We start from the raw sequence: 71325 nt of genomic DNA, 5'->3' as shown, positions 1-71325 counted from the left end.
CCTGATACTGCTAGAGATGCTATTATGCCTGATATTGCTAGAGATGCTATGCCTGATATTGCTTTGCCTGATGATGCTAGAGATGCTATTTTGCCTCATGATGATATGCTTGATACTTCTAGAGATGCTACTTTGCCTGATGTGCCACTAGGGCTATTCCTTGATGCTCATATTGCTAGAGTTACTGCCAATGCTCGTGATGCTTCTGAAACTGCCGATACTATTGAGATAGAACCTGCTTTTGCTCCTGCTAGATCTAGATCTCCTAGATATGAATTGCCTGATATACCCGAGAGTTACGTTATGGAGGGAGAGATAGCTGAGGATTTTCCTGCGTGTAAGGATGCCTATGACGCTGAGAAATTACTTCTCAAGTGGAAGGAAAAAAACTCTGAAATCTAGGATGAAATATGACCCGAAGTTTGCCACTTCACCTATCTTTATCACCGATAAGGATTATGAATTCTCTGTCGATCCTGAGATAATCTCTCTAGTCGAATCTGATCCTTTTCATGGTTATGAATGTGAGACGGTCGTAGCCCATCTTACCAAACTACACGATATAGCCACCCCTTTCACTAGTGAGGAGAAGAACCGCCACTACTATATCCTTAAGCTATTTCCTTTCTCTCTAAAGGATGACGCTAAAGCCTGGTTCACTTCTCTTGCTCCTGGATGTGTGAGTAGTCCCCAGGATATGGTCTATTACTTTTGTGAGAAATATTTCCCTGCCCATAAGAAGCAAGCTGCCTTGCAGGAAATATACAACTTTGCTCAACTCAAAGAAGAGAGTCTCCCACAAGCTTGGGGGAGGCTCGTCCAGCTACAGAATGCTTTGCCTGATCACCCTCTTAAGAAGAACGAGACACTTGATATCTTCTATAACGGACTTACCGATATCTCTAAAGACCACCTAGATAGTTGTGTCAGTTGTGTTTTTAGGGAACGAACTGTAGAACAAGCTGAGACTCTACTGAATAACATCTTGATCAATGATAATGCTTGGACTATTCCCGAACCACCTCCTAAGCCAACTCCGAAGAAAAGAGGTATTCTATTCCTCAGTCCCGAAGATATGAAAGAAGCCAAGAAATCTATGCAAGAGAAAGGCATTAGATCTGAAGATGTCAAAAATCTACTACCTATCGAAGAGATCCATGGTCTCGATAACCCGATACAGGTAGTAGAAGTGAATTCTCTGCGTAGGTTTGATGAGAGTGATATTCCTTTTGATAAACCTGCTAGCCTATGCTTTGATGAATTTGACAACTTTCTTGCCAAACAACAGAGTTTCAATGATTATGTTAGCATACATTTGGAACAAAGTACTCGTATGCTTAGTCATTTAAGTGCTTGTGTAGACAGACATGTCAATGATCTAAAGATTCTGAGTAAACATGCCTCTATGATTACTACTCAGGTAGAACAAGTACTTAAAGCTCAGAATGACCTCCTTAATGAATTAAATGACAACCCTGTCAGAGTCATTACTAGAGGAGGCAAAATGACTCAGGAACCTTTGTATCCTGAAGGTCATCCTAAGAGAATTGATGAAGATTCTGAAGGAATTAATGCAGATGCACCCAGTCATCCTAAGGAGAAGAAGAAGGATGATAGAAACCTGCATGTTAGTTCACCAAATACTGTCACACCTGAAGAACCAAATGATATTTCTGTGTCTGATGCAGAAACACAATCTGGTGATGAACATGAACCTGGTGACAATGTGGACAACGATGTTCATAATGATGCTCAACCTAGCAATGGTGAGGATGTGGAGATTGAACCTATGGTTAACCCTGATAACCCACAACCTAAGAGATACGATAAGAATGACTTCACTGCTAGGAAGCATGGTAAAGAAAGGGAGCCATGGGTTCAGAGACCTATCCCTTTCCTCCTAAGCCATCCAAGAAAAAGGATGATGAGGATTTTGAGCGCTTTATTGAAATGATAAGACCCGTCTTTCTGCAGATGCGGTTAGTTGATATGCTCAAAATGTCTCCGTATGCCAAGTACATGAAAGATATCGTGACCAATAAACGGAAGATACCGGATCTTGAGATCTCCACCATGCTTGCCAATTACACTTTCAAAGGTGGAACTCCTAAGAAACTTGGTGATCCCGGAGTGCCCACTATACCTTGCTCCATTAAAGGAAACTACGTAAGAACTGCCTTATGTGACCTTGGAGCCGGAGTTAGTGTTATGCCTCTCTCTCTTTATCGTAGACTTGAACTAGATAAGTTGACACCCACTGAAATTTCTCTGCAAATGGCCGACAAATCAACTGCTTTCCCTGTCGGCATTTGCGAGGATGTGCTTGTTGTGGTTGCTAACACCACTATCTTAACAGACTTTGTTATCATGGATATTCCTGAGGACGATGCCATGGTTGTCATCCTCGGAAGACCCTTTTTAAACACAGCAGGGGCTGTTATAGATTGCAACAAAGGCAATGTCAATTTACATGTCAACGGTAATGAGCACACCGTGCACTTTTCGAAGAAACGATATCAAGTACATTGCATCAATGCTATCGAAAAGACTTCATCGATTCTTATTGGGAGCTTTGAATGCCCGATTCCTCGTGTCAAGATGAAGTATGATTTGCTTGTTGGGGAGATTCATATCCCCATTGAGGTGACTTAGTGGCTATTCGAAAATTCTTCGTTCTCTCTTGCGATTCGAGAAAGTTTTGTCATAAGGATTTGATCAACCCCATTGACTGATTTCTTTCGATGACCATGAAATGGATGAATCAAAGAGTCACTTACCTCCGTTTTAAGCTTTCACTTTCTGTTGCTTAGAAGAAAAATGATAGGTTTAGCTTAGTTTTTCCTGTTTTCTGTTTTAGCGTCCCGGAGAAAAATACCCTGAAAATAAAAGTTCTCCGATGGTCCTGAAAATCTAGTATGATTGTTTCTGGAATATTTGAAAAATACTGGGACTGAGAGCTGGCCTGGGGGCCACCCCAGTGAGCCACAAGCCATGTCACCACGGCCACCCCCTGGCCGCGGCAAGCAAGCTTGTGGGGCCCACAGGGGCCCCCTCCACTCATTCCAGCTCCCATCCTCTTCTTCTTCCTCGAGAAAAAATTGTTTCGCAGCTCAAACCCGTGTTCTTGCTCATTTGGCTGTGATTTTCGATCTCCTTGCTCAAAGCATCATTCTCTGAACCGTTTTGGGGAAATTGCTCCTTGGTAAGTGACTCCTCCATTGGTCCAATTAGTTTTTGCTCTAGTGCTTTATCCTTCGCGTATTCTTGCTACCTTGGTGACCCTGTTCTTGAGCTTGAAATGTTGATTTTAGCTGGTCCCAAGTAGTTTTAGCGCGTGATACGGTCTCTAGGCACTAGTAGGAGTAGTTGCTACGAGTCGAGTTAATCTTTATTCACTTTTCTTTCGAAGTCTCTAAAAATTTCAGAATTTTTCAGAGCTAGAAAAGGAAAAAAGATGAGGAGGTTCTTGAGAGGATCTTCAAGCCGTAACCCCAAGGAGGATGATAAGAACCACCCCAACTACATAGTTCCTCGAGTCACAGAAGTTCGAGCGTGCGGGTGGCCAAGTATTGAATTTTTACGCGCCGTCGGGCTTTATGAAGACTTTTATTACTTGGTGGAGAACGCAGGTCTTACCGCGTTCGTTGAAGATAGGTGCTCACAATACCTCCTCCTCGCCAATATTTTCGTTCAAAGCTTCAACTTTTATCCCGAGGAAGAATCCTCCCATGGTTGAGTTCATGTTGTATGATATCCCCGAGTGCATGACACTACAGGATTTTTGCAATGCATTCTAATTACCTTATGTTGGGGATATTCATGATCCTCGTCCACGGGACTTGGAGGATTTCATAGGTACTATTGTTGTTGGAGAGGAGAGAGGAGTGTCTCGCGCTAGAATTGCTAGCATTCATTTTCCTGTGCTTCGGTACTTCTCATTATTTGTGAGAAAATGTTTGATTGGCCATGGGGAGGCTGGATCACTTAGTACTCCAAACCTTGCGGTTTTGCACGAAGGCCTTTATAGCACTAGGACTTATAGCCTAGGTGCTATAGTAGCTCAGCGGTTGAACACAAACCATTCCAAAGGTGTCGTCTATGGAGGTATCTATGCTACTCGTCTTGCTAGACACTTTGAGATACCTATTAGACTTCGCGAGGAAGAAGAGATGCTTCTTCCTGAGAAATATCTGGATTATGACAACATGGTTCGCCATGATTTTCTGGATAGAGATGCTAGTAGACGGATGATTTATAACCTGGTATTTAGTCAGGGTACTCGAGAGACTATTACTTTGCCTGCTCCTTCTTTGTTCGATCTTCATGCAGGCAGGTACACTATTATGCCTTCGGACATCTACGCATATTGGGGCTTAGCCCAACCACAGGTGCCCGTGCCCGAGCGGCCAGTCGAGTACGAGACGTCAGTTTATCAGTGGGAGCCAGAGGAGCTCACACAGCAGTGGCATCCACAGTCCGCTCCGGAGTATCCCGGAGCTGGTTATTTCCCACCTTGGGAGTAGACCAAGCTAGACCAAAAGCCTAAGCTTGGGGGAGTACGTGTTCTCACCGACCTTACATTCATGCTTATGCTTTCACTTTGTTCGTCGGTGTTCACACTTTGCCACTGTATTATCCATGCTAGTTTATTTTCGTTTTCTTGTTTTCTTGTTTTTTGTCCTTTTGAGAAAACCCAAAAAGAATTTCTTTTCTTCTTTTGCTTGTTGGGAGCTTTCCCGTGTAAATAGTTTTCTTTTTCTTTGGGTCAAGGTAGAAGATATTGGTTACAATGTTTAGTGGCTCTTGCATGCATACCTATTTAGCTTTCAATGTGTCATATTACTTTGTCTTCTCCTTTGTGTTTGCCTGCAGATTCAGCTTAGTCCATTGCACGAGCACACTTATTATTGTTCACATCGTTCGATCGTGCAAGTGAAAGGCAATAATGATGATATATGATGAAGTGACCGAGACTGGAAAAGCTGGTATGAACTCTATCTATTTTGTTTTTGTAAATATGACTAGCTTGTTGTTCCAGATTCAGCTTTGTTTTGAGAGAACCATGTTTGCAATGACAACTTAGAGATCATAGTTTCTGATGCCATGCTTATTTAGCTAGGAGTTTATAATGGTTTGTCTTGAATGCCAACATAGATTTTGAGATGACTATGATGTAGTATGATAGGATGGTATTCTCCTTTGAATGATTCAAGTGGCCTGACATGGCACATGTTCATGCATGTAGTTGAAACAAAATCAACATAGCCTCTATGATGTTCGTGTTCATGGTGATTTATATCCTGTTCATGCTTGCACTCCATGTTAGTCAAACTCATTGCATCTTGATGACTGTTGTCGCTCTCTAGTTGGTCGCTTCCCAGTCTTTTGCTAAACTTCATTTGTACTAAGCGGAATATTGCTTGTGCATCCACTTCCATAAACCCAAAAGTTTTTCCATGAGAGTCCACCATACCTACCTATTTGTGGTATTTACCTGCCGTTTTAAGTAAATTTGCATGTGCCATTCTCTAAACCTTCAAGAAATAATCTGTTTTTGCATGCCCGAACCGCTCATGTGGTGACAGGGGGCTATTGGTATCTTTCATGTTAGGCGTGTTATCCTCGACATGTGTTTATTCACTATCATTCACGAGAAAGGGGCCGGTAATTGGAATGCTCAGTTCCACGCTTAAATCGAAAACATAACTCTAAAACAAGACTCCCCCTGGATTGATGTTAGTATGGACGGTACCCGAGGATTCGTCTAGCCGTGGAGTGTGATTGATTGGTGGTGGGGAAGTTAAAACTTTACTTTTCTGTTTGGGAACCACCTATAGCATGAGTAGCGTGGAAGATATTGAGAACTCTTGGTCATTGCGTTGACAATGAAAGCATGCCACCCAAAATTATTATCTCTGTTTTCAAAGCTTGAGCTCTCGCACCTCTGCAAATCAATGCTTCCCTCTGCGAAGGGCCTGTCTATTTATTTTCCTGTTGAGTCATCCTCTTCTTATATAAGCACCAATTAGAGAGCACCTCTGTCATTTTTATGCTTTCCTTTTGATTGATATTGAGTATGACTATGACTGGATCTTCGTTGCTATGAATTACAATGTTTAGTCAGCCCTTGATCTTTGAAAGTGCTCTGCATTTATGTTTTGCGGTCTCAGAAAGAGCTAGCGAGATACCACCTATTCATATTGCTTCATGCTTGTTTTGATTGAATCGTTGGTATCTGAAACTCATTATTATTTGCTCGCTAGCTGATTATGACATTGATATTAGTTTACCGTGAGACCTTTGTGTCACTTGCTTATGTGGTTAACTTGTGATCTTGCTGAAATTCTGGTTACGAGTTAGACATAGTTGCAACAACAAGATCAAACAGAGTTTGTCAAAGTTTTTCTTTCTCTTTCAGTTTGTCAACTGAATTTCTTGAGGACAAGCAAGGTTTTAAGCTTGGGGGAGTTGATACGTCTCCATCGTATCTAATTTTCCAAACTCTTTTGCCCTTGTTTTGGACTCTAATTTGCATGATTTGAATGGAACTAACCCGGACTAACGCTGTTTTCAGCAGAATTGCCATGATGTTGTTTTTGTGCAGAAATGAAAGTTCTCGGAACGTCCTGAAAATTTACGGAGAATTTTTCTGGAAAATATGAAAAATACATGCGCAAAGATCCACCGGAGGGGATGGGCCAGTGGGCCACAAGCCCTGTTGCCGCGGCCACCCCCCTGGCCGCGACAACCAAGCTTGTGGGGCCACGTGGCTCTGCCGCCCCCAAACTCAGCTCTATAAATTCACTTTCGCCCAGAAAAAATCAGAAGAGAAGATTTCATCGCGTTTGCGATACGGAGGCGCCGCCACATCCTGTTCTTCATCTGGAGGATAGATGTGGAGTCCGTTTTGGGCTCCGGAGAGGGGAAATCGTCGCCATCGTCATCATCAACCTTCTTCCCTCTCCAATTCCATGAAGCTCTTCATCGTTCGTGAGTAATCTATTCGTAGGCTCGTTGGGCGGTGATGAGTAGGATGAGATCTATCATGTAATCGAGTTAGTTTTGACGGGGATTGATCCCTAGTATCCACTATGTTCTGAGATTGATGTTGCTACTACTTTGCCATGCTTAATGCTTGTCACTAATGCCCGAGTGTCATGATTTCAGTTCTGAAATTATTATGTTGTCAACAATATATGTGTGTTTTAGATCCGATCTTGCAAGTTGTAGTTACCTACTATGTGTTATGACCCGGCAACCTCGGAGTGACAATAACCGGAACCACTCCCGGTGATGACCATAGTTTGAGGAGTTCATGTGTTCACCAAGTGCTAATGCGTTGTTCTGGTTCTTTATTAAAAGGAGAACCTTAATATCCCGTAGTATCCTTTTGGACCCCGCTGCCACAGGAGGGATGGACAATAGATGTCATGCAAGTTCTTTTCCCTAAGCACGTATGACTACACACGGAATGCATGCCTACATCACATTGACGAATGGGAGCTAGCCACATATCTCTCCGTGTTATAACTGTTGCATGATGAATATCATCCAAACGAATCACTGACCCATTGCCTACGAGTTTGTCCCACTGTTGTTGTTACTTGTTTTACTCTGCTGCTGTTACTACTGTCGCTTGCTCTACTGCTGTTACTATTGTTGCTACTTGTTACTGCTGTCACTCCTGATGTTACTCGTTACACTGCTGCTACCTGCTACAATACTGGTTCGCACGACGTTGACGGGAAAGAATATTTCCCGTCCACGGGCAACTACTGGCGCCATTTGTACAACCGTTAGGAATAGTCTGTCGTCAACAAATCGTTTCTGGCACCGTTGTTATCATCCTACTTTGCTGCTGATACTTTGCTTGCAGATACTAATCTTTCAGGTGTGGTTGGATCTGACACATTCAGCTGCTAATACTCGAGAGTATCCTCTCACCTCCTGCCTGGCGAATCAACAAATTGGGTTGAATACTCTACCCTCGAAAACTGCCGCGAACCCACGCGCTGGTGGGCCATTGCAAGACAATTGCTAATTGTTGAGCAACTGGGAGCAGTTCTGGCTCTGTTGTCGCGAAGGCATCAAGTCAGGGACACGTCAACAACATTCTTCTAGTGTCGTTGCCGGGGACTGCCGTTAGCAATACCCTAAGTACGCCGCAGTCAGGGCCGGCCTTGAGAGGGGGGGGGGGCAGCAGGGGCAGCTGCCCATGGCCCCCAACATCGAAGGGCCCCCCCTCCCAGGTACACCACAAAAGGTAGTCCACAACCGGTAGTTCATCGTCAGTCGTTCAACCTTTTTCTTTCGATCCCAGTAATAGCGCATCATAGACTTAAAAAGGTAGGAGCGCATCCACGTATATTGAGCCTAGCCGAGCGCACGGGCAGCACGACATGAAGCCCTCCAGGAGTCCACGTAGTAGATGCCCATGTCTTGCTTTTTTCCGTCGTTGACGCCCATCGCTCACATGTCACATCAAACTTCAATCCATAACCCTAGCAAGGACTCACCGCCGATATACTACGACGACGAAGGAGTAGCATGGAAGTAGGCTTGTCATCACGCTCCGGTAAGGAATGCTTGGCTCCTTTTCAATCTAATCTTGTGAGGTTCTATCATTGTATAGATTCTGAGATTTCTAGCCTTCTTACTTACAGCAAAATAAATTGCTTTCACCGTCAGCAGAGTTTTCCCTTGGTATTCAAAACATGGGGCCGTGATATTATTGTTTGATTAAGAACTATTTACCGGCAGCACTGTCGACTCTAGTAGCAAATCAGCAGGATGTGTTACCCAAGTGAGGATACCTAGTCTTTTCGTTAATTCGGTATGAGTTACACTTATGTAATTTAGCAAATTTTAGCACACAAAATATGTCGCGAGCACATTTTGATTCCATGTAATAGATCATAATGGACATCTCGTAACTCCAAAATTCCCAAAATCAGTACATGACAATAATGTGGTTGATAATAGAACCCCCTACTAAATCTGAATGAAGAGAAAGAGTTTGCGAATTGATTATTAGACAATGTCTAGGATTAACCAGTAAATTGTGTTGAATTCCTTATAAACTTGTTTGTTGAACTTGATGATCATTGTCATGGTTTTGATGCTGCAAAACTATTATCTACGAGGTTTTGGGGTTGCATCCCATTTGGGAGAAAATTTCATGGTAATATATACAAATGTACTTATTTAGTTTTGAATTTTTTTAGTATTTTTTCACAATGAGTGTATACCCTGGCCTCTGCATTTGTAGTGTTTATTGGTAACATTTTACCTATACATATGTTAAATAGTATTATGATGTCAACATTAGAAGGTCCCCAGGTTATAGTTTCGCCTCGGGCCCGAGGAGATACGGGGAGCGGGTCGATTGCCCCGGTGGATATGAGCTCGGCTCAATCCTGCAACTTGTGGCATGGTGAGACGTGCAGCGGAGGAGGAGTGTGTGAGGGCCTCTTCTCTTTTCATGCTCCAATAGTATGTGGAAGAGATACCCTTATAAGGAGGTCCAACTCTTTCTCCACTAGCAAGGTGGGACTAAACTTCCCACCTCCCCTTGTCATGCTACCGCTTACATGGGTCTTTAGGGATTTTCTGAAATTGTTTTATGGGCCCTAAGTCCATCTCATATTTGAACACATTATAGGCGTTAAAGGCTTCCTATAGTGCTTGTGGCTTACGCAAAATAGTACATAAAAGATTTCACACTTTTTCTGGAGCTGAAAGCCAAAGAGTTGGTCTCATGAGGCCAAATGATTGTTTCATGTGTTATCATGTAATCGCCACCAAATTCTATTATATTTTAGAAATTGTAGCATGGTCTCAGAGGCAAATTTCATTACTTTCTTTTCTATCATGTATCTTTTGTGATCGAACATGCGAGGACCATATTTGAACTCATGATCTTATGGTTAAATTAACAGGGTGTGATTGACAAAGAAAAGTTTGATTCCTTTTATAGGCTATTTGTATGAACCTTCCAGCAAAGAGCTGAGGGAGATCATCGAGGAAGAGGGCACCTTTTCAATCAGGGAGATGCGGGCGCATGACCCTAGAACCTATATGAACAATGCTCTCAGCACCCGAGGCAGGTTCGCGGGATTTCTGAGAGTTTTGTTTGAGCCGGTATTAGTCCAACATTTTGGTGATGTCATGGATGAATTCATGGGAACCGCAGAGCGGCGGTGGATCCTAGACGGAAGCTTGCAAGAGGAGCGTGCCAGATACCCTTATGCTATGTTGGTTGTATCCCTCGCAAAGGCATGATTATCAAGTCCCTAAAGGTACATCACATTTGATGACAATGAACAGATGCTTTCTTTGAGGCCAAATGGGTGCCCACTTGATTATGTAAACTAAAACCCATGGCGTGCTTTGAAGGTATTCAACATTGTGAAGTATAGCGCATGCAAATGTTTACGGGAACCATTTTTATTTATGGGTCGCACTCATGGATGAATTCGTAAGGGCCGAAAAGAAGCACCGAAGCCTGCAGCACAGGTCGCAAGTTATGTGTGCCAAAAACCCGAGAATGATGTTGGTTTTATCGCTTACCAATGCATGACATACTGGTGTGTGATTTCTTAGCTTGTATCTCTCACTATGGCATGACATGTTCCTAGAATTGAAGAGATGAAAAAGATAAGTACCTGCTGATATAAGAAAATAATTGTCATTCTCAAGTGTTTGTATTTTCCCCTTATCTAACAATGTAGTTGAGTTTGATATCGATGTTCTGCTGATGTATAGGAAATTCCCTTCTGTTTTGTTCATATGGTAATTTGAAAAACACAATAGGACTCCTCACTAGTACAGAACATGCCGTCTCTAGCAGTTCATAAAACCCATTAGCAACGGTTTACACAACCGCCAGATCGTCAGTGATAGGTCAGTCCATCAGGGACAGTTGACCAAACCGCCTGAGAAAGGACAATATGTCAGCACTCCGGTTGATTGTTCTTATTCAGTAAAGCTCATGGTGTTTGTGTTTGTCAAGATTATGAAGCGTCTCAACCTCTATACAGAGAGGACCGTAGTATTTATATTGATATGAGGTTTAGGTTACATGAGTCGGTTGATCAACAACCAGAGAGATACATGGAAGAGATAGAAGAGATAAGCACAAGTTAAACTGAAATATATCTCTAACTACCTAACCGAGTATGGATGGCTCTGTCAGCCGAATGGTTCTAATTTGAACTTTAAATGGTTTAACACTCACCCTTAATCTGAAGTTCGCAAGTTTAGATTACGTTTGAATTCTTCAAATGGTCCTGTGGATAGAGCCTTTGTGAAGCCATATGCAACTTTATCTTTTGAGGAAACAAAGCAAATTTACAACTCTTTGTTGGCAACACTTTCTCACACAAAATGATAGTCAATCTCAATGTGCTTCGTTCGTGCATGAAAAACAGGATTTGCAGATAGATATGTAGCTCCAAGGTTATCACACCAAAGACATGGAGCTGGTGTGGTGCATATCCCAAGCTCCTTGAGCATTGACTTAACCCATATGATCTCAGCCGTTGCATTTGCCAAAGCTTTATACTATGCCTCAGTACTTGATCTTGACACTGTAGGTCGTTTCTTTGCACACCATGAGATCAAATTAGGACCAAAGAAAACCGCAAACCCACCTGTGGACCTCCTGTCATCAAGACATCCTGCCCAATCAGAATCTGAAAACGCACTAACAAGAGTGGATGACGACTTGCTGGAAGTGAGTCCAACACTTAAAGTATGCTTGACGTATCGCAAGATACGCTTAGGAGCAGTCATATGAGTTGTAGTAGGTGCATGAAGGAACTAACAAACTTTGTTCACAGCAAAGGATATATCAGGCCTGGTGAGTGTTAGGTACTGCAAAGTACCCGCCAAACTCCTGTACTTAGTGCCATCCTCTTGATTCAAGTGATCTCCTACCATAAGAGATAGTTTTTCTAAGTTGGATAATGGAGTTGGAGAAGGCTTACATCCATGTAAGCCGGCCTTGCTCAAAAGATCAGCTGCATATTTCTCTTGTGACAGGTGAAGACTATCATCTTGATTCCTTTTGACTTCAATACCAAGAAAAAAATGCAGATCACCGAGGTCCTTGAGAGCAAATTCTGAATTTAAGTCTTTCAAGAGAACTGTAACGGATGTGTTGGAAGAACTGGTAACAATTATGTCATCATATATAAGCACAAAAATTACTGTGTTGAACTTGTTGTAAATAAACAAGGATGTGTCAGACTTGGAAGGAACAAAACCAAGACCTTGCAGCTTCACACTCATACGAGAATATCAGGCTTGAGGGGCCTGCTTCAAGCCATACAAAGATTTATCAAGCCTGCAAATATGAGATGGTTTGTGCGGATCCTGAAAACCGGGAGGTTGCTTCATAAAAAATTCCTCTTCCAGAACACCATGAAGGAACGCATTCTGCATATCTAGCTGTCTGAGATTCCAGCCTCTGGACACAACAATTGATAACACAAGATGGATAGTGGCAGTTTTAACAACAGGACTAAAGGTATCTTCATAATCCAAAACATACCTTTGCTTAAACCCTTTTGCAACGAGCCTGGCTTTATAACGATCAATAGTGCCATCTGAACGCCATTTGATGCGAAACACCCACTTGCAATCAATCACATTTTTACCTGGGCATGAAGGAACAACATGCTAGGTGTTGTTCTTTTGAAGAGCATGAAACTCTTCATCCATTGCCTATTTCCACTTAGGATCAGCCAAAGCTTCGGTGACAGTACGAGGCTCTTCGGTGGAAAGAGAAGAGACCATGCCATACTTAGTCTTGTAGTTAAAAGGTTGAATGGTGCCTGCTCGAAGACGGGTTCGTGGAGGTGTTGTTGAAGGCTGCTGTTCAGGAGATGCAGTCAATCCCAAATCCTCTGGAGCATCAGCACCAGGTGACTCGCCAGCCTCGGAGCCTGCACCTGGCTCACCACCAGCAGGGGCAGTAGGATCACACGGACGACGTCTGGTGTAGACCTGGGGAACCGGACCAAACCGATCTGTGGCAGTAGATGTAGGGCGTGAAGCAGCTGATGGTGAGGTGACCTGAGCCACCGGTTGTGAAACCACAAGCGGGACTGACGTAGTCAGCAAAGCAGAACCCAAGGAGGATGGCGTCGATTGTCTTGGTGGGGCGACAAGCTCCTCTGGAGCACCTGGTTCCTGCAGAGTTTGCCTCGGCATGCCTGAAACATCATATGCAGATACAGCAGAGGAGATATTAGTCAATTCTTGGTCAGCAATATCATCATTACCCTCACGAGACAGACCAGACAAATGAGAAGGAAGGAGGAGGATTTCCTTACGAAGGAGAGCACCGACATTTGGATGAAGTTGTGAAAAAGGAAACTGGGTTTCATCAAACATAACATCTCGGGAAATATACACATGCCCAGTAGAGACATCAAGGCATTTGACCCCTTTGTGTTGAGCACTATACCCAAGGAAAACACATTTTGTGGAGCGATACATGATTTTACGAGTGTTATAGGGACGAAGATTTGGCAAGCAGGCACATCCAAAGACTCTAAGAGTGGTACAATCAGGCATGACATGGAGAAGACGTTCTGTAGGGGTTTCATTGGAGATAGTGCGACTGGGCCACATATTAATAAGATGAACATTAGTTAGAAATGCTTCATCCCAAAATTTTAATGGCATGGAGGCTGAAGCAAGAATGGCTAAGCCTACTTCAACAATGTGACGATGTTTGCGTTCAGCAGAGCCATTTTGTTGATGTGCATGGGGGCATGAAACGTGATGAGAGATACCTATCTTTTGAAAGAAAGAGTTTAGTTTTCCATATTCTCCACCCCAATCTGACTGTACTGCAAGTATTTTGCTGTCAAACTATCATTCGACAAGGGCCTGAAAATATGGAACACTTGAAACACATCAGAACGTTTCTTTAAAAGATAGATCCAAGTGTATTTGCTAAAGTCATCAACAAAGCTCACATAGTAAGAATGTCTACCAACAGAAGTGGGTGTTGGTCCCCATACATCGGAAAAATAAGTTGCAAATATTTTGTAGACACACTAGTGGATACATGATAAGGCAATTGATGAATTTTTGCACGTTGACATGAATCACAAACAGTTTCTGAATTTATCTCACCAACCACTGGGAGGTTATTTTTACTAAGAATTTGATGAACGGTAGCAAACGAGGGATGACCTAGATGATTGTGCCATCGTTCAGTAGAAAGCTTGATGGCAGCATACACTTGTTTATTGTATTAACAGTACTGAGGAAGCAGCGCATAGAGGCCTTGCACGCAAACACCCCTATGAAGAATTTTCTTCGTGACCTGATCCTTGATCAAAAAGAAGAAAGGGTGAAATTCTAGAAACACATTATTGTCAAGAGCAATACGATGGACAGAAAGAAGGGTTTTGGAAGCATTAGGTACATGCAAGATTTCATTGATTTCCAAGTTTTTGTGAGGGGTTTTGATAATAGAACGACCAATATGACTAATCTCCATACCTGCACCATTTGCTGCAGTGTAGACTTATCATTGCCACGATATTTTTCCTGCATTGTTAGCTTCTCAAGATCCCCGGTGATGTGATTTGTTGCTCCCGTGTCCATATACCAGTTGGTATCGACGCCATAGGACACATCGGCTGCAGTTGCAACCTTCTTCTTTTGGGAATTGTTATCGGCATAGCGCCAGTCACAGTCTTTGGCCATGTGATTGGTTTTTTTACATATTTGACATTTACCCTCGTAGCCGTCATACCCTTGGAAATTGGAGTTGCGCCCCTGTTGTTGTTGCGGGGGGGGGGAGAGTTGTTGTTGTTGCTCGGGTTGTTCTGGTGGTAGTAGTGGCCGTTGCCACCACCACCATTGAGGTATCAGCCTTCGCTGCCGCCGTCAAGACCACCGCTGTTGTTGTAGCCGTTGTTGTAGTCGTCGTTGTTGTAGCCGCCGTTGTAGCCGCCACTAGATTGTTTGCGGTAGCCTCCTCTATTGCCGCCACTGCGCCCCCTTGAGGGAGCGTTTGCTGACGACTTGAAGCCTCCGTTTACATGGAACATCTCGACTCGTTGATCGAAGTTCGCCACCAGCGAGGAGAGGGCGTCGATGGTGATGGGTTCAGTGCGAACGTCGAGGGCGGAGATGATGGGCTGGTAGTCCATGTCCAGCCCGGCGACGATGAAGGAGATGAGCTCCCCATCTCCGAGAGGTTTGCCTGCTACAGCAAGTTCATCAGAGAGAGAGCGCATATGACCAAAATACGCAGAGGCCGATTGTGATCCTTTCTGTGCATTGGTTAGAGCAGATCGAATATTGTTGACACGAGATAAAGGTACGACAGAGAACATGTTTGCCAAAGCAGTCCAGATGGCATGCGATGACTCGAGCGAAGCTACCTGAACCAGCACTTCTTTGGACAGATTTCGAAGGAGATATTGTACTATCTGTTGATCTTGGACTAGCCAAGGGGTATAGGCGGGATTGGGAACTAGTTGATCCTTGCCATCTTTGTCTTTGGTGGAGATTGTTTGTGGAGGTTGTGCGATGGATTGATCAATATAGCCATACAAGCCGGCACCCAGTATCTGGGATCGTGCTTGGGCTCGCCAGAGAACGTAGTTCGTCCGGGTGAGAGGCTCCGAGGTATTGTAGTTGAGGCCAAAGGAGGCAGCGGCGGTGGAGGTGGCCATGGCAGGGGCCCTGGTGTGGTGATGATCGGGGAAGATGGTGGAGATGGGAAAAGAGCGCTAGATGTTATGGAAGAGGCCTGCTCTGATTACCATGTCAAGATTATGAAGCGTCTCAACCTCTATACAGAGAGGCCCGCTATATTTATATTGATATGAGGTTTAGGTTACATGAGTCGGTTGATCAACAACCAGAGAGATACATGGAAGAGATAGAAGAGATAAGCACAAGTTAAACTGAAATATATCTCTAACTACCTAGCCGAGTATGGCTGGCCCTGTCAGCCGAATGTTTCTAATCTGAACTTTAAATGGTTTAATAGTGTTAATGCTAATAATGTAGTAGAAATTACAGTAAAACCATATAATGAAAATTGTATGCTCAACTGGAAGAGACAACAAATTTTAACTATGTCAAATAACAATTCTGCTGGTCTGAGCAAATATCCTCTTTAGTTTTTTAGATAAGGAGGGTCATCTCCCGGCCTCAGCATCAATTGATGCATGCAACCATTTTATTACGGGGAGTAGTATCCAAAGTCATAAGTTCATAAAAAAAGAAGCAAAGTAATATAAAACCGCATGCAGGCGGTATAAGACTGAGACATTTGTCGACATTACATAAATAGACTAGGATGCCTATACGCATAGTCTATTAATAGCTCACCATCCAAACCGGCTGAAGATAGCCCGTGCGACCGTCTCCCATCGGTTGTACCCAATAGCCATAAGCTCACTGGATTCCACATGGGTGAGTAATGACCATGTACGGATCCAAGCTGTAGCTGTGCACATAACCTGCAAAAAGTTTTGGCAATTCTTGCGGTTAAAAATAAGATCATTTCTCATGTTCCAAATAGCCCAAAACATTGCGCTTATTCCAATCCTTATGTTCTTTGTTATAGTTTCGTCTACTCCACTGAGCCACGTCCCAAATAGCATATTAATGCTGGTTGGTTGAGCAATGTTGAAAGCTATGTGTATAGTGCGCCATAACAATTTGGCCAAAGGACAGTGAAGAAAGAGGTGTTTGACAGTTTCATCTTGATCACAGAAGCAACATTTGGAGCTACCTATCCATCTCCGTCTTAACAAATTATCTTTGGTTAACACAACTCCCTTGTGTATAAACCATAAGAAAATCTTAATTCTTAGTGGTACCTTAATTTTCCACAAATGTAAAGCTCACGAAAGTGGTCCAGAATTGATAACGTTGATGTACACTGATTTTACTGTAAACCTACCCGAGGTGGTTAAATTCCATATAATGGTATCATCCTGATTAGACAATTTAATCCCCATCAATCGTCTGACTAAATGTATCCAGGCATTCCATCGCTCTCCCACGAGAGCTCGCCTAAATATCCTCTGTAGTAATGACAGGTTGTTATTCTTATCCGAATTTGTTCCTTTAGCCTTATTGCTGGTCCTAATAGTAGTGACAGATAACAGATTGAGAAACACATTGACCATTTTATTGCCCCAAATAAGTAGCCAGAACAGTTATCCCTATTGGGTATTGAAAACTTCCAGCACAAGCGAAGCCATAGCGTTAAAATAAAAGTACTCCCTCTTTAAAGAAACATAAAAGCGTTTAGATCATTCAGATAAAAGTACTCTCTTCTTAAAAAAATATATAAGAGCGTTTAAATCACTATAAAGTACTAGTGATCTAAACGCTCTTATATTTCTTTATGGAGGAAGTAGCTGGTATAAAACAAACTCTGGTAGTGATAGATTATTACTCCCTTCGTTCCTAAATATAAGTCTTTGTAGAGATTTCACTAATAGACTACATACGGAGCAAAATGAATGAATCTATACTCTAAAATATGTCTATATACATCTGTATATAATCTTCTAGTAAAAACTCTAAAAAGGCTTATATTTAGGAACGAAGGGAGTACTCCCTCTGTAAACTAATATAAGAACGTTTAGATTATTAAAATAGTGTTCTAAATGTTTTTATATTAGTTTACGGAGGAAGTACTTGTTAATGTATTATATCCTGATTTGAGTTTGACCGAATCTTTTATTAAACCTGTGTATGATCTGGCCCTAGGACTGATAAGCACGTTGACCCATTTGCTTCACCCAGAAGCAGCCAGAAGAATCATCCCCAATTAGCATAAAAAAAACAAGAGCTGAACTTCCAGTACATCGTCACCAACTCACCGTCTCTTTCCTAATCTTCCTTTCACAGGCTCAAGTCTTTGGAGGTTAGCCCTGCTGCAAGCAAAGCCATGGCTTTCAAACAGATGGTGCATATGAATCAAGGACAAGGCCAAACTAGCTACGCTCACAACTCCAGTTTTCAGGTAATTTCTACTCTCTTAATTAGTTCAGGGGTGTTGTTTCTATGGACCCTTCTCCTGAAACTTGGCTCTGAAACTGTGTCATCAAGAATTTGTTCATAATATATCTTATTACTAACAACTAAAGTAACACCATAATGAAAAACAAAAACAATACTGTATTTGGAAAGATTAAACTAGATTTCTGAAGTACAAGTCGACTGCAGAGTGCTGAGCAGAACAGGATGAAGCCCCTGATAGAAGCAGCGACCATCGAATTATGCAGCAACACCACCACCTTGTCGCCCGGCAAGATGGTGATTGCGGACTTGGGCTGCTCCTCTGGCCCAAACGCAGTAGCACTGGTGTCAATTGCTCTTGAGGCCACCCGCAGCCACTTTCTTCAGTTGCAGCAGCCACCTCCGGAAGTCTGTGTAGTCCTCAATGATCTCCCATACAATGACTTCAATGCGGTGGTGAAAAGCCTGGTTGCGGTCCGGCAAATCGGCGAGCCTGTTGTTGTAACTGGTGTTGTACCAGGGTCATTCTATGAGAGGCTCTTCCCTAGTGGCTCCGTGCATCTTTTCTGTTCATCCAACGGCCTTCATTGGCTCTCAAAGGTATGAGTTTGACACCACCCCAGTAGCATTCGACCCTTCACCATCTGATCGTTCAGAGGCACAGGCTCCTGAAGATTTAAGGATAAACCAAATCCCAGCATATGACATTGATGAGAATGTCAGGCGTGAAAGACTCCCAATGGTCACTGGAGCTTATGCACGGCAATTCAGGAAAGATTTCACACTTTTCCTGCAGCTGAGAGCCAAAGAATTGGTCCCAGAAGGCCGGATGGTTGTTTCCCTCCCGGGGAGGCGTTCTGATGAGCCCGTCAACGAGAGCTCTCTCGTCTGGGGAACTGCAGTTCAGATTTTAGGCGCCATGGCCTCAGAGGTAAGTACTTACTTCTTTACTTTTTCTTTGCGGGAACACAAGCTTTACTTCTTAACTATGTTTTCATTTGCTTATGAGCATGTGAGCATTTGACATCCTGATGTTGTGCTTTGGATAACTAACAGGGTGTTATTGACAAAGAAAGGCTTGATTCTTTGTACATACCGGTGCATGGACCTTCCGATGAAGAGCTGAGAGAGATCATCCAAGAAGAGGGCTCCTTCTCAGTCACAGAGATGCGGGTGCACGACCCTATAAGCGGCATGGACAGGGCGCTCCTCACCCCAAACAGGATGGTGAATAGCCTGAGAGCTGCTTTCGAGCCGATAATAGTCCAGCATTTTGGATCGCACGGAGAGATCATGGATGAATTCGTGAGGACCGGCGAGAAGCACTTGAGCCTACAGCGCAGATCACAGGTTAAACACACCAGAAACCCGAGAGTTATGCTGGTTGTATCACTCACCAAGGCATGACATGACAACTGAAGTGTTGCTGCTGCTAGCCTGTATCCCTCACCAATTTGTGTCATGTCTGTAAAGTTCAACATCAAACTTAATCGGATTTGTGAGAGACGAAAAAGGCAAATGTGTGCTGAAATTGCATTGTGAGGTATGAAATTCTCAAAAATAAAAAAAATAAAAGTATATATGCCCCACAACGCAATGAAGTGATATTGAAGTTCTGCAAAGGTACATACATGATATTTTTCTCCTTTCTGTAATCTCATACTCCCTCCGTAACTAAATATAGTAACACGTTCTTTTAGTTCCGGTGAAACTGCAAAAACATGTTATACTCCATTTTGACGAAAAAGCCCCCCCCCCCTTGCGCCCATCTCTCATGTATCTCATCTAGCTATCACCTATCATCAGTGAGTCATACCTTGGCCAGATTTTGGAATCCAGAAAATGTCTAAACCCCCCCATGGCATGTCAAAATCGGTGGTGACCATGCAAGTGGCATGACAGCCAGCACGCACTGGATCATGGTTTCTCGTTCCCGTAGTACCCGGTTCTCAATCGGACATGGCCGCCATGTCATCTCACCTCCTCGTGACGCCACCTATCCCTCACGGCCGTTCCCCGCTTCCCTCTCTGCCTCCAAGCGCCGTCATGGCCGCCGCCCGACGGCCGCTCCCACCTTCCCTCTCTGCCTCCAAGCGCCGTCATGGCCTCCGCCCGACGGCCGTTCCCCCTTTCCTCTCTGCCTCCAAGCGCCGTCATAGCCTCCGCCCGACGCCGTCAGAGAGCGCCATCGCCTCAGAGGTCGCACATGCTGACATGCACACTCGAAGTGTCCTGTCCCAGCTGATCCTGAATCACACCGCACATGCTGACATGCACGCTCGAAGTGTCCTTTCCCAACTGATCCCGAACCACACCGCAGTGACCTGCGTGAGCAAAAGGCAACTTCCTGTGTACAAATTACAAGCTGGTGCTTCTTCCTGTGGAGTACTAGTAACATTGTACGTGCAACACACGTGTAACCGCAACATCAAATTTTTCTCATTCATCTTAGTTAGGACTTAGGAGGCATCTCATAGTCCTATAGTATGTCACATATAGAAGACAATCAAATGTCTCTATAGATAAAATATATAGTCATAGATTCACCGAGTCTAGTGATATATTTCGAATCAAACACAAGAACATTAATCAACATTAATCATTGAAGCCCACAACTATATTGCTCAATCTAGTACATTTGAGAATTCTTTCCTCCAAGAGAACAATCCAATGCCCCTGATTACCTAGCCAGGGAAATGGCTTGCTTGTTGGATTGACCTTGCGAGGAAAGGGGGGAGGGGGTGATTTCTTAGATTTGAGTGGTGCATGTTCTTTTGAATTCAGTCAACAATGCCTTTTTGTTTGCATTGCGAACGGAGGGGACCTTTTATGCCACCGCACAAGTAGGTACATGTCCGACCCTATCCTCACCACCATCCGAGTGATGAAGCCACTTTGAGAGGAGTGTGGTCAATTGACCACACATGTTTTTAGCAAATCATTTGTGCACAAGTATAAATCATGTATTTTTTTTTTATAAATTCATTGAAAACACGTGTATTCGACATCACAAATCTGAAATGACATCACAGACTTCTGATCCTGGCACCGCCACTGCACCATCCGATATAAGCTGCTATAGATGTGAGTATGTGCACATCATGATGTGAATACATTTACTCCATTGCATGAGACGGTTGGTTAAAAAGATTGACAATCATATGAAGGTAGCATTTTTTCATTGCTTGGTCATATTGTGACTTTATTTTACACCTATAATTGACAGGAGAAACCAGCCTCATTTAGCAACTGGTACAGAAGAATGAGAGAATAAGGAGTTAAACATCATCAAATAAGTTGGTCAAGATGCATAACATGCAAATCAACATTGCCTCGTAATTTCATTCCTTTCATAACCCTAAAATGACAGATAATACATGGCATCACCTCAGTGTATATCTCAATGCAACAAAGGCAACATGGCAATATACAATAGATAGCTTGTAAGATTAGCAAGTGCCCGGATAAACAAATGGGAATGAAAATAGGAAAAATGCTAGAAACATGTATATACTGTACCTTTTTATTGCTTTACGACACAAATGCTTGTTAGTCTGCATCAACGCTTCAAAAGCATGGCACCAACATGTGCACATGTCATTCAACTTTTCTTGTCATGTCCAAAAAGAGCATAAAAACTCACTAATAGCTAAACCGATCCTTCCAACCCCAACTCCCTATCCCCATATATGTCACAAAGTTTTTCCAGCCCAAGTACATTATCTAGTGTTCAGGGATGCCTACAACTATGGGGATGACATCCTTTGTTTAACATTGATAGTTTAGTAGTAAACCATAGGTAAAAATACATATGCATAGTATATGGAGCCAACAAGAAAAAATATTCCACACAATAAGAGGCATAAAGTGTTTACTACATATTGGGATAACCAAGGCTATTTAATCACCTAATTAAATTAAACACCAAATAAAATTATAAAGATCATGTGAAATATAGTATATGGAGCCAACAAGGAAAAAACTACGTGTTCAGCAAGAAACTTTTGAGAAATATAGGCATCCGTAAAAATTTATAATAGTTGATATTTCATAGTATACCTGACACAAATAGAAAAAATTGTATGCTCTCTATTTTAAGTTTTCAGATAAGTTGGGTGTTAAGATTCTTCAACTGGTAAAAATAGATCTATGTGTTAACAACATAACCTTATTAGTGATTGGATAACAAAATGATCATTAAATTTGTATGGAATTGAAAGCTACTAATGCAGACACGAAAGAAGCATAAATTTCACGCTCAGTTTTGTGATGGACAGTGAACAATAAAAATACAATTGTCTTGCAACCCCATTTTCCTAAGGTTAAGCTGAGCTAGTGAAGTAGCAATTGCAAAGCCAACCTAACATACATTTCTTTTTTGAAACAGAACCTGACTAATAACAAAGCATGTTCAGAAAACTAAACGGCGGCATCCCGGCTCGAATTTGTCAAACATTTACAAATATTTCATCGAGCCTTAACACCAAACTTGTATGTGTATGTACTAATATGCATGTTCAGAAAGCCTTGAACAATACTGACTTATTAGACAGTTATAATGATCAGGTTTCAAAGACTCGAAGATCAACAGGTTGTTAGTTGATCTGTCAGTTCATACTGTATTTATTTTTTCAACGGGTTGCTTGCACTTGGGACAAAGCTTCGAATTGGCTAGAATAATGAGATGCATAATTATTATATTTATCTTTCTTTTTTTTCTTAAAAGAATTTGAAGGGCAGAGCAGTAACAACCAAAAGAGTAGTTTAGAATCTACATTTGAGTTTTGAACCTAATTTTCCATAGAAAGCCTTTCTACGATAAAGTACAAAAAAAAATGAAAGAGAAAGAGCACCTGTGATGAACACGACATCCAGGGACTTCGGCTTCCCCTTGTTCTCGTCTTGGCCGCCACCACACCTCTTCCCCACACGCAACCTGGACGAGGAACAATCAAGAGAGAACAGTATAAAAGAAAAATATGTCCATGATGCCTGGGCATAATATTTGACTTCAACACTAATTTTTCTCCAACGAATATACTTCATAAGAGCGTCTTCAACTGGCGTGCTTCGCGCCGCGCCCAAAAAATGCGTTTGCAGCGCGCGCTTCGGCTGGTTTAGCGCGGGGATAGGCGCTGACTCCAGCAGCCGCGCTATAATGCAGCGCGCGCGCCGCTCCAGCAGTGCCCAAAAATGCAGCGCGCGCGCGTCGCTCCAGCAGTGTCCAAAAATGCAGCGCGCGCAGCACGCACAAACGACATATACACCACATATACATTTCAAAAAATAGGCGCAAAAACGATCAAACAAACAAAATAAATCAACAATAAATAGTCTTACAACTCAAACAAATAGTCTATCCTTCAGTACAACAAATAATGCAATAAACACAACCAATAGTTCATGAACAATACAATACAAATACAAATACAATACAATACAAATAATGCAAACCAAATCATGCTCTTTGTCGTCCATGCCATGCCCACCACTCTTCAATCAGATCCTTCTGAAGATCATTGTGCGTTGCGGGACGCCGAATGGCATGATAGGAGGCAACAAAACGGGCTACCCTTTCAGCCCTCCGTCGCACTCGCACGGGATGTCCCAAGAGCTCATACTGTGAGTAATCTAAATCTTGGCCACGCTCATTCTCGATGATCATGTTGTGCATGATCGCACAAGCGTGCATGATGTACCAAAGCATTTTTTGATCCCAAAATCTAGCCGGTCCTCTAACAATAGCAAATTGGGCTTGTAAAATCCCAAATGCTCTCTCCATATTTTTTCTAGAAGCCGCCTGAGCATTGTGGAAATCAAGATTTTTCTTACCTTCCGGCTTTTTCAACGGCTTCACGAAGGTTTGTCACTTTGGATAGATGCCATCCGCTAGATAATAGCCATAGTTGTACGTACGGCCATTTGCTACAAACTGCACCGGTGGCAACTCACCATCTGCAATCTTATTCATCAGTGGTGACCGGTTGACAACATTGGTATCATTCAAAGATTCAGGCATTCCAAAGAATGCATGCCAAATCCAAGTCTCCTGATCGGCCACCGCTTCAAGGATTATAGTGGAACCCTTTTTTTTGCCGTGGAATTGCCCATGCCATGCCTTTGGACAATTCTGTTGGAATTATGCCCTAGAGGCAATAATAAATATAGTTATTATTATAATTCCTGTATCAAGATAATCGTTTATTATCCATGCTATAATTGTATTGAATGAAGACTCATTTACATGTGTGGATACATAGACAAAACACCGTCCCTAGCAAGCCTCTAGTTGGCTAGCCAGTTGATCAAAGATAGTCAGTGTCTTCTGATTATGAACAAGGTGTTGTTACTTGATAACTGGATCACGTCATTAGGAGAATCACGTGATGGTCTAGACCCAAACTAATAGACGTAGCATGTTGATCGTGTCATTTTGTTGCTACTGTTTTCTGCGTGTCAAGTATTTATTCCTATGACCATGAGATCATATAACTCACTGACACCGGAGGAATGCTTTGTGTGTATCAAACGTCGCAACGTAACTGGGTGACTATAAAGATGCTCTACAGGTATCTCCGAAGGTGTTAGTTGAGTTAGTATGGATCAAGACTGGGATTTGTCACTCCGTGTGACGGAGAGGTATCTCGGGGCCCACTCGGTAATACAACATCACACACAAGCCTTGCAAGCAATGTGACTTAGTGTAAGTTGCGGGATCTTGTATTACGGAACGAGTAAAGAGACTTGCCGGTAAACGAGATTGAAATAGGTATACGGATACTGACGATCGAATCTCGGGCAAGTAACATACCGAAGGACAAAGGGAATGACATACGGGATTAAATGAATCCTTGGCACTGAGGTTCAAACGATAAGATCTTCGTAGAATATGTAGGATCCAATATGGGCATCCAGGTCCCGCTATTGGATATTGACCGAGGAGTCTCTCGGGTCATGTCTACATAGTTCTCGAACCCGCAGGGTCTGCACACTTAAGGTTCGACGTTGTTTTATGCGTATTTGAGTTATATGGTTGGTTACCGAATGTTGTTCGGAGTCCCGGATGAGATCACGGACGTCACGAGGGTTTCCGGAATGGTCCGGAAACGAAGATTGATATATAGGATGACCTCATTTGATTACCGGAAGGTTTTCGGAGTTACCGGGAATGTACCGGGAATGACGAATGGGTTCCGGGAGTTCACCGGGGGGGCATCCCACCCCGGGGAAGCCCATAGGCCTTGAGGGTGGCACACCAGCCCTTAGTGGGCTGGTGGGACAGCCCTAAAGGGCCCTATGCGCCAAGAAGAGAAAATCAAGAGAAAAGAAAAAAAAAAGGAGGAGGTGGGAAGGAAGGGAAGGACTCCCTCCCACCAAACCAAGTCCAACTCGGTTTGGGGGGGGGGAGTCTTCCCCCCTTGGCTCGGCCGACCCCCTTGGGGCTCCTTGAGCCCCAAGGCAAGGTCCCCTCCCTCCCACCTATATATACGGAGGTTTTAGGGCTGATTTGAGACGACTTTTCCACGGCAGCCCGACCACATACCTCCACGGTTTTTCCTCTAGATCGCGTTTCTGCGGAGCTCGGGCGGAGCCCTGCTGAGACAAGGTCATCACCAACCTCCGGAGCGCCGTCACGCTGCCGGAGAACTCTTCTACCTCTCCGTCTCTCTTGCTGGATCAAGAAGGCCGAGATCATCGTCGAGCTGTACGTGTGCTGAACGCGGAGGTGCCGTCCGTTCGGTACTAGATCGTGGGACTGATCGCGGGATTGTTCGCGGGGCGGATCGAGGGACGTGAGGACGTTCCACTACATCAACCGCGTTCACTAACGCTTCTGCTGTACGATCTACAAGGGTACATAGATCACTCATCCCCTCTCATAGATGGACATCACCATGATAGGTCTTCGTGCGCGTAGGAAAATTTTTGTTTCCCATGCGACGTTCCCCAACAGTGGCATCATGAGCTAGGTTCATGCGTAGATGTCTTCTCGAGTAGAACACAAAAGTTTTTGTGGGCGGTGATGTGCGTTTTGCTGCCCTCCTTAGTCTTTTCTTGATTCCGCGGTATTGTTGGATTGAAGCGGCTTGGACCGACATTACTCGTACGCTTACGAGAGACTGGTTTCATCGTTACGAGTATCTCCGTTGCTCAAAGATGACTGACAAGTGTCGGTTTCTCCAACTTTAGTTGAATCGGATTTGACCGAGGAGGTCCTTGGATGAGGTTAAATAGCAACTCATATATCTCCGTTGTGGTGTTTGCGTAAGTAAGATGCGATCCTACTAGATACCCTTGGTCACCACGTAAAACATGCAACAACAAAATTAGAGGACGTCTAACTTGTTTTTGCAGGGTATGCTTGTGATGTGATATGGCCAACGATGTGATGTGATATATTGGATGTATGAGATGATCATGTTGTAATAGAAATATCGACTTGCACGTCGATGGTACGGCAACCGGCAGGAGCCATAGGGTTGTCTTTATACTAACGTTTGTGCTTGCAGATGCGTTTACTATTTTGCTAGGATGTAGCTTTAGTAGTAATAGCATGAGTAGCACGACAACCCCGATGGAAACACGTTGATGGAGATCATGGCGTGGCGCCAGTGACAAGAAGATCGTGCCGGTGCTTTGGTGATGAAGATCAAGAAGCACGTGATGATGGCCATATCATGTCACTTATGAATTGCATGTGATGTTAATCCTTTTATGCACCTTATTTTGCTTAGAACGACGGTAGCATTATGAGGTGATCTCTCACTAAAATTTCAAGACGAAATTGTGTTCTCCCCGACTGTGCACCGTTGCTACAGTTCGTCGTTTCGAGACACCACGTGATGATCGGGTGTGATAGACTCAACGTTCACATACAACGGGTGCAAAACAGTTGCGCACGCGGAACACTCGGGTTAAGCTTGACGAGCCTAGCATGTGCAGACATGGCCTCGGAACACATGAGACCGAAAGGTCGATCATGAATCATATAGATGATATGATTAGCATAGGGATGCTTACCACTGAAACTATACTCAACTCACGTGATGATCGGACTTGAGCTAGTGTAAGTGGATCATGAACCACTCAAATGACTAGAGAGATGTACTTTTTGAGTGGGAGTTTAGCGAATAATCTGATTTAGTTAAACTCTAATTATCTTGAACATAGTCTAAGTCCACTTTGAATATATTTGTGTTGTAGATCATGGCTCACGCGACAGTCATCCTGAATTTTAATACGTTCCTAGAGAAATCTAAGTTGAAAGATGATGGAAGCAACTTTGTAGACTGGGCTCGTAATATTAAGCTAATCTTATAAGCTGGGAAGAAGGATTATGTCCTTAATGCTGCATTAGGAGATGAACCACCCGCTACGGCTGATCAGGATGTTAAGAACGCTTGGTTAGCACGTAAGGAGGACTACTCAATAGTTCAATGTGCAGTCTTGTATGGCTTAGAACCGGGACTTCAACGTCGCTTTGAGCGTCATGGAGCATTTGAGATGTTCCAGGAGTTGGAATTTATCTTTCAGAAGAACGCCCAGATCGAGAGGTATGAGACCTCCGATAAATTCTATGCCTGCAAGATGAAGGAAAATTCATCTGTCAGTGAACATGTGCTCAAAATGTCTGGGTACTCAAACCGTCTAGCTGAGCTGGGGATTGAACTCCCGCAAGAAGCTATCACTGACAGAATCCTTCAATCACTGCCGCCAAGCTATAAAGGCTTTGTGTTGAACTACAACATGCAAGGGATGAACAAGTCTCCCGGCGAGTTGTTTGCGATGCTGAAAGTCGCAGAGTCTGAACTCCGTAAAGAGCATCAAGTGTTTATGGTGAATAAGACCACTAGTTTCAAGAGAAACGGCAAAGGCAAGAAGGGAAATTCGAAGAAGAGCGGCAAGCCTGTTGCCAATCCGACGAAGAAACCCAAAGCTGGACCTAAGCCTGAAACGGAGTGCTACTATTGCAAGGGTATGGGTCACTGGAAGCGCAATTGCCCCAAGTATCTGGCAGATAAGAAGGCGGGCAAAGAAAAATCAGGTATATTTGATATACATGTTATTGATGTGTACTTAACCGGCTCTCGTAGTAGTGCCTGGGTATTCGATACCGGTTCTGTTGCTCATATTTGCAACTCGAAACAGGAACTGCGGAATAGACGAAGGCTGGCGAAAGATGAAGTGACGATGCGCGTAGGAAATGGTTTCAAGGTTGATGCAATCGCCGTCGGCACAGTGTCACTTCAGTTACCGTGAGGATTAGTGATGAACTTAAATTATTGTTATTTAGTGCCTGCGTTGAGCATGAACATTATATCTGGATCTTGTTTATTGCGAGACGGTTACTCTTTTAAGTCAGAGAATAATGGTTGTTCTATTTCTATGAGTAACATCTTTTATGGTCATGCACCGAATGTGAGAGGATTGTTCATATTGAATCTTGATAGCAATACGCATATACATAACATTGAGACCAAAAGAGTTAGAGTTAACAATGATAGTGCCATATTTTTGTGGCACTGCCGCTTAGGTCATATTGGTGTAAAGCGCATGAAGAAACTCCATGTTGATGGACTTTTGGAGTCACTTGACTTTGATTCACTTGACACGTGCGAACCATGCCTCATGGGCAAGATGACTAAGACTCCGTTCTCTGGAACAATGGAGCGTGCAAGTGACTTGTTGGAAATCATACATACCGATGTGTGTGGTCCGATGAGCGTGGAGGCACGCGGCGGATATCGTTATTTTCTCACCTTCACTGACGATTTAAGTAGATATGGTTATGTCTACTTGATGAAACACAAGTCTGAAACATTTGAAAAGTTCAAGCAATTTCAGAGTGAAGTGGAAAATCATCGTAACAAGAAGATCAAGTTCCTACGGTCTGATCGTGGGGGTGAATATCTGAGTTTCGAGTTTGGTTCTCACTTAAGACAATGTGGAATTGTTTCACAGTTAACACCGCCTGGAACACCACAGCGTAATGGTGTGTCCGAACGTCGTAATCGTACTCTATTAGAGATGGTGCGATCTATGATGTCTCTTACTGATTTGCCGTTATCATTTTGGGGTTATGCATTAGAAACAGCTGCATTCACTTTAAATAGGGCACCATCAAAATCCATTGAGACGACACCATACGAACTGTGGCATGGCAAAAGGCCAAAGTTATCATTTCTTAAAGTTTGGGGATGTGATGCTTATGTCAAAAAGCTTCAGCCTGAAAAGCTGGAACCCAAAGCGGAAAAGTGCATCTTCGTAGGTTACCCAAAAGAGACAGTTGGGTACACCTTCTATCTCAAATCCGAGGGCAAAGTGTTTGTTGCTAAAAACGGAGCTTTTCTCGAGAAGGAGTTTCTCTCGAGAGAATTGAGTGGGAGGAAGATAGAACTTGACGAGGTTGTCGAACCTCTCATCCCTCTAGTTGAGGAGGAAGTTAATGATGAAGATCATGAAACTCCAGTTCAAGTTTCTGTCGAACCACGCAGGTCGACGAGATCCCGTGCTGCTCCAGAGTGGTACGGTAATCCCGTCTTATCAATCATGTTGTTAGACAACAACGAACCTGCAAATTATGAAGAAGCAATGGTGGGCCCAGATTCCAACAAATGGCTAGAAGCCATGAAATCCGAGATAGGATCCATGTATGAGAACAAAGTGTGGACTTTGGAGGTACTACCTAAGGGTCGCAAGGCTATTCAGAACAAATGGATCTTTAAGAGGAAGACGGACGCTGACGGCAATGTGACCGTTTATAAAGCTCGACTTGTGGCAAAGGGTTTTTCACAAGTTCAAGGAATTGACTACGATGAGACATTCTCACCCGTAGCGATGCTTAAGTCCGTCAGAATCATGTTAGCAATAGCTGCATTTTTCGATTATGAAATCTGGCAGATGGATGTCAAAACGGCGTTCCTTAACGGTTTCCTTAAGGAAGAGTTGTATATGATACAACCCGAAGGTTTTGTGGATCCTAAGAATGCTAACAAGGTGTGCAAGCTCCAGCGATCCATTTATGGACTGGTGCAAGCATCTCGGAGTTGGAACAAACGCTTTGATGAGGTGATCAAAGCATTTGGGTTTATACAAGTGGTTGGAGAATCTTGTATTTACAAGAAAGTGAGTGGGAGCTCTGTGGCATTTCTAATATTATATGTGGATGACATATTACTGATTGGAAACAACGTAGAGTTTTTGGAGAGTATAAAAGGTTACTTGAATAAAAGTTTCTCTATGAAGGACCTAGGAGAAGCTGCTTACATTCTAGGCATTAAGATCTATAGGGATAGATCAAAATGCCTGATAGGACTTTCACAAAGCACATACCTTGATAAAGTTTTGAAAAGGTTCAAAATGGAACAGTCCAAGAAAGGGTTCTTGCCAGTTCTGCAAGGTACGAGATTGAGTAAGACTCAGTGCCCAGCAACTGATGAAGATAGAGAGCATATGCGCTCCGTCCCCTATGCTTCAGCCATATGTTCTATCATGTATGCAATGTTGTGCACTAGACCGGATGTTAGCCTGGCCATAAGTATGGCAGGTAGGTTCCAGAGTAATCCAGGAGTGGATCACTGGACAGCGGTCAAGAATATCCTGAAGTACCTGAAAAGGACTAAGGAGATGTTTCTCGTGTATGGAGGTGACGAAGAGCTCGCCGTAAAAGGTTACGTCGATGCAAGATTTGACACAGATCCGGACGACTCTAAGTCGCAAACCGGATACGTATTTATTCTTAATGGGGGTGCAGTAAGCTGGTGCAGTTCCAAGCAAAGCGTCGTAGCAGATTCTACATGTGAAGAGGAGTACATGGCTGCCTCGGAGGCGGCTAAGGAGGGTGTCTGGATGAAGCAGTTCATGACGGATCTTGGAGTGGTGCCAAGCGCACTGAATCCAATAACCTTGTTCTGTGATAACACGGGTGCCATTGCCTTAGCAAAGGAACCACGGTTTCACAAGAAGACCAGACACATCAAACGACGCTTCAACCTCATCCGCGACTACGTCGAGGGAGAGGACGTAAATATATGCAAAGTGCACACGGATCTGAATGTAGCAGACCCGCTGACTAAACCTCTTCCACGGCCAAAGCATGATCAACACCAGAACTGTATGGGTGTTAGATTTATTACAATGTAATTCACATGATGATGTGAGGGCTAGATTATTGACTCTAGTGCAAGTGGGAGACTGTTGGAATTATGCCCTAGAGGCAATAATAAATATAGTTATTATTATAATTCCTGTATCAAGATAATCGTTTATTATCCATGCTATAATTGTATTGAATGAAGACTCATTTACATGTGTGGATACATAGACAAAACACCGTCCCTAGCAAGCCTCTAGTTGGCTAGCCAGTTGATCAAAGATAGTCAGTGTCTTCTGATTATGAACAAGGTGTTGTTACTTGATAACTGGATCACGTCATTAGGAGAATCACGTGATGGACTAGACCCAAACTAATAGACGTAGCATGTTGATCGTGTCATTTTGTTGCTACTGTTTTCTGCGTGTCAAGTATTTATTCCTATGACCATGAGATCATATAACTCACTGACACCGGAGGAATGCTTTGTGTGTATCAAACGTCGCAACGTAACTGGGTGACTATAAAGATGCTCTACAGGTATCTCCGAAGGTGTTAGTTGAGTTAGTATGGATCAAGACTGGGATTTGTCACTCCGTGTGACGGAGAGGTATCTCGGGGCCCACTCGGTAATACAACATCACACACAAGCCTTGCAAGCAATGTGACTTAGTGTAAGTTGCGGGATCTTGTATTACGGAACGAGTAAAGAGACTTGCCGGTAAACGAGATTGAAATAGGTATACGGATACTGACGATCGAATCTCAGGCAAGTAACATACCGAAGGACAAAGGGAATGACATACGGGATTAAATGAATCCTTGGCACTGAGGTTCAAACGATAAGATCTTCGTAGAATATGTAGGATCCAATATGGGCATCCAGGTCCCGCTATTGGATATTGACCGAGGAGTCTCTCGGGTCATGTCTACATAGTTCTCGAACCCGCAGGGTCTGCACACTTAAGGTTCGACGTTGTTTTATGCGTATTTGAGTTATATGGTTGGTTACCGAATGTTGTTTGGAGTCCCGGATGAGATCACGGACGTCACGAGGGTTTCCGGAATGGTCCTGAAACGAAGATTGATATATAGGATGACCTCATTTGATTACCGGAAGGTTTTCGGAGTTACCGGGAATGTACCGGGAATGACGAATGGGTTCCGGGAGTTCACCGGGGGGGCAACCCACCCCGGGGAAGCCCATAGGCCTTCAGGGTGGCACACCAGCCCTTAGTGGGCTGGTGGGACAGCCCAAAAGGGCCCTATGCGCCAAGAAGAGAAAATCAAGAGAAAAGAAAAAAAAAGGAGGAGGTGGGAAGGAAGGGAAGGACTCCCTCCCACCAAACCAAGTCCAACTCGGTTTGGGGGGGGAGTCTTCCCCCCTTGGCTCGGCCGACCCCCTTGGGGCTCCTTGAGCCCCAAGGCAAGGTCCCCTCCCTCCCACCTATATATACGGAGGTTTTAGGGCTGATTTGAGACGACTTTTCCACGGCAGCCCGACCACATACCTCCACGGTTTTTCCTCTAGATCGCGTTTCTGCGGAGCTCGGGCGGAGCCCTGCTGAGACAAGGTCATCACCAACCTCCGGAGCGCCGTCACGCTGCCGGAGAACTCTTCTACCTCTCCGTCTCTCTTGCTGGATCAAGAAGGCCGAGATCATCGTCGAGCTGTACGTGTGCTGAACGCGGAGGTGCCGTCCGTTCGGTACTAGATCGTGGGACTGATCGCGGGATTGTTCGCGGGGCGGATCGAGGGACGTGAGGATGTTCCACTACATCAACCGCGTTCACTAACACTTCTGCTGTACGATCTACAAGGGTACGTAGATCACTCATCCCCTCTCGTAGATGGACATCACCATGATAGGTCTTCGTGCGCGTAGGAAAATTTTTGTTTCCCATGCGACGTTCCCCAACAAATTCTTCCAACTCCAATGCATGCAATCTATTGAGCCAAGCATGCCAGGAAAGCCGCGAGCCTTGTTCATCGCCAATAGCCTTACGACGTCTTCAGCAGTGGGAGATCTCAAATACTCCTCGCCAAACACTTGCACAATTCCCACTGCAAAGCGCTTGACACACATGATGGCTTGGCTCTCACCCATATCCAAGTGATCATCAACTAGATCAGCCGGGATACCATATGCCAACATACGCAATGCGGCTGTCACCTTCAGAAAGGTGCTATGCCCAAGCTCTCCGGCCGCATTCCTCCTTTGCTGGAAAAACCGGTCATGGCTCGCTAGTTTCTCTGCAATGCGCTTGAACAAGTTTGTGCTCATCCTAAACCGGCGACGAAAATACGACTCCGGGTATGTGGGGTTCTCCACGAAATAGTTCTTCATCAATCTGTTATGGGCATCAATCCTATCTCTCCAAATTTTCTCCCAACCCATAACCGAACCACCGTGCTTCGGTTTTTTATTGATATGCATAGCTATGATCATTGCAAGATCCTCCTCCTCTTCCATATCAAATTCTTCTTCGGAAGAATTATACGATGAACTCATCTACAATGTTCAATACTATACTGTAAAAACTACCATTCAAAACATGCACCAAATTCATAAGTTTGGAGCAATACATACCTTGTAGGCGTTTTGTCGAACACCTTGCGGGCGCGGCGCGGCAGCGAGCTCTCGGGAGCTGTTCCTCGGACGTCGGAGGCGCGCGAGGGCCGGTCGGACTGGGAGGGGGTGGGGCGGAAGCGCGGCGACGCGGCGGCGCGGGGAGGCCGGGGAAGCGCCTGAACGGTCGAGGGGGGCGCGGGCGGCGCCCGCAGCGGAGACAGGCCGGGGAAGCACCTGAGTGGTCGTCGGCGGGCGTGGGCGGCGACGGTGGCCCGGGGATAGGCCGGGGAAGCGCTGAACGGTCGCGGGGGCGCGAGCGGCGGCGGCGGCGCGGCCGGATGAGGGAGGAGCGAGCGCGGGAGAGAGCAGGAGCGCGGGAGAGAGGAGGAGCGACCGCGGGAGAGAGCAGGAGCGAGCGCGGGAGAGTCGCGCGCGCGGGAGCCGGCGCAGCAAATAAGGGGCGCGGGATTGCGTTTCGGCCAGCGCGCTGAAATGGAAATGACGCGCGCGCCGTTTTTGCGCGCCCGCTGGAGCTGCCCGCCGCGTTGCGCGTGCGCTAAAACTGCTTTTTTTGCGGCGCAGCCCTTGTATAGCGCGTCTGTTGGAGATGCTCTAAGTTTATATTGATATGATTTATTGAAGTTAGCGAAAGGCCTCGATGGTTCCCCTATTTGTGTGGTTAATGATGGTATGTTCAATCCATATAGATGTACGATTTTTAGGAAACACTCTATCTCTCTTATGAAATGCTTGTCAATGTTGTAGGAGCAAGCGGTAACGAAGAAGACTGTACTACAACAATTGCATCTCTAATGAAGGTGTGTGTTCCTTAATCTATATTGTCAGACAGTTGATAAAGGAAAGAAACCTGCTTGGATAACATAATGCACATGATTCAGCGTTTTGGCGTATCAAAAGTTGCATGATCTATATGAGATTTAGAAAACAAACAACAAAAAGAAGAGAATGAGAGGGAGAGAGGTGTTACCATCATGTCCAATGGCGTCTTGCTGCGAGTTGAGGTGGGCGTAGCAGCTGACCGTAGGAACGACACGAGCAGCCTAGTGAACGAGACCTGCAAGATGAGTAGACATCAAGATATGGGGAAGAGGAAGACAAAGAGACATCAGAAAGGAACAGAGGCAACTTCGTAAAGAACTAAGATGTGCCAAATGCAGCAACGAGAATAGGGGTAGCCGAATCTAGAGGCAGCGCCGCCGGACGCGAGCAGTGATTTTGTGTTTTTTGGTGAGAGCTCCTCTAATAATGTTATTTTTGGCTGAAATTTTGCAAGAAACTCAAGCATTTGTCACATTTTGGAATTTTCTTTGATCTCATTTTTTCAACATTTTCGAACTCGGGTGTAAGTAGAAAATATAGGCTGATAAAAGTACAACACCAAAGAAAAACTGGACAAAAGAAAAATTGTTTAGGAACTATATACGTGTCCAATGTAACTTTCAATATGTGATGATTGAGATACCCAACCTGAAAAAGAGGATGAAGTCAGCATTAGAAATACTAAGGAAACAAAAAAAGAAGGCATCCACGCATGAGATTAATGCCATGATGCTTGGCTTGACGCCACACAACACATATATCATGTAACACTGAGATGAGGACACCGATTGTGTGTTATAAGCAAGTTCGAGAATCTGTGCAGATGCTAGATAAAGACTTAGAGCATCTCCAAGAGCATACCCATATTTTGGGTAGTCAAAACCATTATGGGTAGAGGAGAGAGAAGGTTTGGGTATCCAAAAGAAATTCTGTTTTTCAAGCTTACCCATATTTGGATACCCAAAAACTGGTTTCATTGTTTTGATCATTTCCTTCTCTCTACTTCTCTCCAACATTTATCATACACCAACACAATATAATCCGAATTTAATAGAAATCATACACAAGATAATTCAAACAATTGCACACTCATTCAAATCCATATAGAAGTTCATCACTATCCATAAAACCGGTAGCAAAATGCATCACCAATCACAAAGTGCATCATCAACATAAGATAAAAGTTCATCGGTGCATAGAACAACACCACAATTCTCATACGGCATCATTGCCACCACCATAGCCGCCGCCACCTCCACCATTGCCGCCACCACCTCCACCACCACCATAGCCGCCACCACCTCCACCACCATAGCCGCCACCACCTCCACCACCATACCCTCTTGACATCAAGATTTGGTCACGACAAAGCTCGTAGTAAGCACGACCCTTCTCATCTAAACCACTTGCATCCATGAACATGATCTTTTGTTCTTGTTCAATCCTCTTGAGCATCTCCTCATTGGACACCTTTCTTCTTTGGTTTGCCCATGAACAAATTTTGAGCAATGTTGGTCTACACAAAAAAGAATCAAGTTAGCAAAAAAGAAACCAATATGAGAACAAAATAAACCAAGTTGAGGACATGCATACCTTGTCTATTGCACTAGTCCCACTTGGGTTGAGACGATCCACTTGAGCTAAGCAACCCGACCACTTGGAGCAATCGGTGTTGATGGTTTGAAAACGATGTTGGAGTGAAATTTGGCTTCTTATTAACTTGGAGTGTTTTTCAAAGTGATCATGGATACGCTCCCAATAGGTGTTGGTTGATTGTTCATTCCCGGTGATGGGATCAATGCCAACCGACCTCCATGCATGGCATAAAGCCTCATCTTCCTTTTGTGTGAAATTTGCTCCTCGCACCGCCCTACGTGGAGTTGGTTCATCCACAAAACCTTCACCATCGTTTGTAGGTTCATCCACAAAACCTTCTCCACCATCTTGAGATGCAACATCATCATGGGCAAATTCTTGTGATGGCATGTCTCCACAAGTAAACTTGAGAAAATCCTCATCGTCCATGCTATATACAATAAACCATACATAGGCAACATTACCACTAATTCATACTACAAATGAATTGCATTTGACTACAAATCAAACATACAACAAACAAGAATTTAAAAACAAAAAAAAACAATGCAATTACCTTGCGGGCATTTGGTCGAGCACCATGAGGGCAGTACCCGTGGTGGCCGTCGGCGACGCCGGCACGGGCACAATCGGCGGTGATTGAGCCGCCTGAGGTGCGGGAGGGCATGGCGGCGACGCCGGCATGGTCGCAGATGGCGGCAGAGGCTCCGCCACGGCCTTCTTGGCCGTCTTCTTCTTCGCCGCGAGCGCCGAGTCCCGGGGAGGCCGCTTTGCCGTGCCCTTCTTCTTCGATGGGGCGGCGGTCGGAGCAGACTCGGCGGCGCTCTCCAGCGCGCCAGGAGAAGCGGGGGTGGCGGCGACCAGCCGCGGGGGCAGCAGGCAAGGCGGCGGGAGGGGGTGCGGGAGGGGCGGCGGAGGTAGCGGGGTCGACGGCCCCCTCATCCATGGCGCGGCGGCGGCCGGCGCGACGGCAGCGCGCGGTGGCGGGGTCGGACGGGGAGGCGAGGCGAAGAGGAAACTTCCGCGCGCGAGCGGTTTCCAGTTCCCGCGCGAGATTTGGGTCGGATGGGTATTTGCCCCACAATATCCATATATGCCAATTCTGGATTAGATTATGGTTAGTGACCCAAAAAATTTTGTGTGGGAACCATTTATGGGTATGCTCTTAGAGCTATTTTTTTGCCCCCAATATTTAAAAAAGCAGTTTTTGGGTATTGAGAGCAAATATGAGTATGCTTTTGGAGATGCTCTTACTAGCTAGATGCGTATCAAGGAGGATGAGATAAAGTCTGCCCATTGAGTGTGCACCGACAGTCAGATATCACCATTGGTATCACTTATTGGAGAAGATGAGAAGGCATGCAGTTTGACCATATGAAGATCCCGTCGGTGTGACGCACCGGCGCAGGTGGACGGATCGGCAGGTGCTCGAGGCGGTGCGACCGGTAGAGACGCAGGAGTAGTCTTGTGGAAGTGCCTCTCAACGGAGGATTATGGGTTTTGAAACCCCCCCCCCCCCCCGAGACGACAACGAAGGCTAGCTTCGGAGTCCAATCTGACCAATGCCTGATCCTAATCTTGTCAGAATCATCAGACCTGGTTTAAAAAAAAAAAGAATCATCAGACCTTGCAACACCGGAGCTACTTTGGACAAAATAGAGATACAAACGGGAGGTGAGGACCAGGGCACCGCGGCCACCGTCTCATAGACGCATTGCACCACATCTGCAAGGAGTGCATGACCGGAGAGAATCCGGGAGAGCCTTACACGCGCAGCCTCGTTCACCGGCGGCCGGCCGCCCCACATGCATCCACGTCCCCAGGGACGGCGAGCTGGAAGAAGACGGACCGGTTGATCTCTTGCAGGTCAGGCGAGCGGCACGGGCGGCGCGAGTGGGCGGAGGCGACCGAGCGGAGGGTGCGGCCGTTCGGGAGGGAGGCTGTGATGAGCGGTTACGAAGAGGACGTGCAAGCCTACGAGGTGCGAGGATGAGATGATTAGCGTTAACGAAGATTTGATAACAGAGATTTTCGTTCATTGATTATACTAGTACACGGGCACGTGCGACGCACGTGTATGCCAGTATATACTAATCAAACATAACATAATACAAGGAAAAATTTAATATCATATTAACCACAACAATGCTCGTCAAGGCCGCCACGCCCTGCCCTTCCTCCTCTCCTTTCCTTCTGTTCTTCTATATATCTCCTCCTCACCTTCGAAGTTGTGTCTCCTTGAAACTGCAGGAGGCCATGGAGAAGCTCAGCAACCATTGCAGTCCATCCGACTCGCCGGAGCCGCCTGTCGTACATACATCATTTAATGGCAACCAAATCTGCATATAACCCTGCATGATTTAGTACCTTAGTTGTGCTCTATTATAATAATTGATTAGAGTGATTAAACCCCCAAGAGTATACATAAGCTATACATGTTCCCGAAGTTGCAATCATTAGGTTGAGAAGGAACAAAACCAAATGAGATGCTTTCACACTGATCATATTAAATAAACAGGTCATGTTAAGCACCATGTTTTCAGTATTTGTGACCCATTGAAGCAAAGGATTATTTGGAGGTTGACAAATCATTAGTGTTCTAACTTATCTGTTTGCTACATTACCTGGTTTATATTTCCAGGGTATGGAAAATAGCCTGTTTCACAATTTGCATCTCCATCAGGATGCCCAGTTGCACGAAGGAGTGGATCAAGCTGATTGTACTCAACATTGATAACCATTGTTCTACCTACATATAAGAACGGATCCAAGTCAAATTTGACAGACCGGAAGTACAAAACAGTTGTACAGAAGTCAAAAAATACACGTGAAAATGCATTCTTCCATCAGAATTGATAGGTTAGATGGCACTGGCAGTACATAACAAGCTGAAGAATAGAGTTCGCATAGATCTTTTTAGACAAATAATGATGTTTTTTGTTAATTCCAGCAGTACTGATGTACTCTGTAATCACAATTGATTCATAATATTATTGACCCCACAGTTAGAAAAGCATCAAAATTTCCATGTATGTATACCCATAAATAGCTCCCATGGAATGTGGTGAAAGTGGCGAATTTACCATCAACATGAGTAAGCTTGGTTATTCCACCAATGGCTTCCTTTGCCTTTCGAGGAACTGCAAGAGAATTAACATTGTAGCCCTTGGTGGCACTGACACCTAATGCCGATGGTATTGCCTATAAAAAGATGGTATAAATAAGTTCCCGGCCCCCTACAGTATTCCTAATTATAATACGTAGAAAAGGTGGTTTACAAACATTAAAGAGAAATCTATTTGTGTCCTGGAAAAAGAGAACCCATCTCTGTCTTGTACTCTTCCTGTCAAAAGAATGTGAAGTATTATAAAATATATACCCATAAATATTATTTATGGAGTATATCCTAAGATTTTGTGCGCAGAGCTGAAGTTTGATTGATTACTTTACTAAACTATTTCAAATAAATCAATGATAACAGTTAACTGCCTTTAAAAAGGCAAAGTTGTTTGATTCAGGAAGTCAACGAAAAGAATACACCCAGTTCCTTAACCAACAGGCATACCATTGCTCAAGTAATCCACTTGAATAAAGAAGAGAATGAACATCTCCATGCCCATGTGGCTTTGTCTGCCGAAACACAAAACCAGAAGTAAGAGAAGTGCAAACTCAAGAAGATGAAAACAACAATACTTAATACTCCTGGTATAAGCCATCATATGAAATTATCAACCTGGATCTTGTACTTGTCATTTGGATCTAATGCAAGCCTTGCATCGTTGTCAGCTAGACATGCTACTTTTTTCTAAAACAAATAAGCATTAGTCAACACCAAAAGCAACAGCTGTGTATGTTCTTGGCGCCTTAAGAAACACATGGAAAAAGGCAAAATAGAAAGCCACCTGCTTTATAATTTTCACCTGTGATGGTTCCATTCCAAAATAGGAGTTTGATTCCAAAAGCTTGATGGTCAGTGCATTTGTATCATCAGAAGTCATAATAGCAAATGGGATCTTCGTATGGCATTCACCTGCACACTCATAGAATGAAAATTTGATCAATTAAAGCAATGCCTGGATTTTCTTGAGTCCCTGGATAAGAGAATTTTGACATAATGAAGATAAACAGTTAAAATCATGCTGGATGAGCCATTCACGGGAAACAAAAAATTACGTTTCTATATTCAACATGTTCTGTAAAGTTCTATCAGGTTGGGAAAAGGAGAGGTAGAATTGCACTCTATCAATGTGCAGACTGAATTCAGAAACTGAAGACCAAACATAACTGGTTTAACTTATCTGATTCAGGTCTTTAATCTGGCCTAAAATCATGTTGGTCTAGTCTATATAAGTAAATAATATCAAATTAACAGTACTAATCCAATGGTGTACCTCAACCTCGCATACTAAGTGATATATATTTGAACGACGTCCTTTTTTACATACTAATAATAGCCATTCAAGGTACTTCTACGGGCTGACGGCAGCTCATTCGGGCAGCCACACCAACCAACAGAAACTGTACCAAGAACATCATTGTACAGAATGGTAGTTCATTTCAAGAAAATTTTAAACTGAAATGAAATGATCAACAGGGGCAGGTGTCATAGGAAGTATACAAATACTGCCATACTGGTGAGAAAACTAATCAATAATGACAAGCATCATAGTCTACATACCCTCCATTTTGCAGCTCGCCTCTTGTAAAGACAGAATAGACTCTATGTAATGTTGAAGAAAACATTTCCCAGTGGTTGTCTCCCTGGGGAGTGCTACCTGCGATGAAATAGTTAACAAAATCTGTGACATGATACTTTCAGAAGTTTTGCTAGATGTCAAGGTCACCCAACAGAACAATAGATTTCCATGGGGAATAGGTTCCGTGTTCATATTGTGAATTACATATGAAATAAGACCTACACAAATTTCCTGCGGTGCAGTCTAAAAAGTTCTGTGTTTGGCATGATGTGCAATACTGCTATCCAACAAGTGTTGAAAATGTATTGTAGCACAGTGTGTGAAAGTGGAAATATTCTGATAAAATAACACAAAACAGTACCACAGCTGCATGACAGCAAAAAAAAATATCTTCTAAGAGCATCCACATCCCAATTGTCTCTAAAAATCGAGTGCCAAGGTGGATAAATCAGATTTCTATATATACACTTCTTTAAGTATTTTCTACCACATCCCATAGCGCCAACTATAGATGCTATGTTCTTCAGTTTTGTCATTTAAATTGCAATTTCATATACATAAGCTAATTAAAAGTAATTTATTTGACGTACCATTGATGCTAAAAAAATCCTAGAACCTGTTCTCACATCCCTTAGCACTGGTGCTAGCCAGTTCCTCCGCCCTTAGCGTCTGCTTACCACCTAGGGATATGGATGCTCTAAAGCATGATTTTGTCGAGCAAATTGATGTATATACCTACTACCATCGCAAATCATGAATACAAAATTTTAACTGTGAAACGTCAACACGACAGTCTTTCCAATTCTTGGCTGTAAATACACTACTAGGAACTCGAACCACATTACCTTAATTCCTTTGTAACCAAGTCTTTCACCAAGACCACAGCTACAAGAACAAATGCAGCATTGCGTGCTTCTTTTACCCCAGCTGCTTTTCTGAATGTCAATGACGCTGATTGTACTGTCCTAGAATCTGATGTTGTCCGGTCGGGATAAGTGAGGGGAGAGGGAGCAGGACATACCTGACCGCGACGCCGTCCGGTCTGGAACCGTCGTCGCCGATGTCCCTTCGTTTAGGGTGGAGGATCAAAGATGGAAGGTTATCATCCAAGGTACACCCTCTAGCAGCTTTACCAGTTCATGATTGCACTGACAAATAAGACCACGGCAGGAATCTCAAAGAGTAATGGAAAGTGCACATTTCCACTAGATCTAAACGTGGTGGATGATGCACATATAAACTCGGTGGATGATGCAGCGACTGGAAATAGCATGACCATTCAGTCTGAAGATTTACATGAACAGAACACACAGGATCTCAAGCCAGCACTGGGGGACAACACATCTTCTATAAAACCGATGGTCGAAGAAAAGTGGAATAAAGGAGATACACCGCCTACTGATATGTCAGGCGCTCTGTCTCTCTCCCTTGCTTTTCCAGCATCAAAGGAACAATAGGCTGGTAAAATGCAACCGGAATCGCAAAGAGGCCTCGGATTAGCAGTAGGAATTACTCGTTTTCGATTATCCAGTGATGATGGCTCCTTGCGTTTGCATTCCTGATGTCTTGCAAGATGGATCTTTGTAGCATCAACCCACTGCACAAGGAGTCTGCTGAAGACACAACTATCTTGTCAATGTGCAAACAGATGGCATCTTTTAGAGTGCATTTTGACGACTTTACATGCTCCTGTCGGCACACCCATGTTGAGTATTGAATTGCGAAGAACTTGAGAGAGTTGATCATGGCTTGTTTTGGTACAGAAAACATACATATATATTCAGCTGCTCTCCAAACATCGATAGAGATTTGAGCAGAGCTTCAGACTCTGCATTTGAAGTACCATCCAATCTCTGCATGTTAAATAAATCTCATGTCAGTTTTTGTCTTTAGCTTGCAACAGTGCGATATACTCTGGGGGAATGGTGGTGTAAACGCCTAAAATTGGCACATAACACTTAACTTTCCTGTTTCCTTAAAATTGCCTCTGGGATATCTAAATTTACTGATGAAATCGCTAGTTGAGGTAATACCCATTGCAGAAGATAACTCCATGTCCCAAACCCTTCTGATGGTGAGAAGTGAGGGGAGAGGGAGCAGAACATACCTGACCGCGACGCCGTCCGATCTGGAACCGCCGTCGCCGCTGTCCCTTCGTTTAGGGTGGAGGAGGAGGTTCGTTGAGCGGCGGGAGGAGGCGCGGCGGCGGGGGGAGGCGAGGCTGGTGATGGTGAGGCCGGAGAGGAGGTCGAACTTGAACTTGTCGAGGCCGTAGTGGGGCACCCACTCTAGCGCCGGCACGAAGTACTTGAGCGCGCCCCACGCCGCGGTAGGGGCGAGCGGGAGCGGCGCGCGGGGGCCCAGGCGACGGAGGCGAAGGCGGCGAGCTCGGAGATGAGGTGCGGGTTCGGGAGCGCGGTGAGGTACTCGGCGTCGCAGGAGGCGTCCGGCAGGAGGAGGAGGACCTCGAGCAGGCGCGCGAAGAACCTGACCCAGGAGGCCGCGGCGAAGGAGCGGCCCAGCGGGAAGGCGGCGAGCGCGAGCGGGTTGCGGCCGGAGGCCGGTGGCGGAGGAGCGCGACGAGGAGCTGGTCGCGGAGGATGAAGGCGCCGCGGGCGAGCAGGACCCTGAGCGCCACGAGGCACTTGAGGGCCACGACGGCGGCGCGCAGGCGGTCCGTGAACGCCTCCTCGAGCGCCGCGGCCGAAGGCGAGGAGCGCGTCCAGGTGGTGCGCGTACAGCGGGGCCGTCGACGGGTGGTGCGCGTCCGTGCCGGAGGCCCCCGGGGAGAGGAGTGTCGCCGCGAGCCGCAGGAGCTTGAGGCCCATGGCAATTGGCGCCGGCGCGCCGCGCGAGGAGGTGGTGGGAGCGGCGTGCGGGGGCGAGCGCCGGCCGAGCGGGGCGAGCGGGAGCGGCGCGGGGCCGGCGGGCGATCGGGGGTTTGCGGGAGCAGTTCCAGAGAGAGATCGATGGAGTTTTTGTTAGCGACGAGGAGTTTTCGTTAGCGACGAAGTTTCGTTAACAACATATTTAGGCCATTGATTAAGTGATTAGACGGGATCTGTCGTGGTTTGCATCTGTCCTCTCTTTCTTTTATAGTGGTGGTTTTAGCCAGTAGCGCTATGCAATGGCCATTCATCATGCACTGCATTTGGAAATCGATTCCTGGATTGTAGAAAGAACAAAAAGAAGGTCGCCCACCGTGGGGCTCGAACCCACGACCACAAGGTTAAGAGCCTTGCGCTCTACCAACTGAGCTAGACGGGCTGCTGATATTTTTACTTTGATTTCTCAATAACTGATACATGCTCCACGCACAGAAGGTATCCGTCCGCCCTCCTCCCCAAGCAAGAAAACAGACACTGAACTACTGATAAAGAAACAAAAGCAGTGCATCTGGCACTACGGATTTTTATCTTTATCTCCATATATTGTAAAATTGGTACTCCCTCTATCTAGCTTTATGAGATGTGCAGGTATTTTTATGTCCTCATTTTAACCAACCAAATATGTGCTACATGCCACCAAAAGCATAACAGGAACACCGATTTAGCATTCAGAAACAACGACAGGACAGTTCAAGTTCGACAAAGATCTACAAAATCAACAAGTTGATAATAATGGACAGAAACTAGTTAACCCGAGGTGTGCAGCTACAGCATACACTACTTGCAAGCCTGCCTCCTTTCCCCAACAATCAGCATTTTCCATGCTGAAATAGGAGGGCGCTGGCCAGAAAGGGCGATCCCAGCAGCTACACAATCATCAGCAAGCAGGCTCGCGGGACAAGGAACCGCCAGCAATCTACAATCAGTTAGCCCATGTTCAACTGATCAGTTGTCACCAGAGGGTGCTTTGCAGCCGCGGCAGCCACCGCGTTCAGTTGGAAAGAAACCCTCTGGCTCTGGCTTTGAGGCTGAGGCTGCCCGCTGCCCCTCTGATCCTGTGAATAGTTTGGGCTAGGATTGGTAGGGATTGCGTCATCGCCCTCGTTGTCATCTTCTGCTTCTTCAGTCTGAGTTGGTGGCTTCAGTGTGGGTAGGAGCTGGTAGTTTTCACTCAACAAAGTGTCCTGCTCAGGTGGCAGAGGAATTGATCCAGGTGGAGCAATAGACTTGGGCAGCGGGATCTTGTTCCGGCTGCGTGCCAATTCGAGTAGAACCTGTGTGACATCAGCAAAATGACTTGTCATCCACCTATGCATACAGAGTACTTTGTGTCAGCTTGACTTTCCAGGGATCTGATAAAACATAAAACAAGCGCTAGACTTCAAAGCATAACCACAAGAGTTGTTCATAGACTTTATCTACGCTACGCAAGATAACAAGCAAGTGAGTACACTTGTGAGTGACCCTCAATCTCTATTATCTTTGTACTACCTAATACAGTATGATTCATCAACATTTTAGGTATATCTTCAGATGCCAGCCTCATACACATTAAGAATCATACCTGTTCATTTCGTGTTTCTATATAAGTCTAGCCATGCATTTCAAAACATTATTTTGTACTAGGCCTAGCCTGTTCCCGGAGATTTGGAGGGGCGGGAGTGGGGGCACCAGTGTATCAATTAATTGGTAGATAACTGTCACAACGGAGAGTTATGTGGGGAATTACGTATCGGAGGAGGAAACTCACAGGCTACAGCAGACACATCTGAGCTGTAGTAGGCTAAGAGTTCTATTGATCTTTTGCTCCCTAAGTTAAGAGTCATTTCAACAGAACCTGCAGCAGTCACGTTCTGCAGCACTTTAAGTTTGTATCCATCCAGGACACTGTTCTTGAGTGAGTCACCTATATAAAGGCCCCGTAGCTGCAGCGATTGATGCAAGTTACCAATAAATAAGTCTTTCCTAAATCTCTATTCCCCACTACCATGTTACCTTTCTGACCTGTGCTGGCTACAGTGCCAACTCGTCGATACCTCGTCAGCCCTCTGGGCTCTCGGACAGGTATACCCTCTGGTCTAGAGGCTCTAACAGATGCTCTCTCTTCTACTCCCTCCGTTCCATAATATAAGAGCGTTTTTTACACTACACTAGTGTCAAAAACGCTCTTATATTATGGGACGGAGGTAGTGTGTGATTATTTGATTTGGCCCATCCATGTAGAGAGTCCAAATCTAACAAAAGTTATCGACAATACACATAATATATCTAAAGAGTAAAGCTAACTAATAAGGAAACTGAGTATTTTCGTTTCCAGTTCCAACAGACATCTGCTACAGTACGAGGTAGCATCTCTGCACTCACAGAACAGGGTACTTATTTCTTGCTTGGTTCTCAAAGGTGAAGTTAAATTGAGTATATGAAACTACTACTTGCACATGATTCCTAAGATTTTAGACCCTTCAGCAGATAAGCATTCAACTTTCGAAACAATAAGTGCACTCAGCTGAACATTCCTAACAAGACATGGACTGAATTAAACGTCAATGTTCTGCCCCTGTTAAGCTTCATGCACTAGCCAACGCAACCAAAAGTCCGAACTGATAGAAAGGGCTGGCAATCCACATATACACTTCAACACCCCCTCTCATGTGTAATGCGGAAAGTAAACACGTGGACAAACTCAGAGGTATGATTCAAGAGGCCTATACGTGGACAGATAGGGGGTGGCAGCAATTTTTGAATAAACTGCGAAAGCCAGGACTTGAACTCGAAACCTTATGCCGTCCGAACTGATAGAAAGGGCTAGGCAATCCACATATACTGTAAAGTCCCAACTGGACTCTCCTTGCATCTTATGCGCAGATATGAAAGGTTCTCCCTCGATGGAGGCTACAAAGGGCTTTTTGCTTCTTTTTTTTTTACTTTGAGAATGAATTCTATTCTGCTACCTTCTGACTTCTCCCACGTATTGGTATAGATCTTACCTTACAACGAGAAGGTATTCGTTTCTGCTACTAGCTGCGCCCTGGGCTTAAAATCTTGGCACTCCCTGATTACCCCACCAAACTGGCAAAAGTTTGGTCAGTTCCAACTTCCTACGGATAAAGGAGTCATCTTGGTCCTAGTGGCAGGGTCGTAGAGTACTAGCACTTGAGATGAATCTGGGTTCGAATCCCACATTCCCTCCTATGTTTGTCATTACAATTTTTGTATAACACTGACTGTCGTCCACAGATTCCTTGTCGAAGCGAAGGGGCCAGCAGCCCCCGAACCAAAGTCTGAGAGCAGAACTCATACCGCGGTTGTGGCTTGAAGGCTGCATGCAAGTTCTTCAATATTTAGAGAGTATGTGTTAGTACGAGATAGTGCTATCAACTTATTTAATCTTTCTAGATGATTAGGACAAAATATGTTGATCCCCCAGACGGCTACGAGTGTAGAAAAAAAGACATTTTGTGAGCTCAAGGACTCAAAACTGCAAATCCGCAATCTCTGTGCTGCGTTCCGGATGGTGGCTTCTAACCACCATGTCTGAAGCTATGATTGATGTGCTCTTATTGTGGAACACATTTAATCAAGAAGTTGAGCCTTATTTGAGATTCAAATTTCCCCCAAAAAATATCTCTCAGCCAAGAATCAGAAATTAAATGAAATCTCAAAAGCACACATCATTTTTCGTGCTCACTCTATCCGAGTATATAGGGACCTAAAGCGTATTTAAAGATTTATTTTGACCATCATTTTTATAGACCAATAATATATGATGTGTGTGTTACAAAAATTATACCATCGGATTCGTATTTGAAAGGAGTTGCTAATAGTAGGAATTCCCCAATCGGAGTCCAAAACATTACACCCTCCGAATCTGATAGGTTCACAGGAAAGCCGGTCCTGGATCTAGAGTTTAAAGTGGACCCTTGTCCTCTTCATTGACGAGTTGAATGAAACTACGATACCTAGTAATTTGTCCGAATCTAATTGAGAAATACTTTAGGGTTTTTGGTGAGATTGGTAGTACTCGTACCTCGCGGGGCGGCGGCTGGGAGAAGGAGAAGTTGACATTGGCCTGGATGGCGAGGCGGACGTCGTCGGCGTCGATCTGGGGCTTGGCTGCGTGGTCGGCGTAGACCTGGGCGTCGCCGAGCACGTCCCCGACGTACCGGTATGCCAGGTCCAGGAACTGGCCCACGACGCGCGGCTCGTACTCGCCCTCGCCGAGCCCCATCGACCGGAGGAGCTCCCGCACCACGCGCGCGTCGCGCGGCTCGTCCGGGACGGAGGCTCCTCCCACCGCCGCGGCGGACGGAAGCGATGGCCGCACGCCGCCGCTGTCCATGGCCTGATTGCTGTGTCTTGCCTCGGCTGGTGGGGAGGGGTTCGGGGAACGAATGGGGGTTAGATATAGTACCGTTTAAAAGCAGAAAATGTAGCAATAGTGTCATCCAAGACGCTTTGGCCGAGTGGTTAAGGCGTGTGCCTGCTAAGTACATGGGGTTTCCCCGCGAGAGTTCGAATCTCTCAGGCGTCGATTTTTTCTTTTCCCTATGTGTGGGGTCGGTATTTTTTTTATGTGCTTTTTCTTTATTTCTCATGAAGGTTCTTGTCCACATGTTTTAGTAAAAAGCCTTCTTCTTCTTCCTCGTGTGCTGCTACCTCTCCTCATCATCACCGCAACTATACTTTTTTTTTGCGATGAACCACCGCAACTATACTAGCATGCTAGTACTTCCAACCATCGCGCCGCAAGCTCCCCGCTGCTCACCACCGCCCCTATGTGGGCGAGCTATACTAGGCTGCTAGTTCTTCCAACCACCGCGTCGCAAACTCCCCGCCGTTGACCACCGCCATCATTGCCGCACAGCCAGCCATCCGAGCATGGCCGCCGGAACAACGCGTGCACCCGCCGTCACTGCGTAGCGCGTGCACCCGTCGTCCCTGCTGTTAGAGCATATATCTCCATATGTGGTTTTGGTAATTGATGACAATTCCTATGGACTAATGGTTGCCTTAAGTTACATTATAGGATTTGTCCATAGGCACTTCTTGAAGTCCATCTGTTGGGTTCAAGGAGTTTATATGACGACCAAGATGGTATTCAAGGTATTATCCAAAGAATGGTCATAGAGACACATGGTTGATCAAGATCTCAGACAAAGAGTAAATCAAGATTTCCCGCGAGAGTTCGAATCTCTCAGGCGTCGATATTTTTTCCCTATGTGTGGGGTCGGTATTTTTTTTATGTGCTTTTTCTTTATTTCTCATGAAGGTTTGTTTTCGTAAAAAGCCTTCTTCTTCTTCCTCGTGTGCTCCTACCTCTCCTCATCACCACCGCAACTATACTTTTTTTTGCGATGAACCACCGCAACTATACTAGCATGCACGTGCACCCGTCATCGCTGTGTTGGGGCATGACCGACATTGCGGCTGCTGGAGCAACGCGTGCACCCGTCGTCGCCGCGTTGGAGCATGGCCAACACAGTGACGATGACCGCGACAACCATGATGTTCGCAACTCCGGTGCTACAATGGAGCTCGTCGGTGTTGTGACGACAATCCCGACGGGCCATGGCGTTGCAACTCCAGCGCTGCAATGGAGCTAGCCTTCTTCTTCCTTTCTTCTTCCTCGTGTGCTGCTACCTCTCCTGACCACCACCGCAACTATACTAGCCTGCTAGTTCTTCCAACCATCACGCCGCAAGCTCCCCACTGCTGACCACCGCCCTATGTGGGCGAGCTATACTAGCCTGCTAGTTCTTCCAACCACCGCGTCGCAAGCTCCCTGCCGTTGACCACCACCACCATTGCCGCACAGCCAGCCATCCGAGCGTGGCCGCCGGAGCAGCGCGTGCACCTGCCGTCGCTGCGTAGCACGTGCACCCGTTGTCACTGCGTTGAAGCATGGCCGACGCTGCGTCTGCCGGAGCAGCGCGTGCACCCGTCGTTGCTGTGTTGGGGCATGGCCGACACTGCAGCTACCGGAGCAACCGCGTGCAACCGTCGTCGCTATGTTGGAGCATGGCCGACACCGTGACGACGACCGCGACAGACATGATGTTCGCAACTCCGATGCTACAATGGAGCTCGTAGGTGCTGCGACGACAATCCCGACGGGCCATGGCGTTGCAACTCCGGCGCTGCAATGGAGCTTCGCTGGGCTGCTTTGGAGCTTTTGTCGCACCACCCACGCTATAATAGAGCTTCATCGGTGCTACGACGACGACCGCGATACGACGGCCATGTCGTTGCAGTGGAGCTTCGTTGGGCTGCCTTGGAGCTTTTGTCGCACGACCGACACTGCAATGTAGCTTCACCCGTACTACGACGACTACCGCAACAAGACGGCCATGACGTTGCAGCGGAGCTTTGTCGGGCTGCCTTGGAGCTTTTCCTGCACCACCGACGCCACAGTGGAGCACCATCGGCGTTGCAGTGGAGCACCACCGGGGTTGTTGAAGTTGTGATGGTGATGCAATGAAGATCGGTGAGGCTGTAATGGAGCTTTGACACACATCGTTGGTGCTGCGTTTAAGCGTGTGGTGTCGCTGTGATCGAATGGCCACTAGCGCGCATATCGTATGGCTAGCTAGGTGAATGATTTCTTAGTAGCCTCCAATTCACAATGCTTCGCTTCCGGTGTTTTGCTACCTACGTGTTTTCTCTTCTAAAAAGAACTTGCTGCTTTATACTTAACTAGTTCTCTATTATTTCTTTCTACTATAACATTGACTTCATAATGTTAGGTTCTCAGTCGGTGCTATTTTTAAGGGAACTTGTTACTTTATTTCATTATTTATTCTTGGTATAATTTGAGATTAAAACATCCATGATACAATCTGATGCCACATGCAACTAAATTTACAACTATTACTTTCGTCTCAAAATAAATGTCATTATTTTAGTATTAATTTATACTAATTTAATATTAAATTTATGATACATATTTTAGGATGGAGGAAGTATTATAAACATAACATTCTCTATCAAGATTGTGCGTTATTTTGTTAGCACTACATCTCACCCATCTCATCTTATGATCATTCAGTGACCTTAGCATTGTCTTCGCCTCCTCGCTGATGAACCCGTGTGTGCACATGTCCCTCTTCATGGATTTAAGGGGCTGAACCATGCTTTGGTGGTCCGTCTCGAGAACAAGTTGTCAAATACTCCCTCCGTTCCTAAATATAAGTCTTTTAAGATATTTCACTACGAGTCTACATACAGAGCAAAATGAGTGAATCTACATTCTAAAGTATGTCTATATACATCCGTATGTAGTCCACTAATGAAACTTCTTTGAAGACTTATATTTAGGAACGGAGGGAGTACCAAGCTGCAACTGCGCTACTCGATAGCGAGCCGTCCCCCCCCTCCCCCCCGCGCCGCAGGCCACTCCGGCCGCGGCGGCCACCAACCAGCTCTTTATGACCGGCCGGGGCGGGCCTGCCCCCGGCGGTCCGCCGGCTCTCCCGGCCTCCCAAGGCTCCAGTCAGCGCGCCGTCGCAGCAACCCGCGGTCCGTCGCCTGCCTGTCCTGCGTCGCAGTCGGATCCAGCCAGGCCCGCTCCTCCCGCGCCGCCCCAGGGGTCCCCGCCGGATCCGGCTCCTGCGCCGCGGATCCTGCTCCGAGGGGAGTGCTCCTACGCGGCACCCGACGGTCCGCCGCATGCCCCCTCCCCGGAGCCGTCGGAGGACAGGAGATGGGAGCCGCGGGATCCGCGGATGCGTGATCCATCACCTGTCCCGGGGGAGCCCGGGCGCATTCAAGGCCGGCGCGTCAAATCAATCATCGCCGACGCCTCGGGAGCTGAGGTTGCCATTTCGGGGCCGGATCCGAGCTGGACCGAGGTGGCTCGGCGGGGGAAGCGCCGGACACCGACGGACCCCTCGGTCCCTCGGTCTCTCCCAGGTACGCGCCGGTCCGACCGCCGCGTTCTTCACTCTGCTGCTGACCCGCGAGCCGCGCCGCCCCATTTAAGCCCGTTCGCCGGGCGTTGCTTCCGCTGTCTCAGTAAGCGCCATCGGCTGTCGTCCTGCCGCGATCCAGTTCATTGCCTTAGCTGTAGGAGAGCAGGGCACATCGCCTCTCGGTGTCCTCGCAACCGAAAGGCAGGCGCCTCGATTAGGGATAGGCTGGGTCCGTCGCCTCGAGTGCTTCAGCTGTCCGACCGCCTGCGCTTCCCCCCTCCTCCACCTGTGGCCATGGCCCCGGCGACCGCCTCCATGCTCCGCCACCTCGACCCTTCTCGGCGTCCTAGGGAGAGCCGCTCCACGACAGTGCTCTCCCCAGCTCTGGACCAGGCGGTTTTCTTCCTCCGTAGCCACGCCGTGACCATCACCGCAGCGGTCGGGGTCAACATCTCCTCGCCGATGGCGGTGGGCAAGGCACTGGAGGCGCAGCTCTCGGTGCCGGTCCACTCTCTGCGGATCACAGCTCACCACCCCGAGCATTTCTAAGTCACATTCACGCAGCCAGCTCATGAGGTCAACGCCGTGCGTCGGGGCTCCATCCGGATCGACGGCGCCTGTTTTAACATCAGCCCGTGGCACGAGCACGACCTCGCCACGTTCGACTCCCTCCTGCTCCACGTCCGCGTCGTCATCGAGAAGGTTCCCATGCACCTCTGGTCGGTCGAGGGGGCGGAGGAGATCCTCGGCCGGCGGGTGCGCGTCGACCGCCTCGACAGCCGGACCCTCGAGCGAGGGCACACCAAGACTTTTGCCTGCTGGGTATGGGCCAGAGACGTGGCGGACATCCCTACGTCGCACACGCTGGGGGTGCTCCCTCGCGGGGCCGGCAGGGTGGAGGAGATGGAGGGATTCTCCCCGCCAGACAGGAGAGTCGCGCCGCCGCCGGCCTCGGCGGAGTACTCCATGTTGATCCACGTTGACAGGGTCGAAGACTGGACGCAGCCCTCTCCGCGATCCTCCCACTCCGCCCACAGCGGGCTGCCGTCATCGGGCTCCGATGACGAGAGCTCTCCTTTCCCCCTCGTGGCCCCTGCGTCCTAGACGCTGGGGGTGGAAGATGGCCAAGGAGGGGATCGAGAGCGCCGTCGGGCTCCCGCACCTGTGGCCAGCGTGGGGTGCCGGGGCGCCCCAAGAGATAGTCGCCCGAAGGACCGGGACGGCGACGACGGCCCGGGCGCAGGGGGCCACAGGTCCTAGAAGGATGTCCTTCTGCGCCGCGGTGCATCGCGCGCCCCCCGCGGCTCGCCCTCCCGGCGCCACCGCAGCAGGTCGCCGCCGGCGAGGCGCGGTGCTGGGGTGTCTTCGGACCGCCGCTCGAGGGCAGGTAGGAGCAAGGCGCCGGCTAGGCGCCCGACGGGGCGGCCTAGTGCCTCTTCTGCTCCGTCTCGGCCTGCCAAGCCCGCGGGCGAGGCTGCGGCAGGCAACCAGCCAGTTTCAGGTCGCAGTGTAACCGGCAAGGACCCGGTCGAAGAGTTCTTCAAGACCGCGAAGAAACCCTCCCTGGCCTCCGTCGTCGTTGATGGCCTGGCAGCCGACGTTCACACCGCCGCGGAGGCGGCGGTCGCAGCCCCGCTCGACTTCGTCGACGCCACCCTCCTCCAAGCCCCGGGGGAGTCAGTGGAGCTGGATGCCTTCAGCCCGACGCTGTCAGCCGCGGCATCCGATCTGGGGCAGTTCCACAAGGCCACCCCTTCAGCAGCCAACACCCTCGAGGTCCAACTCGGGGCTGTCACCGGACGCGTCAGGGAGGGGAGCCGGGCCGGAGTCGCGAGGTCTCTTTCGGACCTCCAAACAGCAGCCGCTCATTGCTCCTGCACCAGCGCGCCGCTCCGCGGCGCCCTCCAAGACGAGGGCCACCTCAACCCCGACCCGTTCCAGTGCACGGCAAGCTGCAATCGGCTCCTCAATTCCGGTGGCACAGCGCGCATCCATGCGCATCGTAAAGGAGCTGGGTATGCTCGGCCCTCGGGATAGGCTCACGGCAGATGTAGCAAAGGCCCTATTCCAGCGGTTCGAAGAACCTCTATCCGACGGCGACATCTCGGTCATCGCCAGGCTGACACACCTCGACGATGAGGCGCTATGGGTCATGGCTCGTATGAATGGACCCGACGGAGCTGCCGATGAGGCCATAGTGTGATCATGTTAGTTGCACCTAGTATTAGCCACCGAGGTCGACCGATCCCCTACTATAGCTATCTAGTTTGTTCTTCAGTTCGTAGTGGGAGTAGTAGGAAGCTAGAGTGCCGGCGCATCTTGGGTGCTGTTGGTGGGCGCCGGCCCAAATCGTGTAGGAAGGTGGTGTGTTGTCGCGGCCAGGGGCCGTCCTGTTCTACCCTTCGGTGTCCCCCTTGTGTTTTAGATGATTAACAAGATTAAACCAATCATGTGCTGGAATGTTCGGGTTTGAACAATCCAGCCAAGAGAGCGGCTCTCGGGGAGTTGGCAGCCGCCCAGCGCACAACCATTCTTTGCGTCCAAGAGACGAAGAACGCGGCCTGGTCACCGGAGCTAGTCCGCGAGATCGGTGGCGCTAGGCTTACTGGATGTATCGTGCTACCGGCGATAGGAACTAGTGGAGGCGCGGCGATCCTTTGGGACAAGGATCTGGTGACAATCTCATCACACGCCATAGGGATCTTTGGTATTACTGCCAAAGTGACCTCCCTCGGGCAGGCGCAGGACTTCTGGCTCTCGACAGTCTACGGTCCGGCGGATGACGCGAGAAAGGACGCCTTCCTTCGGGAACTCTCGCTCTCGGCGCCTCCACCGAACGACCCTTGGCTTATCAACGGTGATTTCAACCTCATATATGAGTCACGGGATAAGAATAACATAAATCTCAACCGTAGGTTGATGGGTAGGTTCCGAGCAGCCATCGACGCTAAGGGACTGAAAGAGATCAAATGCAAGAACCGTAGATACACGTGGAGCAACGAGCGAAACGACCCAACCTTGATGAGCATCGACAAATTCTTCTGCAACACCTCCTGGGAATGTATTTTCCCATCCGTAGCTCTCATCGCAGCGTCGACAGCAACTTCAGACCACTGCCCGCTGATTCTAGCTGACACTTCTACCGCCCCTAGGACAGCCCTATTCAGATTCGAGAACTTCTGGCCCAGCTTCCCTCGCTTCCATGCAACGATAGAGCAGGCATGGAAGAGAACGGAGCGGTCATCATGTCCATTCCAACGCCTTGCCACGAAGATGGCGAGAACTGCAAGAGAGCTCAAGAAATGGAGTAAGAGCTTCTTTAGCCAGGCCAGGCTGCAATTCCATATGGCGGTAGAGATAGTGCTACGGCTAGATGTCGCACAGGAGAGGCGCCGCCTCTCTAATGCAGAACAGGCCCTCCGTAAGCTACTCAAACTACGACTACTGGGGCTCGCGGCACTAGAGCGTGCGCGCAGGAGACAGGCCTCTCGGCTCACATGGCTCCGGTTGGGAGACGCGGGAACCAAGTTCTTCCACGCCAAGACGACTAGTAGGAAGCGCAAGAATTTTATTCATTGCCTTCGAGTAGGAGGCGACCTTCTTACAGAGCATGAGCACAAGGAGGAGGCCATCCACGATCATTTCAAACTCTCCATGGGTAGCAGGATAGAGCGATCTCTACAAGTGGACTGGTCGATTTTCAACCTTCCATCCGTCCAAAATAGGGGCTTAGACAACCCATTCTCTGAGGAGGAGGTCTGGGAGGCGATCAAAGCATCACCGGCAGAGAAGGCCCCAGGGCCAGATGGCTTCTCGGGGTCCTTCTATAGAACCTGCTGGCACATTATCAAAGAAGACATCATGGCAACATTCGCTAGCTTCTACAATCTGTCTAGAGGAGACTTCGCCAAGTTGAACACAGCCCTGATAATTCTGCTACCGAAGAAGGACGGTGCCAGTACGATACACGACTATAGACCGATTAGCCTTATTCATTCGGTGGCCAAGCTTATCTCCAAAGTCCTCTCCAGGCGTCTCTCCGAGGTGATTACCACCATAATCTCGCCGGCGCAATCTGCATTCCTTCGCTCCAAATCGACGCAAGATAGCTTCCTATACGTGCAAAATATAGTGCGATCGCTGCATAGGAAGAAACAGCCAGCTCTCCTCCTTAAGATAGACATTGCTAAAGCATTCGATAGCGTCTCATGGGAATACCTGCTAGAGTTGATGCAACAGCTGCGTTTCCCGGCGCGCTGGCGGGACTGGGTGTCCATGCTGCTCTGCACGGCCTCGTCGGCCGTCTTGCTCAACGGCGCTACGGGTCGCTACCTCACCCACCAACGGGGACTTCGACAAGGGGATTCCCTCTCCCCACTGCTATTCATCATTGCCATTGACACTCTCCATCGCCTACTTGACAAGGCCACGGAATTACAAGCGATTGCTCCGCTGCCAGGCAGGGGAATTCCCCTCAGAGTTAGCCTTTATGCAGACGACGCAGTCATCTTCGCCAACCCAGCAGCAGAAGAGATCATAGCTCTCATGGCTATCCTACGTGACTTTGGGCGTGCCTCGGGGTTACTCATCAACCCGTCCAAATCATCAGCTGCCCCGATCAGATGTGAGGGCATTGATCTGCACCACATATTAGCCGCCTTCGGAGGGGAAGTAGTCGCCTTCCCGCTTACCTACCTGGGCCTGCCAATAACTTTATCGAGGCTTAGGCTCGTCCACATCCAGTTTATCTTAGACAGGATCAGGGCTAGGTTAGCAGGATGGAAGGGGAAGCTCCTTAACATAGCCGGGAGGCGAGTCTTAGTGTGTAACGTCCTCTCAGCCCTACCCACTTTCGCCCTAGCTGTACTAAGGGCGCCCAGGAAATTTTTCGAGGAGATAGATAGAGCGAGACGACGCTTTCTGTGGGCTCAAGAAGACGGTGAGCTAGGTGGAGGCAAGAGTAAAGTGAATTGGCCAACAGTCTGCTCCCCCTTGGAGAATGGGGGACTTGGCATCCTTGACCTACACCGCTTCAGCCGGGCCCTCAGGCTTAGGTGGCTGTGGCTGCAATGGACGAGCAATGACAGACCCTGGCAGGGCATGAATCTTCCTTGCAACGAGGTGGACAGAGAGCTTTTCACCGCATCAACAACTGTCACCTTAGGCGACGGCGCAAAGGCATCCTTCTGGCATTGCTCGTGGACGGGTTCAGGTTCCCTTAAGACACTGTTCCCATCCCTGTTCAAGCATTCCAGGAGGAAGCAAAGATCAGTGCGGGACGCACTGAGAAACAACACGTGGGTTGCAGACCTAGCACATGGTTCCAACTCACACCTTTGGGAGGAGGCGATTAGGCTACACAGATGGCTACAAAACAGAGACTTGCAGCTTCAAACGGAATCTGCCGACACTATTACATGGAACCTTGAGGCCTCGCAAACTTACTCGGCCAGGTCGGCATACAAAGCACAGTTCCAAGGAAGGCTAACATCAGATTTCATCAAATTGATATGGAGGACATGGGCGCCACCTAGGCTCAAGATTTTTGGCTGGCTAGTTCTTCGCAACAGATTATGGTGCAATGACCGACTGCAACGTCGGGGATGGCCAAACGGCTATTTCTGTCAGCTATGCCTACGGAACCTGGAGACTTCAGTTCATCTGTTCTGGGAATGCCCCATGACGCTGCAGATTTGGACATACGCCGCCTCCAGGGCCGGTTGTGCCACTTTGTCCCCTCCCTTATGGGCGACAAAGGCTGGATCAGCCGAGAAGATAACCACAATGATCGGGGCGGCCCAACCACATCAACGAAAGGCTACAAAGACGATGATCATACTGATCCTATGGGAGATCTGGAAGCATAGGAATGATTGCACTTTCACAGGCAAGCTGGCGCATGAACACGACATTCAATGCGCAATCACGAGAACCGTTGAGCTTTGGAGACAGGCTGGAGCGTCCTTCTTGGAGCCCCCGTTCTGGGATCCTCCGTGAGGGATCGGCTGTATCGTTTTTTTCCTCTTTTATGTTCTCTCCTTCTTTTATCCTTGGTCCTAGGACCGTATCCCCCGCCTTTATGTAACCGCCCTTCTACCTGCTAAGTTCTAATATATGCCAGCATTTCAAGCTGGATCTTTCAAAAAAAAACTGCGCTACTCGTCGGCATGCTAATAGATCATGCGTGATCACCATGGTAAGTTCCTCGCGCCACCACAATGCCCATGCTTGTCGAGAGCCCCATCAGCATGTTTTCTACGTGCCTTTGGTGTTTTTTTTAAATAACTTGCTGCTTTATACTTAAGAACAACTTTAATGGAACGACCCATTTCATCCGTCGCCGTCCGTTTGGGTCGAAGAGGACATAAAAGTCGGCCCAACGCGCTGACCCAAACGGACGCGCGTCCGCTTGGCGTCCGCCTGGCAACCCATTTCCAGCCTAATTTTGGGTCGGATTTGCGTCGACGCAGACACGAGACGGACGCGCGCGCGCCTACTCCTCTCCCCGGGCCCGTCGGTCGGTGGCTTCCATTGCCATTTTCCCCCAAAAACCCTCCCGCCCGCGCGCGCTCCCGCCCCGCGCCCGCCATGGACGACGGCCTCGGCCTCGACGCAGATGTCAGCCTGGCCTCCCTCGCGTCCGACAAAGGCAAGCCTCGCGCCTCCCGAAAGGCCGCCGCGCCGAAGCCGAAGAAGGTGCCGACGGCCGAACAGCGGGCAAAGGAGTCGGCCAAGAGGAAGGACCGGAGGCACGCGGCGGGCGCGAGGGATGAAGTCATCGCGGCGGCCGCCGTGCAGCAGCTGGTCACCAACGCCCGCGTCGCGACGGCAACGAGGGAGGCGATGGGCATGTTGGGGTTAAACCTAGCCAGCACGGCCTCGTCAACGCCGCTGTGGCCGCCATGATCAGCACCAGCTCATCTGCATTCCCTCGAACACTGCTGCCCGACTCTCCCCGCGCGTCGGCTTGCAACCCGATGCCCGGCTTCCACGTCTACCCACAAGCCTCCCGCCTCTCGGGGGAGTGCTCGCCCGAGGTGAGCGTGGTCGCGCCTTTCACACCCGCGCCCACGACCATCGACCTCAACGCCACACCGGTAGCCGATGGCTCGTCATCAGGAGGCGCGAGGAAACGCGCAAGGCAGACGCCAGCCGACCAGCTGTCGGGCGCGCGCAACCTGTTCGACGGAATGCCGTCCACCGGCGACAATGACTACATGCAGAACATGATCTTCGAGGGTGGTGCGCAGGCCGTTGGCTTTGATCCCGATGAGACACAAAGCCAGGATGGCCGAGGCTACAATAAAGATCAGGTCGCCTTCATGCGTGATCAGGTCGACGTCGGCCTGGACCTGGATGGCTTCCCTCTCGACCATGAGTTTCCGGAGGACTACGGGCTAATGGAAGAGGAAGAGTGCGACATCAAAGCGGAGCCTTTGTTTGAGGACGGGCTCGCCAACCAAGCGGACGGGACGGCACCGAAGCGCAAGAGCAAGCGGACCAAGGCATACATGGCGGCCGAGGACAAGCTTCTTTGCGAGTGTTGAAGAGACATTGGGCAAGACCCCAAGACGGGCGCCGAATGAAAGCATTCAACCTTTTGGATTCGTGTTCACCGTGAGTTCCATGAGCGCAAGAAGTTTCCGCCGTATCAAATAGCAAGCAAGCGCGGGTGGGTGTCCATTTGGAAGCGTTGGAGGGTGATCCAACAAGAGTGCAACAATTTTTGTGCCACTCTTGAGAGTGTCAAGGCCCGCCCTGTGAGCGGCATCGGTGTGCAAGACATGGTATGCTAGCAAGCCGCCCTCTTTTTGTGTCATCAAGTACATGTTTTTTGTTGTTCGTTTGCATATCATTTTGCCAATATGATTGCATGAAATACATTTGTAGGCATTTCAAGTGTTGGAGGCATTCAAGGTCCAACACAATGGCAAGTGCTTCAACCTCTCCCATTGCTTTAGGGTGATCAAAGACGAGGAGAAGTTCAAGGCGCAATATGCCGGCCTCAAGTCGCGTGGTGGGAAGCAAGCCGTGGAGGAGGTTGGTGGCGGCGAGAAGGCTCGGCCGAGGGGGAAGACCAACTCCAAGAAGAAGGACAAGCGAGATGCGGCATCGATCGCCTTGATCACAACCGTGGAGTGCATGATCACCAAGAAGGACTCAAGGGAGGAGAAGCGCCGACAAGAAAGAGAAGAGCAAATAAACGCCTTCTTGGAGATCCAAAGGAGGAGGCTTGACATGGAGGCGAAGAAGGAAGCACGAATGCTTGAGATGGAGGCGGACAAGCAAGCCAAGATGCTAGAGATAGAGGCCGCCAACGCCTGTTGGAAATATGCCCTAGAGGCAATAATAAATTAGTTATTATTATATTTCTTTGTTCATGATAATCGTTTATTATCCATGCTATAAGTGTATTGATTGGAAACACAATACCTGTGTGGATACATAGACAAAACATTGTCCCTAGTAAGCTTCTAGTTGACTAGCTCGTTGGTCAAAGATGGTTAAGGTTTCCCGACCATAGGCAAGTGTTGTCACTTGATAACGGGATCACATCATGTAATGCCCCAAGTGTAGAACCTACCCTTTTGGACCTACTTCATGTGGGACCACCTTGTCAGAGTTTATGATGTTAAAATTGATACCATGATTTCATGTGTGTTCCTTACTATTTCCTTCTCATGCATGCATGCATAGCATATCATTGCATGCCCTTATCTTGTGTTGTTGCACTATGATTTCTTGTGATGTTAGTAATAAATGTAGGTGGTGATCTTGTGGTTAGCTACCTTGTGATTTCATGTGTTGATGTCATGTGATGATGGTGTGTGGAGTGTAGGGATGGTTGCTTGGGATTTTCAAAGCTCATTGCAATTTCAAACCCTTTTCCTCTCCTATTATCTCATGTTCAAAATTCCATCTTCACAAGAGTTGTTTTAAAATGTCTTGTGTTTAGAGGGTATTGTGGGGATGATGATGTGATGATGTGGAGTTTTATTTTTGGTCTTGAGGGTGTATATAAATCACAAAACAGTATAATTAATTGTTGTTTTGTATTTATTTAAATGCCCCATAAAATTCCTTTTGCATTTTATTTTAAAAGCTTAGGTATTTTTAGGCCCAGGGACATTTTTGTTTTGATTTTATAATCAGCAGTAGTCCTGTGGGTTTCTTTTCTTTCTCTGTAATTTACCTTATTAGAAATAATTCTCCAGGGCTGGTTTCTATTTTTCTTCTCTGGTGGGCTCCCTTCCACTCAGAGAGGCCCAGTGTCTCCTCCCAGGCCCATACCCCTTCGCGCAGCAAGCAACCCAGGAGGCGATCGTCTCCTTCCTCCCGACGTCACGGCTGTACGAACTCTCCTCAACCTCCCGATCAGCGTGACCTTGATCCTGTGGTTCGAGCTCATCCCCCGAGGCTCATAAAACGCTCCTCTCCCTCCCCCAGGCAGGTAGGGTTCCTCCTCTCCCTCCTCTTCTTCCTCCCGCGCCGCCAGAGAGATTGAGCTCGCTCCCAACGCCATGACCAGCTCGGGGTCGAGCTCGTCGCCGGCGTAGCGGCCACCTCGTCGCCTCCCCGCAGCTGCGCAAGCAAGAGGACCCAGGAGGGGTTCCATTTTCGCGCGGAGCCGGAGCCGGGGCTTCTTCCTCGACGTCCCCGACGAGCACCTTCTTCCTCGGCAGCGACTTCTTCCTGCAGCAGAACAGCGTGTACTTTCTTCTTCCACGACGTGCGCCTCGCCTCCTGGAGCTAGGTGAGCGAGACCGTGCCCCCTCCTCTTTACTTTCCCCTCTTCGGTAGTGGCGCCGAGCCTCCTGCTCGAGGCTTGCCGGAGTTGCACCGGTAGGCTGTACGTGTAGTTGTTTCTCTGCTAGTTGGCGCAGGCAGAGTAGACTTCCGCCGTTCGTGTCGATGTAGACGAGGTAGCCCCACGGCTGTGCGTAGATAGTAGCAGGGGATCCATCTCCTCGGGTTGCTTCGGTTCCTCCGGTAGCAGCTGTAGCAACATGACGTCGGCGAACTCCGTGTCGCCATGCACCTCCGTCGAAGCAAAGCAGTAGCTTCTTCAGCTTGTGTGTGTGCTGTTCTCTGCAGGCGCGGTTTGTAGTTGGTAGTGGTAGTAGGGTTCTTCCTCCCCCTCGTACCGCCATCCCAGTTCGGCAGGTCGCCCTCGAGCGGCGCAGCGGCAGCAGTTGCTCACCACGGCGTCTTCTCTGTCGCCGGCGCGCAGTTGTGGAGCAGAGACAGCGATAGTCTTGATATTTCTCGCTTCAGGTCCTTCCTCTATCAAATGTCGATGCAGTAGCGCAGTGGTAGTGACTCCTGTTGGTCATCGAGAGGTGCAGGGTTCGAGTCCCCGGTGGTGCACCGCCCCTTTTTTGGGTTTTATTTCTGTTCGTTAGTAGTAGCAGCAGCACAGGGTCAACTTGCTATGTGCCCCTCTCTCTGTCACAACCATGACAATAGCGGAGTGGTTGCACCATCGGCCAGCAATCAGGAGGCCCTGGGTTCGAATCCCAGGCCTTTTATTTTTTCCCTTTCTTTCTTTTAATTTTCCTTTGCTATTTGCTGTTACACCTTGTGCCTAAATAAGAGGCATAAAGGAGTGCATCTTGTTTTCCTTTTCCTGTCCAGAAGTTGTAGTGGTGTAGGTAAGATATGTGAGTGTGGTGTGTGTGCATGGTGGCTGTGACAGCCCGATGCCAACGTTCCAGAAGATCCCCCTTTCTTTCCGTTTTCATCGTGTGGGTATTTTCATTTGTCGCATCATAATCGCATCATGCGCATCATCAGCATTGCATCGGCATCTCCGTTGCCGCCAGTTTTCAAAACTTGCATTCGTTAGTAGTTGCCGGTTCTCGTCGTCGTCCGTTCTAAGTCCGACCGCACTCGCACGCGCCCGCGGCACCGTCGAAACCCTGTTTTTAAAGTGCGTTTAAAACTTTCTCTGATTGAGTCGAAGCTTGACGTGCGGTCTTAATTAGTTTTCGCTAGACCGTCTCTCGAATTTCGTCGCGATCGGAGACCGTGTGGTACCCGAACGGTCGACCGTAGCGGCACCGTATTCGGTCTATCGTCGGACGTCTGTCGGTGTTTTAAAATTCGTGTCGCGCCGCCCGTTCTCCCTCTCGTCTCCGGATATCCCCTCTACACGGCCGCGTACCCATACCCGCGTTCGGAATCGTCCGAATCCGACCCTGCGGTTGGATCCGGAGCGCGATTCCGGTTAACCGAGCCCCCCCGTTTGTCTATATATAGACCCCTTCTAATTTTCGGACAACCTCCCCCTAATCCTGCCTCGTTTTCCATGCCCGAAACTCTAGCCGCCCCACCTGCTCTCTCCTCCCACCTCCAGCCGCCGGCCCGCAAGGCCCGCAGCAGGCCCGCCCGGGCCCGAGCCACCGCGCTGCCCTCGGGATGAGCCCGAGCTCCCTGCAGCTCCCCTCCACGAGCGCCTCCCGCCGGGCGCCGCGCCGCCGCCGGGCGCCTTGGCCGACGAGGCCCCTCCTGCCAACCGTCGTGCCGGAGCGCCCTCCTGCTGCCAGCACCTCGCCGTCGCTAGCTCTGCGCCCCCGGGCCGCCGCACCTCCCTCACCGGTCGCCGCCCCGCCTGCCGGAGGGTCGCCGGAGTCCCTCGCCGCGTTCGCCGGCCCCGCTATGGCTCGTCGGAGCCTCTTCACCGGCCGGAGATCAGGCCAGGTCGCCGTCAGAACCGCCCTCGTCAGCGCTCCAGCAGGCCGCCGGCTCTTCCCCAGGCCCGCAGCTTCCCCGGCCCAACTGCCACCCCTCCTCTCAGATCCGGCCCAGGAGCCGTGGTGAGCCGCCTCTATCCCCGCCTGTGCGCAATTCGGTTATGTTGCGCTTAGCAGTTTCGGCCCATTTAGATTTAGGATTTTTTTTCTGGTGATTTAATTAAATTCCAGATAATAGGACGATATTAAAATGTCCGTAGTTTATTTTTCGTTAGTCGGATCGAGACGTGTAATATATGTTTTACGTGTAGAATTTCGTGTAGCATCCGAATATTTAACTTGCATATTTATTTGACGTTGTTTGATGTATCGTATGCATGGGTTTACGTGTTGTCTCAATAGGAAAGTGCCCGCATTTATTTTCCGAGCGTGATCGAATTGCTCGAATGCCATGATAGAAATGCCTATGTTTTAGGGACCATTTTTCCATGCATTTTAGAGCGGTCATTTGTATTTTTGCGTGTAGGGAATTGCCTCTAGTTTATTTTCCCGTATATAGGTTATTTTCCCGCATTAATGTGTGGCTTTATTTTGTGTTGCAACCCCACATATTTTATATGTTTCCGGGGTAGAAAAATCCCATGGCATTGATTTTTCTGTGCAATTAGTTTTAGCTTTTGAGCAAGTTGGTTCACGAGATATTTTGCTATGTTGCCCTTTTGATTAATTTGTAGGATTTATTCCGTGCGTCGTTTGACGGAGATGTCAACTAGAGAGTTGATCTTGGATGTTTTGTTTAGCCCCTGGTATTTTTGGTTGCAATAGAAATGCATGTTTAGGTATGTTTTGCTTGCTCTCAAGTTGCTAGAAATAGTGCTGTTTTGGACGTGCTGAAATTTTTGTAAGTTTGGAATCTGTTATTATTTTGTTGCTGTCTTGTCTTGCTTGCATCTTGTGATCTGTAGCTCTTTTGAGGTTGGTCCAATGGAGTTATTTGTACCCCTTATGTTTCTCTAGCATGCTGTTAAGTTTCATGCCATTTGGAGTCCTGTAGATGTAGGTTTTGCTGCTGTCAATATGCCTTCAGATCGAAAACTGCACTTTCATGAGGTGTAATTTTCACAAAGTCTGAAATAGTGTGTGTGAAGCCATTTTGTGACTTCTTTTCCTAGTGTTCCTTGCTGCCATGCTAGTTGTTGTTAGTTGTTTGTAGTAGTGCTTCTTGCCCTCTTCCGTGCCATGCCTTGCTTGAGTTTATCGGAGTTGCGTAGTCGAAATTGTGGGGCTTAGAAAATGCTATGTGGCTGATTTTAACAGATTGTAGCTCCGAGTTGATCTTGTCCTACATGAAACTTGCTTAGAATCTTGTGTAGTTTCATTTTCTCTTTCTGTTTGTATGTTTTGAAGTGCTCGTGACCGTCGTTGCACACATATTGCATTCATGCCATCATATCTTGCGATGCTTGTAACTTTTGATCCGTAGCTCCGTTGGAGATGTGCTTTATGTGTAGATTGCTTTCCTTGACGCGTAGAATCACGTGAAACTATTTGTTTTGCTGTTTAACAACTAATTAAATGCATTAATTCAGATCTGGATAGAATCAGAAATTAACATGTGAGGTCGTTTCGGAGATGCTATATGTCATTTCCGACCTCATTTAAAATGTCTAGATAGGTAGTTTAATTTACGCTTCACCTCTTGCATGTTTGACAACATTAATATTGCGGTGTAAATAACCAGGATAGATCTAAATAATTAACGTGGAGTTTCGTCAATATGCAACTCGTTGCATATTGAAGTTCACTTAATGTGTAGTGTTTGATTGTGTGAATTGTCATGCCGTGACTTGCATTTATTCAGTTGCTCATGCATCATTTGTGTTGCGCATCGTGTGGTGAATTCCGTGTGGTGATTTGAGTTTCCGGTTTGCTCCATCTCGATAGAGCTCCGCAGCGTGCCGGATTGTGAGGACCCTTCGACTCCCGTCGGTTCGTCTGCTTCACGGAGGCATTCTTCTTCCAAGCGGGATCTCAGGCAAGATGATCATTTCCCCAGATACCTTTACTATCATTGCCATGCTAGTTTTATCGCTTCTATCGATTATGTCTCGTTGCCTACCACCTGTTAAATATCAGCCTCTCATCAATGCCATGTGAACCTTCAACCTGTTCGACCTAGCAAACCACTGATTGGCTATGTTACCGCTTGCTTAACCCTGTGTTAGCGTTGCTAGTTGCAGGTGCAGTGCTTCCATGTGAACACATGGGTTCCTTGTTATATCACCATATTTAAATGCTATTTAATTTAATGCACCTATATACCTGTTAAAAGGTGGAAGGCTCGGCCTTTCTAGCCTGGTGTTTTGTTCCACCTTTGCCCCCTTAGTTTCGGCTACCGGTGTTATGTTCCATAAATGAGCGCTCCTAACACATTCGGGGTTGTTATGGGGACCCCCTTGATAATTCGTTTTAGATTAAAGCTGGTCTGGCAAGGCCCAACTTTGGTACTACATTTGCCTAAACACCTAATAAAATTGCATAGGGACTTTCCGGACCCCGAGGATAACTTAATCAACCCCCGGGCCAGTGCTCCTCATGAGTGTTGGCCCCACCTGAGCGATGTACGGCACCCCTCTGGTCACCCGGAGGTTTAGCGATCCCGACGTCTAGCTCATCCGCCGTGTCCTGAGAACGAGGTACGCGACTCCTATCGGGATCGTCGACACGTCGGGCGGCCTTGCTGGATTAGTTTTACCTTTGACGAGATATCTTGTGCATCGGGATTCCGGTGATGCTTTGGGTAATCTCAGAGTTGAGGTTTTCCACTAGGGGCTGGTTTATCTCTTCCCACAGCCCATGAGATCCCTTGGGGCGTGACACCCCTCCCGATGGTCCCCGGCACCCCTCCCGGCACTCCCGGTACACTACCGATGAGCCCGAAACTTTTCCGGTAATGCACGAAAACCTTCCGGTAACCAAATGAGGTCATCCTATATATCAATCTTCGTTTCCGTACCATTCCGGAAACCCTCGTGACGTCCGTGATCTCATCCGGGACTCCGAACAACATTCGGTAACCAACCATATAACTCAAATACGCATAAAACAACGTCGAACCTTAAGTGTGCAGACCCTGCGGGTTCGAGAACTATGTAGACATGACCCGGGAGACTCCTCGGTCAATATCCAATAGCGGGACCTGGATGCCCATATTGGATCCTACATATTCTACGAAGATCTTATCGTTTGAACCTCAGTGCCAAGGATTCATATAATCCCGTATGTCATTCCCTTTGTCCTTCGGTATGTTACTTGCCCGAGATTCGATCGTTAGTATCCGCATACCTATTTCAATCTCGTTTACCGGCAAGTCTCTTTACTCGTTCCATAATACAAGATCCCGCAACTTACATTAAGTTACATTGCTTGCAAGGCTTGTGTGTGATGTTGTATTACCGAGTGGGCCCCGAGATACCTCTCCGTCACACGGAGTGACAAATCCCAGTCTCGATCTATACTAACTCAACGAACACCTTCGGAGATACCTGTAGAGCATCTTTATAGTCACCCAGTTACGTTGCGACGTTTGATACACACAAAGCATTCCTCCGGTGTCCGTGAGTTATATGCTCTCATGGTCATAGGAACAAATACTTGACACGCAGAAAACAGTAGCAACAAAATGACACGATCAACATGCTACGTCTATTAGTTTGGGTCTAGTCCATCACATGATTCTCCTAATGATGTGATCCCGTTATCAAGTGACAACACTTGCCCATGGCCAGGAAACCTTGACCATCTTTGATCAACGAGCTAGTCAACTAGAGGCTTACTAGGGACAGTGTTTTGTCTATGTATCCACACAAGTATTGTGTTTCCAATCAATACAATTATAGCATGGATAATAAACGATTATCATGAACTAAGAAATATAATAATAACTAATTTATTATTGCCTCTAGGGCATATTTCCAACAGTCTCCCACTTGCACTAGAGTCAATAATCTAGTTCACATCACCATGTGATTCCAACGAATCCAACACCCATATAGTTATGGGGTCTATCACGTCTTGCTCGTGAGAGAGGTTTTATTCAACGGTTCTGAAACTTTCAGATTCGTGCATTCTTTACAAATCTTTATGTCATCTTATAGATGCTGCTACTACGTGCTATTCGGAAATGCTCCAAATATCTACTCTACTATACGAATCCGTTTCACTACTCATAGTTATCCGGATTAGTGTCAAAGCTTGCATTGACGTAACCCTTTACGACAAACTCTTTAACCACCTCCATAATCGAGAAAAATTCCTTAGTCCATTAGTTACTAAGGATAAATTTCGACCGCTGTTAGTGATTCAATCATGGATCACTCTCTGTACCTCTCAACATACTTTGAGTCAAGGCACACTTCAGGTGCGGTACACAGCATGGCATACTTTAGATTCTATGGCTAAGGCATAGAAGACGACCTTCGTCTATTCTCTTTATTCTGCCGTGGTCGGGTTTTGAGTCTTACTCAAATTCACACCTCACAACGCAACCAAGAACTCCTTCTTTGCTGGTCTATTTTGAACTCTTTCAAAAACTTGTCAAGGCATGCATCTTGTTGAAACTTCTATTAAGCGCTTTCGATCTATCTCCATAGATCTTTGATGCTCAACGTTCAAGTAGCGTAATCCAGGTACTCCTTTGAAAACTTCTTTCAAACAACCTTGTATGCTTTACAGAAATTCTACATTACTTCTGATCCACAATATGTCAACCACATATACCTATCAGAAATTCTATAGTGCTCCCACTCACTTCTTTGGAAATACAAGTTTCTCATAAACCTTGTACAAACCCAAAATCTTTGATCATCTCATCAAAGTGTATATTCCAACTCCGAGATGCTTGCACCAGTCCATTGAAGGATCACTGGAGCTTGCATACTTGCTAGTATCTTTAGGATCGACAAAACCTTCTGGTTGTATCACATACAATGTTTGCTCAAGGAAACCGTCGAGAAAACAATGTTTTGACATCCTACGTGCAATATTTCATAAATAATGCATCAACAACTAACATAATTCTAACAGACTTTTAGCATCGCTACGAGTGAGAAAGTCTCATCATAGTCAACTGTTTGATCTTATCGAAAACATCTTTGCGACAAGTCGAGCTTTTCTTAATAGTGACTTATCACCATCATCGTCTGTCTTCTTTTAAAGATCCATTTTTACTCAATAGTCCTATGACCATCAAGTAGTTCTACCAAAGTCTACACTTTGTTTTCACACATGGATCCTCTCTCGGATTTCATGGCTTCCAGCCATTTGTCGGAATCTGGGCCCACCATCGCTTTCTCCATCACTCGTAGGTTCACTGTTGCTCAACAACATGACCTCCAAGACAGGGTTACCGTACTACTCTGCAGAAGTACGCGACCTTGTCGACCTACGAGGTTTGTAGTAACTTGATTCGAAGCTCAATGATCATCATCATCAGCTTCCACTTCAATTGGTGTAGGCGCCACATGAACAACTTCCTGCGCACTGCTACACACTGGTTGAAGTGATGGTTCAATAACCTCATCAAGTTCTACTACCCTCCCACTCAATTCTTTCAAGAGAAACCTTTCCTCGAGAAAGGATCCGTTTCTAGAAACAAACACTTTGCTTTCGGATCTGAGATAGGAGATGTACCCAACTGTTTTGGATATCCTATGAAGATGCATTTATCCGCTTTGGGTTCGAGCTTATCAGACTGAAACTTTTTCACATAAGTGTCGAAACCCCAAACTTTCAAGAAACGACAATTTAGATTTCTCTAAACCTCAGTCTATACTGTGTCATCTCAACGGAAATACGCGGTGCCCTATTTAAAGTGAGTGAAGTTGTCTCTAATGCATAACCCATAAACGATAGTGGTAATTCGATAAGAGACATCATAGTATGCACCATACCAAATAGTGCGTGGCTATGACGTTCAGACACATCATCACACTATGATGTTCCAGGTGGCATGAACTGCGAAACAATTTCCACATTGTCTTAACTGTGTACCAAAACTCGTAACTCAGATATTCATTTCCATGATCATATCGTAGACAGTTTATCCTCTTGTTACGACGAACTTCACTCTGAAACGGAATTGAACTTTTCAACATTTTAGACTTGTGATTCATTAAGTAAATACTCCTGTATCTACTCAAATCGCCAGTTAAGTAAGAACATAATGATATCCACTGCGTGCCTCAGCACCCATTGGACTGCATACATCAAAATGTATCACTTCCAACAAGTTACTATCTTATTTCATCTCAATGAAAACAAGGCCTTGCTCATGTGGTATGATTCGCATGTCACTAGTGATTCGAAATCAGGTGAGTATAAAGATCCATCAGCATGGAGCCTCTTCATGCAATTTATACTAACATGACTCAAGCGGCAGTGCCACAAGTAAGTGGTACTATCATCATCAACTCGTATCTTTTGGCACCAATATCATGAACATGTGTAACACTACGATCGAGATTCAATAAACCATTGAAGGTGATTATTCAAGAAAATAGAGTAACCATTATTCTCTTTAAATGAATAATCATATTGCAATAAACACGATCCAATCATGTTCATGCTTAACGCAAGCACCAAATAACAATTATTTAGGTTTAACACCAATCCCGATGGTAGAGGGAGCGTGCGACGTTTGATCATATCAATCTTGGAAACACTTCCAACACGTATCATCACCTCGCCTTTAGCTAGTCTCCGTTTATGCCGTAGCTCTCATAACGCGTCACTAATCACTTAGCAACCGAACCGGTATCCAATACCCTCGTGCTACTAGGAGTACTAGTAAAGTACACATCAACATCATGTATATCAAATACACTTCTTTCGACTTTTGCCAGCCTTCTTATCTACCAAGTATCTTGAGTTGCTCCGCCTCAGTGATTGTTCCCCTCATTACAGAAGCACTTAGTCTCGGGTTTGGGTTTAATCTTGGGTCTCTTCATTAGTGCAGCAACTGTTTTGCCGTTTCACGAAGTATCCCTTCTAGCCCTTGCCTTTCTTGAAACTTAGTGGTTTTACAAACCATCAACTATTGATGCTCCTTCTTGATTTCTACTTTCGCAGTGTCAAACATCGCGAATCGCTCAAGGATCATTGTATGTATCCTTGATATGTTATAGTTCATCACGAAGCTCTCACAGCTTGGTGGCAGTGACTTTGGAGAACTATCACTATCTCATCTGGAAGATTAACTCCCACTTGATTCAAGCGATTGTCGTACTCAGACAATCTGAGCACATGCTCAACGATTGAGCCTTTCTCCTTTACTTTGTGGACAAAGAATCTTGTCGGAGGTCTCGTACCTCTTAACAAGGGCACAAGCATGAAATCACAATTTCATCTCTTTAGAACATCACTTATGTTCCGTGACGTTTTACAACATTTTCGGCGCCTTGCTTCTAAGCCATTAAGTATTTTGCACTGAACTATCGTGTAGTCATCAGAAACGTGTATGTCGGATGTTCATAGCATCCACAGACGACGCTCGAGGTGCAGCACACCGAGTGGTGCATTAAGGACATAATCCTTCTGCGCAGCAACGAGGACAATCCTCGGTTTTACAGACCCAGTCTGCAAAGTTTTGCTACTATCAATTTTCAACTAAATTTTCTCTAGGAACATGTAAAAACAGTAGAGCTATAGCGCAAGCTACATCGGAATTCGCAAAGACCATTAGACTATGTTCATGACAATTAGTTCAATTAATCATATTACTTAAGAACTCCCACTCAAAAAGTACATCTCTCTAGTCATTTGAGTGGTACATGATCCAAATCCACTATCTCAAGTCCGATCATCACGTGAGTCGAGAATAGTTTCAGTGGTAAGCATCTCTATGCTAATCATATCAACTATACGATTCATGCTCGACCTTTCGGTCTCATGTGTTCCGAGGCCATGTCTGCACATGCTAGGCTCGTCAAGCTTAACCCGAGTGTTCCGCGTGCGCAACTGTTTT

General features: G+C 46.8%; 4 protein-coding genes, 2 non-coding genes and 1 pseudogene across 6 annotated transcripts; 2 read left to right on the top strand and 5 right to left on the bottom strand.

The window, feature by feature from the left end:
* The first annotated feature begins 17806 nt into the window (after window positions 1-17806).
* On the top strand, window positions 17807-19528 carry LOC123444738 (probable jasmonic acid carboxyl methyltransferase 1). The gene is made up of 4 exons (XM_045121560.1): window positions 17807-18019; window positions 18223-18615; window positions 18680-18946; window positions 19072-19528. The coding sequence occupies exons 1-4, from the start codon at window positions 17945-17947 to the stop codon at window positions 19420-19422; spliced, it is 1086 nt and encodes a 361-aa protein (XP_044977495.1). The 5' UTR covers window positions 17807-17944; the 3' UTR covers window positions 19423-19528.
* A 16062-nt stretch (window positions 19529-35590) lies between these two features.
* LOC123440436 (glutathione S-transferase T3-like) lies at window positions 35591-36820 on the bottom strand. The gene is made up of 2 exons (XM_045117001.1): window positions 36115-36820; window positions 35591-36037 (listed from the first exon to the last, which is right to left on the bottom strand). Exons 1-2 carry the CDS (start codon window positions 36544-36546, stop codon window positions 35981-35983), a joined length of 489 nt encoding a protein of 162 aa, XP_044972936.1. The 5' UTR covers window positions 36547-36820; the 3' UTR covers window positions 35591-35980.
* Window positions 36821-38115: 1295 nt separating this feature from the next.
* On the bottom strand, window positions 38116-42869 carry LOC123441980 (annotated as a pseudogene).
* On the bottom strand, window positions 42064-43943 carry LOC123444737. The gene is made up of 2 exons (XM_045121558.1): window positions 42922-43943; window positions 42064-42667 (listed from the first exon to the last, which is right to left on the bottom strand). Exon 1 carries the CDS (start codon window positions 43640-43642, stop codon window positions 43103-43105), a length of 540 nt encoding a protein of 179 aa, XP_044977493.1. The 5' UTR covers window positions 43643-43943; the 3' UTR covers window positions 42064-42667; window positions 42922-43102.
* A 65-nt stretch (window positions 43944-44008) lies between these two features.
* On the bottom strand, window positions 44009-44081 carry TRNAK-CUU. Its single transcript has one exon. It is a non-coding gene; the product is annotated as a tRNA-Lys (tRNA).
* Window positions 44082-44347: 266 nt separating this feature from the next.
* Window positions 44348-48066, bottom strand: LOC123444736 (transcription initiation factor TFIID subunit 9-like). The gene is made up of 2 exons (XM_045121557.1): window positions 47730-48066; window positions 44348-44976 (listed from the first exon to the last, which is right to left on the bottom strand). The coding sequence occupies exons 1-2, from the start codon at window positions 48039-48041 to the stop codon at window positions 44629-44631; spliced, it is 660 nt and encodes a 219-aa protein (XP_044977492.1). The 5' UTR covers window positions 48042-48066; the 3' UTR covers window positions 44348-44628.
* Window positions 48067-48151: 85 nt separating this feature from the next.
* TRNAS-GCU lies at window positions 48152-48233 on the top strand. Its single transcript has one exon. It is a non-coding gene; the product is annotated as a tRNA-Ser (tRNA).
* Window positions 48234-71325: the final 23092 nt, after the last annotated feature.

The sequence above is a fragment of the Hordeum vulgare genome, chromosome 3H (assembly GCF_904849725.1).
Source record: "Hordeum vulgare subsp. vulgare chromosome 3H, MorexV3_pseudomolecules_assembly, whole genome shotgun sequence".
In the NCBI taxonomy this organism is placed as follows: domain Eukaryota; kingdom Viridiplantae; phylum Streptophyta; class Magnoliopsida; order Poales; family Poaceae; genus Hordeum; species Hordeum vulgare.
This window is presented reverse-complemented; position numbering and strand designations above follow the sequence as displayed.

What these genes read in the sequence shown, in the direction of transcription:
- LOC123444738 (XM_045121560.1), top strand. Translation starts at nt 17,945, where the DNA reads ATGGCTTTCAAACAGATGGTGCATATGAATCAAGGACAAGGCCAAACT. An exon ending in GCCTTCATTGGCTCTCAAAG is followed by an intron (nt 18,616 to 18,679) that starts GTATGAGTTTGA and finishes TCAGAGGCACAG; the next exon opens with GCTCCTGAAGATTTAAGGAT. An exon ending in TAGGCGCCATGGCCTCAGAG is followed by an intron (nt 18,947 to 19,071) that starts GTAAGTACTTAC and finishes GATAACTAACAG; the next exon opens with GGTGTTATTGACAAAGAAAG.
- LOC123440436 (XM_045117001.1), bottom strand. Translation starts at nt 36,546, where the DNA reads ATGGACGATGAGGATTTTCTCAAGTTTACTTGTGGAGACATGCCATCA. An exon ending in GGACTAGTGCAATAGACAAG is followed by an intron (nt 36,038 to 36,114) that starts GTATGCATGTCC and finishes TTTTTTGTGTAG; the next exon opens with ACCAACATTGCTCAAAATTT.
- LOC123444737 (XM_045121558.1), bottom strand. Translation starts at nt 43,642, where the DNA reads ATGGGCCTCAAGCTCCTGCGGCTCGCGGCGACACTCCTCTCCCCGGGG.
- LOC123444736 (XM_045121557.1), bottom strand. Translation starts at nt 48,041, where the DNA reads ATGGACAGCGGCGGCGTGCGGCCATCGCTTCCGTCCGCCGCGGCGGTG. An exon ending in CCCAGCCGCCGCCCCGCGAG is followed by an intron (nt 44,977 to 47,729) that starts GTACGAGTACTA and finishes GATGTCACACAG; the next exon opens with GTTCTACTCGAATTGGCACG.